This window comes from Barbus barbus, assembly GCF_936440315.1.
Source record: "Barbus barbus genome assembly, chromosome: 9".
Lineage (NCBI taxonomy): Eukaryota > Metazoa > Chordata > Actinopteri > Cypriniformes > Cyprinidae > Barbus > Barbus barbus.
The window spans coordinates 1,272,800-1,344,888 of NC_136737.1; the positions used below are offsets into that span (position 1 = coordinate 1,272,800).

At 39.0% G+C, this 72,089-nt stretch overlaps 1 protein-coding gene and 1 pseudogene across 2 annotated transcripts; both read right to left on the reverse strand.

Moving 5' to 3' along the window:
* Nucleotides 1–26,555: 26,555 nt before the first annotated feature.
* LOC306874589 (interferon-induced very large GTPase 1-like) lies at nt 26,556–45,157 on the reverse strand (the record flags this gene model as incomplete). Its single annotated transcript, XM_079424737.1, is given in 12 exon segments — nt 26,556–26,572; nt 28,660–28,778; nt 28,780–29,471; nt 29,554–29,763; nt 30,238–30,569; nt 30,572–31,085; nt 31,089–33,749; nt 34,233–35,417; nt 36,102–36,763; nt 39,029–39,628; nt 39,718–40,236; nt 45,136–45,157. Coding segments are annotated over 12 exon segments (7,533 nt in total).
* An 8,031-nt stretch (nt 45,158–53,188) lies between these two features.
* LOC306874590 (interferon-induced very large GTPase 1-like) lies at nt 53,189–58,782 on the reverse strand (annotated as a pseudogene). Its single transcript has 3 exons — nt 58,116–58,782; nt 57,733–57,986; nt 53,189–57,249 (listed from the first exon to the last, which is right to left on the reverse strand). The product of its transcript is annotated as an interferon-induced very large GTPase 1-like (transcript).
* Between the last annotated feature and the right edge of the window lie 13,307 nt (nt 58,783–72,089).

Here is a 72,089-nt window from a genome sequence, read left to right on the forward strand (position 1 = left end):
GATTTGTCTTGTGGTTGATTAGACAAGTTACAAAAATCTTAAAATAAATTGATATGGTTAGTTTTAGGGTTAAGTCATTTTACATTTGTTGATGTCTCCCATTTTAAGCATTTTGATTGGTTACCCATAGAAAGCAGATTACAACACATTAAATTAAAAATGGTCCATAAAATAATCAATAATAGAGCACCTTCATATTTTAATGCACTTTTCTCTAGGGTAAATGAGCAGCATTGCTATACCTTGCATCATATTTCATACCGATCACAAGCACAGTATGGGGTACCTCAAGGCTCAGTACTAGGACTGTTGCTTTTTAAACTCTATTTGAACTGAACTGAGTTGCACAATGACATCATTTTAAATATTCTGGGTCACGAGTGTGGAACAAATTACTTCTGGATATTAAAGGTATTTTGAATATGGTTAGTTTTAGTTTAAAAGCTAAAAGTTGGCTCTTAAGTAGGTTGTTTTGTTGATGACTTTGTATTACGTATCGTGGTTGTTTGTGAATGTAAATTTTTGTAAATGTAGAATTTGACTGTAATCTTTGTATTTGTAATGCAATGCCAGTGTACCTGTTACCGGGAGTGAAGTTTGTGCTTAACATCAAGGACCACAATGGAAACTATTTTGTTTTTAACCTTATTGTGTTATCCTTGACAAATTGAGGGTAATTAACTACTTTTCTGTCTAATAAAAGAAAGAAATAACACACACACACACACACACACCAAAATGCAGCAGCTAGAGTCCTTACTAGAACCAGGAAGTATGACCATATTAGCCCGGTTCTGTCAACACGGCACTGGCTTCCTATCAAACATTGTATAGATTTTAAAATCTTGTTAATTACTTATAAACCCCTGAATGGCTTAGCTCTTCAGTACCTGAGCGAGCTCTTATCACATTATAGTCCTCCACGTCTGCTGCGTTCTCAAAACTCTGGCCGTTTGATAATACCTAGAATATCAAAATCAACTGCAGGCGGCAGATCCTTTTACTATTTAGCACCCAAACTCTGGAACAATCTACCTAACACTGTTCGGGAGGCAGACACACTCTGTCAGTTTAAATCTAGATTAAAGACACATTTCTTTAACCTGGTTTACACATAACACACTAATACACTTCTATTATTCAAATCCGTTAAAGGATTGTTAGGCTGCATTAATTAGATCAACCGGAACCGGGAACACTCCTCATAACACATGATGTACTCGTTACATCGTAAGAAGAATGACATCTATGCTAATATTTGTCTGTTTCTATTCTGTTTCTCAGTCCGTGTCCGGTTCAGATGGTGGATCGGCGCCTGGAGATGATGTCTGCGGCCTTGATCGTCGGTGGAGACCTGGATGAGCCCCGGGGACATATCCCCAGTGAAGACCTCGACTAAAAATACAATAAAACTAAAAATAAAACAAAATAACTAAAAATATAATAAAATACCTAACTACATAATACTATTATTGTTAGAAATTGCAACAATATAAAAATAGAAATATAATACATTTATGCATTTAAAATTTTAATTAAATCAATAATTAAACAATAAATAAACAATAATATCCTGGCTAGAGGAGAACTGGCCCCCCGACTGAGTCTGGTTTCTCCCAAGGTTTTTTTCTCCATTCTGTCACAGAGAGAGTTCTGGTTCCTTGCCGCTGTCACCTCTGGCTTGCTCAGCTGGGGACACTTAATTTCTAGCGATTATCGTCAATTTGATTTAGCAGATACTATTTAAACTAAACTGATCTAGACAATGACATCTCTGAATTCAATAATGAAATACCTTTAACTGAAAATTGAGTGTTTAATCTTATTTTTATACATTACCTCCAATTTGATACTGTTAAGTGCTTTGACACAATCTGTATTGTTAAAAGCGCTATATAAATAAAGGTGACTTGACTTGACTTGACACACACACACACACACACAGATGACAGCAGACGATCCACAGAGGAGGCTCAGTTTCTCTCTGGGAAGAGACGGTTCGTCGTCTTTCAGGAAAGTCTGTATTGTTCTTTGATCTGATGAGAAGCGGATGAATGCATTGAGCGCACACGCCCAACACTGTTCTGCTGTTATGTCATGATCTACAGGAAATTAGTGAAGCATCGGAAACTCACTGCTGTGTAGCAGAGGGACGGAAATATTAACAAGATCTCATCTGTCATTATTAGTGCCAATAGGAAGTGGAGCGTTACATCAGATTTGACAGAAATCACCTCTTGGGTTACCAAAAAAAAAAAACCACACCAAACAATGTAATAACAATAGTAATAATAATAAAGGAAAGAATAAATACAGAAGTAAAAATAAAAGCATTATATAAATATAACTTTTAAATAATATGAGTGTATATATATTTTTAAATATTATATTTATAAGTGTATGATTACATTACATTTAATTTTATATTTCTGGAAATTGTTACCGTGCTAGAAATAATATTTAAATAAATGAATGAATAAAAGCAGAAAAATAAATTAAAAGTAGTTTATTTGATGAATAAATAATAAACACTTTTAAATAAGATAAGGTTATGTATTTGATATATATTATATATTCTTAACATATAACACTTATGAACACATATTATATTGTATATTTAATTTTATATTTCTGGAAATTGCTACCATGTTAGTGATGATATATTCAAATAAACGAATAAATACAGAAAAAAAATATTATACATATACATACACAGACAGTGCAGTGCAGTGTGAGCATAATTATCATGCAAATCAATTTTCTGATCTTTTTTTTCCCCTAGCACATTTTACTAATTCCAAACCGCATCCATGTTAATAACTACTATTAATAACATATAATGATGTAATAGTAATGCAATATTAACAACATTAAGGTGCTACCACTGGACAGTGAGATGCTCATTGGATCAGTAGGGTCACAAAAATAGGTTGAGAAGAAAAGACGCATGTTAACTATAATATATATACTGTATATATATATATATATGAATAAATGCACATTTTGTGACCCTCCTATAATCAAACTGCAAACAGACATCACATTACTTCGTTTATCTGCTAAGTCTTTTGATTAAAAATGACCAAAATGACTTTTCTCATAAAAGAGTTGAACTATTGATCTGGACGAGGCCGTTAAAAGAGTGAACGTCATGAAATCCTGATAAAGACTGAGAGAGAAACTTACTTTCGATCATGGAGCTCATAAACAGATGCTTTATGATGTCAGATATGATGTCATAAAGGTCAAAGCCGCATATTTAACTGGAAATGACACAATACTGTAGAGTTAAACATTACGACACATGAGATTTGAATTAAAAGCAACATTTAGGTTGATTTAACAGCTTTAATCCATGTACACAAAGTTTGGAATAAATATAATTTGTAATATTTCAGAAAAAAGTCTCTTCTGCTCACCCAGGCTGCATTTATGTGATCAAAACTACAGTAAAAGTAATGTCTTAGAATTCAAAACAGCTGTTTTCTGTGTGAATATCTGTTAAAGTGTAATGTATTTCTGTGATCTGCAGCTGTATTTTCAGCATCATTACTGCAGTCTTCAGTGTCACATGATCTTCAGAAATCATAATAATATGCTGATTTGCTGTTCAAGAAACATTTCTGATTATTATCAATGTTGAAAACTGTTGTGCTGTGCAATATTTTTGTTGAAACTGTGATGCATTTTATTTTTAAGGATTCCCAGATGAATAGAAGATACAAAATAGCAGCATTTATTTGAAACAGAAATATTATAAATGTCTTTACTGTCACTTTTGATCAGTTGAATGCATCCTTGATGAACAGAAGTATTAACTTCTGTAAAGTGTTCTGTGAGTGGCGTGGTTGATTCTGTCAGTGAGTTTTAATCAGTCAGTATGTTGAGGCGTGCGTGTATGCGTGTGTCTGTGTGTGTGGTAATGAATGTCTGTAATGCGGTTTTCTGGACTGGTTCGTCTCGTCTGTCGGATGTAAACTGATCTGTGTGTGTCTCCATCACACAAACGCTCTGGTTCTGTCGGCTTGATGGAGCTTTTCTCTCATGGAGGTGAATTTCTCCACCCTTTCAGAACAGCGAGAGACTGCGACGGTTATGGGGCTCGACCGTTCATCCACCGCCTGCTTTTCCAGAATTGAGCAACGCTTCAGGAATGACAGCGACACACACACACACACACACACACACACACACATACATACATACATACATACATACATATACTGTATATATAATGCCAAGTCAGAAAGTCAAGTTTTTTCTAAAGCGCTTTACACAATATAGACACACTGTAAACAGAAATGCAAGGGCGTAAAAATTTATTTCTCAAAACACTGATTTCTAAGTGAACAAATGTCTAAGTGTTTTCACACATGATCGCTGTGTGTAGGTCATCAGTAAATGAGTGTAGCATTAAAATGGCAATGTTAAATTGCCAAATTAAACAAAAGAGCTGTTAGTTTTGAATGATGTGTTTAATGTAGAGAATGTCTCGGTTACGTATCTAACCCTCGTTCCCTGAAGAAGGGAACGGAGACGTCACGTCGGTGACTAAAGAATTGGGATCTCGCTTAGAGAGACCAATCCACTTCGAGTGTAGCTAAATGAGCCAATGCACATTGGCATGCGATGACTGCATCCAGCTAACGCTGATCACAGTGTGAGAATAAGTAGGGAGTTTAGATGCATATGGAAATTAGAGGTAATTGTAACACTCTAAGAAAAACTGGCAGAAGTTGCCGGGGAAACACGGACTCTAGTCTGGAGTTATACCGTGGAATTACACATATGGGAACCATTAGGTCTCTACATATGGAACCCAGCCATCTACCGGTTCTCACATATCCATCAAGTGAGGGTCTGGTCCCGGATGCTCCGCCACATCTGGCTGCCGAGGGGATGGAGGAGCTTGACCGGGTCTACAGTATGGACTCTCTGGAGCGGTTTTAGCAAGCCAACCCGAAACCGGAGCCTCTCAGTGTTTCTACCCGTTTGAGGTGAGAACACAGGAAGAACCCGGATCCACACGAAGGCTATAAAATTTAGCAAACGTGTTGGGGCTCGCCCAGCCCGCAGCTCTACAAATATCTGCCAGCGAGGCCCCGGGAGTCAGCGCCCAGGAGGATGCAACACTTCCAGTAGAGTGAGCTCTCTACCAGAACGGGCAGGGCACACCCTGTGCCTGATAAGCCAGGGTGATGGCGTCCAATATCCAGTAGGCCATACTCTGCTTAGAGATGGCACTCCCTTTCTGCCGGCCTCTGTGACAGACAGAGAGCTGGTCTGAGGTCCTGAAGCTTTGTGTCCTGTCATCTCAATGCTCAGATGGGACAAAGCAAAGCTGGGGCTGGGTCTGCCTCCTCTGGGGGCAGTGCTTGCAGGCTCACCACCTGATCCCTGAAGGGAGTAGTAGGAACCTTGGGAACATAGTGGGGCCGGTGCCTCAGGATTACCTGGGAGTCAGCCGGCCCAAACTCTAGGCGCGAATCGTGGACTGAAAATGCATGCAGGTCCCCTACCCTCTTGATGGAGGCCAATGCAAGCAGGAGCAGAGTCTTCATTGAAAGAAACTTCAGCTCGACTGTCTGCAAAGGCTCAAGAGGGTATATAGGGGGGCCGTGGAGGATTTAACCTTCTCGCCCCTTAAGGAACCTGATGACCAAGTCATGCTTCCCCAACGACTTCCCTTTCACGGCAATCGTAGCCACATAGACTTTAAGGGTGGAGGGAGACAGCCTTTGCTCCAACCCTTGCTGCAAAAGGACAGCACGACTTTGATCGGGCACTTCCGGGGGTCTTCTCGGTCACCTAGAACCTCCGCGTCCCATCCAAGGACCAGACATGAAGTTTTCAGAGGTCTGGACGTGGGTGCCATAAGGTGCCCCGTCTCCGAGTCAGTAGATCCTTCCTCAGAGGAATCTGCCAAGGAGGGGCTGTCACGAGGAGCATCATTTCTGGGAACCAAGACCGAGTGGGCCAGTACGGTGCTCCTCGTCCTCCCTGATCTTGCACAATGTCTGTGCGAGAAGGCTCACTGGGTGAAATGCATACTTGAGAAGGCCAACTGTGTGCCAGTGCATCCATGCCGAGTATTCCCTCGGTCAGGGAGTAAAACAACTAGCAATGAGAAGTCTCTAGAGACGCAAATAGATCTACCTGAGCGAGTCCAAAACGTCTCCAAATCAGCTGGACTGTCTGAGGATGGAATTTCCACTCTCTGGGGAGCGCAGCTCATGACAGCTCGTCGGCTGCCCGGTTGTGCAAGCCCGGAATGTGATTGGCAAGAAGTGACCTCAGATCCTTCTGACTCCAGAGGAGGAGGTGGTGGGCGAGTTGCGACATGCGGCAGGAGTGTGGACCACCTTGTAGGTGGACGTATGCAACGGTAACAGTGTTGTCCGTGCGGACCAGTACATGCTTACCTCGTAAACACTTCTTAAGATGGTTCAAGGCCAGACGTGAGGCCAAGTCTACGTGAACGTCCATGACATGCGGAGTCCCACAAGGCTCAATTCTTGCTTTGCCTGTATATGCTCCCACTAAGTCAAATAATGAGAAAGAACCTAATTGCCTATCACAGATATGTTGATTACACACAGATTTACCTAGCCTTATCTCCAAATGACTATAGCCCATTGACTCCCTCTGCCAATGCATTGATGAAATTAACAGTTGGATGTGCCAGAACTTTCTTCAGTTAAACAAGGAGAAAACTGAAGTCATTGCAGGTAAATGAATACCTTGACTCTAGGGGTCAAACAACTAAAAATCAAGTCAAAAATCTTGGGGTGATTCTGGAGACAGAACGTAGTTTTAGTAGTCATGTCAAAGCAGGAAATAAATCAGCATACTAGACTTGGAGAAACTTGTTCATGCCTTTATCACCAGCAGGGTGGATTATTGTAATGTTCTCCTCACTGGCCTTCCAAAGAATACCATTAGACAGCTGCAGCTCATCCAGAACGCTGCTGCCAGGATCCTGACTAGAACCATAAAATCTGAGCATATCACACCAGTCTTCAGGTCCTTACACTGGCTTCCAGTTACATTTAGGATTGATTTTAAAGTACTTTTACTCATTTACAAATCACTCAATGGCCTAGGACCTACATACATTGCAGATATGCTCACTGAATATAAACCTAACAGACCACTCAGATCATTAGGATTTAGTCAGTTAGAAATACCAAGGGTTCAAACAAAACAAGGAGAGTCCGCTTTTAGCTATTATGCCGCCCGCAGTTGGAACCAGCTTCCAGGAGAGATCAGATGTGCTAAAACAATAGCCACATTTAAATCCAGACTCAAAACTCATCTGTTTAGCTGTGCATTTGTTGAATGAGCACTGTGATACGTCCAAACTGATTGCACTATACATAATCATTGTCATTTTTAATGTCATTGTTCATTTTAATCATGTTGTAAATTATTTTTAAATAAATTTTTATATCATTTTGTTTTTATTGTTGTGATTATAATTTTTTTATTCCTTGTTTTTATTGTGATTATTATTATTATTTTTAATGACTACTTTACTTCCTTTTATGTAAAGCACTTTGAATTAACACTGTGTATGAAATGTGCTATATAAATAAACTTGCCTTGCCTTGCTCTTGAACGTATTCAAGTAGGTCAACACCAACTAAGCACGTTCCTGCGTGAAGCATGCTGTCTGATCAACCAAATCCAACTCCATACCGAGAGAAGAGATCCTCTGCGTTGGGGAGAGTTTGCTCTTTTCCCAGTTGACCCGAAGGCCCAATTTGATCCTGAGACTGAACTAGTATGAGCCAGTCATCAGGGTAGTTGAGAATGCGAATGCGAATGCTCTGTTCTCTCAGAGGAACGAGGGATGTCACGGGGTGACAGGGACAGCCCGAAGGGCAGGACCTTGTACTGATATGCCCGTCTTTCGAATACAAACTGCAGGAATGGCCTGCATACCAATCTCGGGAACAGATGCACCCGAAGATACGCTTCAGCATGAGCATCTTGAACGTGAGCTTGTGAAGGGCTCAGTTCAAAATGCGCAGATCCAAGATTGGCCTTAACCCACCGCCTTTCTTGGGTACAATGGGCTATAAAACTCTATCCTTATATCGGATGGAGGGACCGGCTTTATTGAATCCTTCGCCAACAGGACTGAGAACTCTGCATGCAAGACAGGGGCATCTGCCACCTTCACTGAAGTGAAGGGGACGCCCCTGAACTTGGGAGGACGCTGGGCAAACTGAATCGCAGAGCCGAGTCAGATGGTCCATAGGAGTCAGCAAGATAGGTAGCGCTACCAGGAACCCAGACACCATACAAGCGGGACCAGCAGTACCACCGACGTATCTGCGGTGGGGCAGCGAGGTGAAACCCAGGGACCCGGCCTGAGGGCAGACCGAAGAGGGGTCTAAGTGTGAGGTGCAACGCTTACCTGGTTCCATAGTTTGGCAGAGGGTGTGTGAGCAGGACCTTTGATGACTCTCTCGAACTGCCCGCTGCTGCCTGCTGGTGAGAGAGGAGGATGAGTTTTGTCCGGTGTTGGTCCATTCATGACTCTCCATGCCCTCTTGGGACCCAGATGCAGAGAAACTGCTCTCTTGTTGAGATTCTTGGAAACAAAAGATTCTCCACCCGGCCCTCCTCCGGGGGAGGGAGAGGTGCATTCTCCATCTCCTGAAAGCAGTTCCCTCTCTCTCCGGGTCACCCGTCCTGGGGCCACTTGCTCTTCTGCTCACTGTCAGGTTTGACGGGGGCCAGGACACCTGCCTATGCCCAGCTCCACGGCACTGCTTCTGGAGGCTGATGTGGATGCTCTCGACTGCATCGCCAAAGAGGCCAGTCTGGGACACAGAGACCTTGAGGAACCGAAATTTGTCAGCGTCTCTATGTCAACCAGACATAGCCAGAGGTGACACTCCTGGACCACAAGTGTGGACATCACACGATCCAGAGAACTCACGGTGACCTTCGTCGTGCGAGGTCAGTTGCGGTTCGGAGCTCTTTCAGAACTTCCAGATCATGACAACCCTCGTGCAGGTCCCTCAGTGCTTTTAGCCTAAAGAACCTGCATGGTTTGCCCTGCTGGGTGGGGGCAGTATTAGGACACAACCTAATCGCAACCAACCGCTCCACTGGAGGGACCCCGAAATACCCCCTAGCTGCACCATCATCGAGGGTGGTGAGGGAGGAGGAGCTAGCAGGTCGGTTTCTGGCAATAACAGGTGCCATCCACGACCTGGTAAGCTCTCCATGCACCTCCGGGAAGAGAGACACCGGGGCAGGGGGCTGAGAACCAGCTACCCCGAGAAACTAGTCATCCAACCTCGAGGGCTCGGTACACGGTGGAGGTCTCCACTCGATCCCTACCCATCAATGAGAAGATGACTCCATGAATGCCACTTCAGCGTGCTTACTGCCCAGACACGTGAGGCAACCATCGTGACCATCACCCAGCACCAGGTAACGACCGCATCCAGAAATAGCAAGACCCAAATCATCTTTACAAAGATGTAATGTCGAGTTTGCCAGATGCAATGTCGAGTTTGCCAGTTTGCCAATTTAAAAAGACACACCCGTGAATGCTCTTTTAGGGAAAAAGCTGTTTTAGCCTGCTGAAGTGCACAGGGGAGATGATCGCCTGCAACACAAACAGGGGGTGAGGCAGCCTGTTGTGTGCAACCCACTTGACACGGGAAACGACCACCGCTGAAGCACTGTACTGCCAACACCAAGAGCTCCAAAGAGCGTGCTAAAATCGTTTAGTCTTCTCTCAGTAGAGTAGTCAGGAGCAAAACAATGTGATCGCTCGGCTCCGAAGCGAAAAGCTGAATATGCGCTGCACCTGCTGCCTACTTATAATCACGCTGTGATCAGCGGAAGCTGGATGCAATCATCGCATGCCAATGTGCAGTGTTGGATTGGTCTTTCTGAGCAAGATCCCAATTCGTCGTCACCGACGGAGTGACCGACTGAAAGGGAACTGTGCTTAGTGTTTTGAAAAAGTTTTGTTTTACAATATCAAACTGAGTTTAAAACATTTAATGTGTTTATAGTTTGAATGAATGAGAATGAGAATAAGAATGAGCTTTATTGCCAGGTATATTTACACATACAAGGAATTTTTTTATAGTGACAGCTCCACAGTGCAACAGAATGACAGTGACAGGACAGGACACAGATAATAAAAAGAATAATATACAAATATACAAAATAGACAATGTACATAATAGCAAAAACATAATATATAATATAGGCAATTGTGTGTTTACAGGTATGATATGGGCAAATTTGAAATGTAAATAAGTATGTGTGTTAAATAAATAATGTCTTATAGTGTTGTGTGTTCCACGTTTATTGTCAAGTATTCATGAGATGGATTGCCTGAGGGAAGAAACTGTTCCTGTGTCTGGTCGTTCTGGTGCTCAGAGCTCTGTAGCGTCGACCAGACGGTAACAGTTCAAGGAGGGAGTGTGCTGGATGTGAGGGGTCCAGAGTGATTTTACCAGCCCTTTTGCTCACTCTGGATGAGAACAGTTCTTGGAGAGTGGGGAGGGTTGTATGAGAATTTTCCAAGCTTTACTAGCTGCTACCTGTCTTTCAGGAAGCTGTTGATCCACCGACAGATGGAGGTGGGGACGGATAGCTTAGTTAATTTGGGCTGGAGGAGTAATGGGTTGATGGTGTTAAAAGATGAGCTGAAGTCTACAAACAGGATTCTGACATGAGTCCCTGGTCTGTGTAGATGCTGCAGGATGAAGTGCAGTCCCATGTTGACTGCATCATCCACAGACCTGTTTTGCAGACTTGGTCTAAAGATTAGGAATATGAGTGAATAGTTTCACTAAGTGGGCCTCAAGTATCACTTTTAGTGTCCAACACACATACTCACTCACTCTCTCTCTCTCTCTCTCTCTCTCACACACACACACACACACACACACACACACACACACACACACACGTCTTGTTGTTGCTCGGTTTGGATGTTTTGGTCGAATCTGAAGGCTAATGAAATTATTTAGTATGCAAACAGGCTGATCCTGCACTTCCTCACGTGTGTATCTGTAAACATTCATGTTTTATGGCTCTGATATTGTTCTCCGTAACCAAACCCACTGACCTGCTTAGATCAATCTCATCAACACGCATTTATCCACTAAACAATCTAGCGATATGCTAGAAACACACTCAAAGTTTAATGTCACACCAAAGCGTATAAGATTACAGTTTTTTACACTAATTTTTGCACTTAAAACAGAACCTTCATTTCATTTTTCAAAACTCTAGACACAAAACCCAAAACTATTTATTTTGAGTTTTTCATTATTTTTAACACAGGCTATCCAATGTTCAAGACTTTGCATATTGTGTTCATATATTTAACAAAGCCTTGCATTTGCAGAAGCATTGGTTCAAAATACTCATTTATAGTTTTTCTCAGTCCCTTTGGTGCATTTCTTGAATCATCCTTAATATTTGCAAAGAAGTACGTGCATTTCTCAAAACAAGTCGTACAAACAGCACCACACAATGGATTTCCTGCAAAAGCCTGTAACTTACTCAAAACCTTTAGTTCATCTCTCAAAAGTATTTATGTCAATGAACATATCAGTGCCATCAGAATGAAAAGTCCTTGTGTCATTGTTCACAAACAAGATAGTCAAAATGCTTAGTTATATTGTCAATATAACAGTGCACTCTGTTAACTGCTGTGAACTATGGAATCAGTTTGGATGACAGTTATAGTACTGCCAGAATGTGTAACTCTTGTGTTGTCCTCTGTCTATATATGCTCTCCAAGCCACTAAATCAACTTCAGAAATGGGTATAAGCCAAAACAACAAACAAACCAAACTAACTGTTCTTTTAAGCACTATCTTACCTTAACAAAAGAAATTAAAGAAAAAACATACCACTTCCCTGCCTCCCTATCTAATTAAAACCAAGAGAAAATATACTTTTCCAAAAGAAAAAGGCACCCGTTTCCTACAGAAGTGGCTTTGCACTAAAATAAACCAAAGCAATCGCAAGTTGTTGAAAAGAATGAGAAACTTTTTTATGATGATGTGGAGGTTAAACAAGTAGTTTTGAAAATTTCATTTCTGATCTGAGAAATGCACCAAAGCCACTGAGAAAAACTGTAATATGAAATATCATAGGAACATGACTTTACCCACAGACAAGATAACCATAGTTTCACTGTGTAGTTGTTAAATATAGTTGTTCCAAACACATGATGCAGCGTTCATTATGGTTCTACACATTTTTACTGTGAGAAAAACAAATACTGATAACAATGATTTGGGATTTTTTTTTCTCCCAACAACAGACATCTTGAAACTGATTATACCTGAACACACTCAGTCCTCATTTGCTTCACTTTCATAATCTAACATTTAATATTGTTAAGCATATTCCATAATAAAACTATGCATTAAGAATTATGTCTAGAGTTTAGAAAAATGACATGAAGGTTCTGTTATTAGTGCAAAAAACTGTGTAAAAAACTGTATTAGTGTATTAGTGTAAAAAATCTGTATTTTTTTTTAAAACAATAAACAAATTAGAAAGCCCATTTATTGTCCTCAAAATCAGTCTAAACTGCAAAATAATACACCTATAATTAAAGATCCAGTTCCAAAAGCAGAGACACAAAACAACAATCTGTAAGTCGTATATACTGTATTATATATGAGTTTGAGAAAGTTTTATCTATCTATCTATCTATCTATCTATCTATCTATCTATCTATCTATCTATCTATCTATCTATCTATCTATCTATCTATCTATCTATCTATCTATCTATCTATCTATCTATCAACATCATGAAGTAGCAAACGACACTTTCAAGAGAAATTCTTTTATAGACATTCATAAAATATCTATAATTATGTCCTATTTATGGTTTGAGCTGCACAGAATGGAAAAACTCAAACACACATCCCGCTAACTCACGTGTTTCGCTAATCTGATGGCTACGACTATGAAACCAAGTGTAGTAAAATGCACACTGTAGTAAAAAAGTTGAATGAAGTGGCTAAATAAAGTTTTTATACTAATCTATTAAATGTTTTGGACCAAAATGTCAACAGACGTCCATAAAAATCTCTCATAATGTGGGTTTTTGGACATTTGTGGCTATACTGAGAACATCATACTAGCATGCTATTTTCTGCAAAAACTGGTCAAAATGTGCAGTACACAATAAATGTATCCCACAATGCAATGCATGTGTGTGATGAATAAATTGTTCTTTTATCAACTCACTATTTGATAAGATTGACAAAACATGCACAAAATTGGATTACAATGTTTAAAAGGTTTAAAATAATTAAAATAAAAGGTTTTAACAAGGTCATTGAGACAATATTCAAAATAACAAATATTCTTAACCCAGCTAACAGGGAACCTTCTCACAACATTCTCACATTTTGTATAAATATATAGTCATTTATATTAATAAGATTACTCATATTTAATAAACGTTCTCATAATGTTGAGAGAAAATGTCCTTATAACATTATATGCACCTTACAAGAATGTTGTTCTGGAAAAGTGTTTTCATATCCTGCAAAAATGCTCTTAGAATATTAAAAATAAACTTTCAAATAACATATTTTGGGTGAAAATAAAGTTAGTAGAATGTTGTGAAAAAACCCTGTTTTTGTCACTTTTAAATAATGTTTAAACGTGACAAGAAAACTGAACATGTAAAAAAAAAAAAGGTTTTAGTACCTTTAAATCATGTTCTAATCCTGACAAGAAACAATTTTTAATTACAAACATTCAAGTAACGTTATATTTTGGGGGAAAATAATGAAGTCAGTTGAATATTGTAAGACACATTTTAGGAAACTTTAAGTAATGTTCTAATAATAATAATAATAATAAAAATGTTCTAAAATGTTAACGTTCTTAGAAAATTACAAATAAATATTGAATAAAACGTTATATTTGAGGTGAAAAAGTTAGTAGAACATTGTTTAACTTTTTTGTAACCTTTAAATAATGTTCAAGACACGACAAGAAAGTTTTTTTAAACAAAAAATGCTCAAGTAACGTCATATTTTGGGTGAAAAAGAACATTGTAAGAAACATTTTAGAAATAAATTTATGTTTTTAGAATATAAAAAATAAACATTCAAATAAGGTTATATTTGGGCTGAAAATAATGTTAGTAGAATGCTGTAAGAAACGTTTTTGTAACCTTTAAAAAACATTATAATCACAACAAGAAAACTGGACAATTTAACGTTTTAAAATCATTTCAAAGCAACGTTCCAACAACATTTTTTATGTGTTAGCTGGTTATTAGGCATTAAAGATCACATACAGAAGAGTTAGCATTATGCTGATGTTTTGCCGTTTGATGATGTGATATCACAGTGTTATTGTGATATGAAAACAAACGTGAGCGAGAGAGAGTTGACGTTTGAACATGGAGCGGCATCGGTGTGTGTTAGTGTGTTACACAGTCACATGGTCGTTAAGTAATTGAGGTCAGTGCTCTTCCAGTAATCACTGGACTGTGAGGAGTCAACAAGCTCTTCCATTGCATTCTGACGCGTCTCACTGACTGTAAGTCATCAGGCCGTCTTTTATCATTGGTCAAACACGCATCACATGCTAGCGATCGCCGATTAACAAAGCATCACAGTGCAGCTCGATGCCCAACGCTCTTTTGTTAGATTCAGACCGTATAAGTTGGGGTCAAAGGTTGTGTGTCTGAGTTTAATATTAAGCCATTAAAGTCAGTGGAAGTGAACGGTAAACATGGGCGGAGCTGAGGCACAGTACGGTAAAAGCGCTTTATCAGCCAGATAACAGCTAAACGATACACGTAAGCGTGCGATAAACACGTCACAGCAGGGCATGCTGGGTAACCCATGAGCGATTGGCACACTGATATTGTTTTGAATCAAGCCGTTGTTACGGTAAGATATCAATGTTGGTCGATTGCTCTTCCCATGATGCTCCAGGATGAACCGGTGTGCACTCGCAACATGTGCTGCCGCTGTGTCCCAGTTAGCATACTGCTAATATAGAATAAAAAGCGCTAAAATGCAAACTTAAGAGTTTCAGTATCATTTTGATACTATTATAGAACAAACTCAACAAAAGAGCAATGATATGCAAGTGCTGTGACAAGTCTCAGTTAGCTTAACGCAGTACATGGAGCAAGGTTTGTTTTATTGTTGTTTTTTAAATTATATAATAAATAAAAGAAAACAGATTGAATAGAAAAATAATAGAGCAAGCTAGTGTTAGAGGCCTTTGTTTTGCTTTTTTGTTAATTGTATAATAAATAAAAAGAAAACAAAGAGAAGCTAGTGTTAGTTTTTTTTTTAAAGCAGTTAGTAAATGAATAGAGTGCAAGTCTAAAAGGGGCAAGTTTTTATTTTATTTTAAAGAATAGAATTAGAATAGAGAGTGCTAGAGTTCGAGGGTCAAATAAAGATGGAAGAGATGTGTTTTTAGCTGATTCTTGAAGATGGCTAAGGATTCAGCTGCTGGGATTGAGTTGGGCAGGAGGGAACATTTAATGTAAAAGTCTGTGAAAGTGATTTTGTGCCTCTGTGGGATGAACAATAATGCGTCGTTCACTTGCAGAACACAAGCTTCTAGAGGCACATCTGAAGTAATGAATTTAGGTAAAGGGGTGCAGAGCCAGTGGTGGTTTTGTAGGCGTTTTTGTATCGATAAAGATAATTAGACGATATTTTGCTGAGTGTGTTATTGTGCTGATATCTTAGGGACTGCTGTGTATTTAAATGTATTTTCACATGTTAATGCAGCTTAGAGGGACATGGAATGCTTTAACCTGCAGTTACAAATGCATAAATAACGTTTTAATATTTTAAACATGAAATGTTGAATACTGATATTTGAAATTATTTTAAAAATGAAAAGGTACTTTAAATGTAAAATGAATAGGTGGCAGCAAGTCACTGTTAATAAGCGAGTCATTGCGATTGAACTGAATCATTTAAACGGTTGATTCATTCAGGAACGAAACACCGTCATGTTGCTCAGAGACTCAAAACAGCGCTGTGGCTGTGTTTGGAAAGTTTTTTGTTGGCAAAAAGAGCAAAAACAGGCAATAGTGTGTCTAAGTCTCTTGATATTAACTTTTTTTTATTGAATTGTTGTATAAAATCAATGCTGATTCTTTAAGAAAAAACGGCACTCCTGCTGTTATATTTATTAACTATATGATGGATATAAATATATACATTTCCTGCCCCCTTATCTTGAATTATGTAATCATTTTTAATGCATATTAATAGACTGAATCATGCACTGAAAGAACACACTCTAAATGCGCACTAAGTTAGTCTAACCAGACTTAATCAAGTCATGTATGCGTGCTCTCTGTAGGTGTGCTTTGTTTGGTTTTTGCAATATACTCGATAATGTCATGATGTCTCACGAATTCAGTTTTTGCGCTAAACCTGCGCAGATTTGGCTTGCATTAACTTCCCCAAGAAGTTAATGAGTAACCCACCAAATTGGCTAGTGATTTGACAACATTACCCGCCACAGCTGATTTTTACCCGCATTTGGTGGGTTGGCGGGTGTTAATTTCAAACCCTGATTGTAAAGGTTTGCTAGTACTGCCTGGAATACCTGCCGAGAGAGCATTGCATTAGTCCAGTCTGGACAGAACAAGAGCTTGAACAAGGACTTGTGAAGCATGTCCGAAAGAAAGGACCTGATCTTCTTGATGTTGAATAAAGCAAATCTGCAGGACCAGGCAGTTTTAGCAATGTGGTCTGAGAAAGTCAGCTGATCTTCAATCATAACTCCAAGCTTTCTGGTTGTTTTTGAAGGAGTTATGGTTGATGTGCCTGGAAGGTAAAATTGTGATGAAGTGATGGGATTGCTAGGTTGAGCTGTCTTAGTTAGGTTGAGTTGAAGGTGATGGTCCTTCATCCAGCAAGAAATGTCTGTTAGACAAGCTGAGCTGCAAGCAGCTATTGTCGGATCATCAGGATGGATTGAGAGGTAGAGCTGAGTGTCATCAGCATAGCAGTGATATGAAAAGTCATGTTTCTGAATGACAGAACCTAGTGATGCCATGTAGACAGAAAAGAGAAGTGGTCCAAGAACTGAGCCCTGAGGCACCCCAGTAGTTAGATGTTGCGACTTGGACACCTCACCTCTCCAAGATACCTTGAAGGACCTATCAGAGAGATAAGACTCAAACCACTGGAGTGTGATTCCTGAGATGCCCTGTGCCAATATGGTTGACAGGAGGATCTGGTGGTTAACGGTGTCAAAAGCAGTGGACAGATCCAGCAAGATAAGTATTACATTAATAAAACTAATATGACTATTATAGTTTTTATTAATAGTTTAAATTAGTTTAGATTAAAAATTTCATTTAAATTTAAGCTACTTTTTACTTAGGCTAGTTTATTTTGAAATGTTTTATATTTTCATTTAAATTTTGCTCTGTGTTTGTCTAATTTTTGACTATATTTCAAAAAGTTAATTTTAAATATAGTTTTATTAATGTTTTTAATTATTTAATTTTAGATTTGTCATTTTCATTTACATTTTAGTGGACGTTTAGCAATTTCTTTGTTTTAGTAATCAAGTATTTTTGTCAGTTTTATACATTTTATTTTTTTATTATGACTAGTAGCTATAGATTTTTGTTTTTATATTACCTATTTTCATTTTAGTTAAAGTTTTAGTAATACAATTGTGTGTTTTTGTCATATTTATTAGCTTTCTTGGCAACTAGCTGAAATAAGTTTTATAAATTTCATTTAAATGAACATTTATTTCAAGTAATTAAATTGTTTATGTTTCTAGATTTAGTAAACACCTATAAACCCCTTTGCTGTTTGCTGTTTTCATTAGCATGTTAGCACTTGCTAAATCAATTCAGCTTAAAAGTCAAAATGATGCAACTTTCAGGTTTGCAAACTTACACTAAAATGAAAAGTCAAAAGCACCTCCTCATCTCTGCAACACAAGGGGTAAAAAAACATATGAACAGATGCACAAAAAGCTAGCAGAAATTATACAGGCCTTCCATTTAACAAAACATACTACTCTGAATCTAGTACACTATGAAGTGCAGATAGTATAGAAAACGCAGTCAGAATGTGTTTATGTTAGTGGAAATGAAAGATTAAATACAGGTGTGACCGGTGTGAAGTTTACACTACAACACGCCAATAATAAGTTAAGTATGAGAATATAAACACACACTGCCGGTAAAACGGCTCGGACACTCCTTCATAAGCGGCTATTGTTTTGCACATTTTATAACAGTGCAGTCATCAAAACCAATAAACAACACCAATGGAAGTATGATGAGACGTGCATGTTGTTTACTTTAGTGCAGAAAACCATAGAGACAGAGTTTATATTTGATATGTGGACTCTGGGAAAGTGAAAGCTGCTGGTTTAATGATTGTCTAGAGTCAATCTGAGGCTTTTACACTTGAACCGACCGAAAGTGAGCGCTGACATCAGGCGCGGCCAATCAGAGCTCAGGCTCCGCCCACTGGGCACGGTTTACGGGCAGTGTTCACACATTTTCCAGTAAGAGACGTGACCCACTGCAATGCTGGAGCGCCGCCAAATACACCTGTTCAACAGGTACAGCAGTGTGTGAGAATACGCACCATCTCACATTAAAACTGTAGACTAATTACAGCAGAAATACTGTGCTAGATATAATTTACACTGGCACAGAAAAACCCGAATTAGCTACTACACCTGCCAAAGTGTGCACTGTACGAACAGAGCACGGTTTGATACTGTATCCCACAATATAATGCATACAGTACAAAATTAAAAAGACAAAACAAACAAACAACAACAAAAATCAGACAACCAGAGCAGGCTGCTTTAAATACTATGAATGCAATTTATATAAAACATTAATAAAAACGTAAAAAAAAGCATAAAATAAACAATTAAAATAATCACACTACCAGAGCAGAGTGCATCAAACTGTATCCCACAATGCAATGCAAATTATTAAAAACTTAAATTATTAATTATTTACTAGCAATAAAAAAAAAATACAAAAAAAGACAAAATTAAAATAAAAAATTAAGACAAAAATTATATTAAAAAGGATATTTGCCAAAGTGTGTAGCACACAATAGTAGTGCACAACCAGAGAAGATGCATCAGATAATAAAAAAGTCAACAAGTAAAAAAATATAAAAATGAAAATTGACATTATTTCTCTCTCACAATGTGCAAATTTCTGAAAGTATGGCAATATAATAATGTAAAGCAAAACAAAAATATATGCTAAACATTGTGTAAAATATGAATGAAACAATATGAATTGCAAATTGTTCTATATTGTATACCGCATTTGTTTTATGTTGGATATTTGCCATTTATTGACAAGTTCATAAGTTCAGTATTAGTTGGCCACTTTCACTTCTCAGCACTTTTAATAGATTTTATTTACACAGTATTATATTTTACATAGCTACACTTACATATTACATAATTTATGTTTTACACCAAATTTTTACAATAGTTACTGCAGCATACACAATGAAAGTTATTACTGGAGTTATTGTTTAAAAAAATACATTAATTCACTGAAAAATATTGTAAATATATGCAAAAGTATGACATAAGTAGAATAATTTAAATGACATAATGCATTTATGAAATGTTTGTATTTTTTCCGGTAAGACTCTGGCAGCGACTCTGACCACAGATGGCAGAGATTCAACACTTCACTGTCTGAGCTGAAAGAATCAGGAACAAAAGTCTTTACCTTCAGGAAACAAACAACAGAAAGACTATCAATATCAGCGATTATATAACAAAAATCCAGTGCATGGGCCGCTTACCGAAAACACACACGCAAAACACCAACAAATAAAGAGTGTGAGATGCTGAATCAACAGATGAAGTGATGAAGATGAACATTCTCACAGCTTTCACTATAACCTTGATTTACGTTCTCTGGATATTATAAATATTAAAAATAAGTGTTCAAATAACATTATATTTTGAAAAATATAAAAAAAAGTTAGCAAAAAAAAAAAATTTGCGCAAGGTGAAAAAGTTAGCATAAGACTGTAAGAAATGGTTTTGTAACCTTTAAATAACCTTATAATTGCGACAATAAAACTGGACATTTTTAAATATTGAAAATAAGTGTTCAAATAACAATTTGAAGTGAAAAAGTTAGCATAACATTGTAAGAAACAGCTTTGTAACCTTTAAATAATATTATAATTGCGACAATAAAACTGGACATTTTCACATTTTTAGAATATTACAAATAAACGATCGAATAACAGTAGGGGGCTGGCAATGTTTGTACCCACAACGATCCTGTAACCTATACGTGTTAGCAGGAGTATTGTGTGTGTTTGTGGGTAGTTAGTGGATGATGTTGGTAGTTAGGATCTATCTGATGAAATATATCGAGCCGAAGGAGGCTGCCGTTAATGAAGAGACTCAAGACTCACGGCATCTCAAACATACACACATTTTCTGCATATTCGGCTGCAATGCGTTTATATCCCAAACCGGTTTTGGTGGCTTAACTATGTGGTTTTTGACTTGTTTACACAACCTTGACTTGACATTCACGGCTGATGCAGAGGAGCAGATAAACCCAAAGTCCCCTGATTTGACTCTTCCCGCGACTGGTATAACTGGAGTCCTGCAGTCAACAGAGCGAAACTGGCTCCAGAATCTCATTAATCTGACCTCAGACATCTGCCTGCTGGGAAACCTACCAATGAAATATGAAAAATATGATTTAATAGGACTGAGTCATCATGAGCCAGTCTACACCAGCTAGTCACTGAAGGGTCCCTTCGGAAACCCACGGCTTTGAGTGACTTAGAAGAAACACCAACACAATCACTGTCACTTAACTAACAAAGACAACACCATAAAGAACACCTAAGCAACTGCATAGCAACGGCCTGGCAACCACTTAGCAACCACATAAAATGATTAGCAACCACCCCAAACTCAACAGCATAGCAAGTGTTGCAAAAAACACAGAAGATATTACAACCAGCTGCATAGCAACACCCTGGCGACCATATAGCTGCCTTAGCAACATAATTATTATTACTTAAAATGCCATAAAAACGGCATAGCAACGCCTTGGTAACCACTTAGATGCCTTAGCAACATCATTGTTATTACTCAGAATGCCTTAGAAGCTGCATAGCAATGCCATGGTAACAACTTAGGTGCCCTAGCAACATCCTTATTATTACTCAGAATGCCCTAGAAACTGCATAGCAACACCCTGGAAAACCACTGAAATGCCCTAGCAACATCCTTATTATTACTCAGAATGCCATAGAAACTGCATAGCAATGCAATGGAAACCACTCAGATGGCCTATCAACATCCTTATTATTACTCAGAATACCTTAGAAACTGCATAACAGCACCCTGGCAACCACTCAATTGCCATAGCAACATCCTTATTATTACTGAAAATGCCCTTAAAAGTGCATAGCAATGCCATGATAACCACTTAGATGCCCTAGCAACCACATAAAATATAGCTTTGGTAAATGCAGGGCAATGCCCTGGTAACCACATAGCAACCAAACTAAACACTTTAATAACCATCCAGCAACATCCTGGCAACCATGCAGAATGCTTTATTAACTGTACAAAAATCCACTAGCAACTGCATATCACATATGCCCTAGCAACCATACAGACAACCATTCAGAGTATCTCAGCAACACCCTGCCAACCATTCAGAACACCCTAGCAACGGCACAGCAACTCAATCATTCAGAACTCCTAACAGCATAATAACAAGGCCATAACCTGAGAGTTGAGAGTAAAGCATTACAAGTAACATGAGTTATGTATTCAGATTACTTTTTCAAGTAAAGTAATGCATTACCTTTTCAAATAAGTAACTCCGTTTACTTTGTTTTATATAACTTTTGGGTATTTTTTTATTAAAAATAAGTGAGCAAGCTCAGTTCAGGTGACAAAAAGTAACGCAATGCATTACTTTCTAGAAAAAATAACTAAATAAGCAATTAGTTACTTTTTAAATAGAGTAATGCAATACTGTAATGCATTGCTTTCTATGAAAAAACAACTAAGTACAGCAATTAGTTATTTTTTTTAATAGAGTAATGCAATATTGCAATATTATTTTCTATAAAAAGTAACCAAAGTACTGTAATTAGTTTATTGTGTTACTCGATTTTTTTTGTAATGCATTGCTTTTAAAAGTAACTTTCCCCAACAGTGCTGGTAACCATGCAGCTGCATAACTGCCCTAGCAACCGCCTGGCAACCACTCTGTGGTAGTGGTGGTGGTGAGTTTTAAAGTCGTTTATTTTATAAATATATAATATTGTGACGCTCTGCACAGAGTTGAGTGATGTGAATGTGATTTTACTGACAAGTGTATGATAGAGTGAGTCTTATATAAACGAGTGTCGCTCAGGTGAGTTCAGACGCTGACCTGATCTTATCTAAAGAAACCACGGAACCGGTGCATCTGGTGGAGCCGGTTACTGAAGACAAGAATGAAAGCGCTGGATTTGACAATAGCATTCGACTCGACGCTGACAAACACAATGAAACACACACACACACAGACACACACAGACACACACAGACACACACACACACACACACACACACACACTTGCAGCTTTGAGGTCTCAGGGTTATCATGTTCGGTCTGAGTCCTGTCGGCGCGACGTGTCAGAATTCACTGTCTGCAGGACGAAGTGAGAAAATCCTTCCAAAATCAAAGCACATAACTTCTGTAGAAACGCAGCTCTGAGCTCCTCAGACAGCAGCAGATGCCCAGATGATCTCAGTGACTGAAGCGGTGCTGTGGCCCCTGATATGTTACTGCCCCCCTGTGGTCATAAATAGCACTTCACTACTGCTCTGCTACTATTCATGTGCTTTTCACTCTATTTGGGTTTAATTATATCATTGAATTCTGTATTTTACTGTTCATGTTATATACTTAAATGTAAAAATATGTAATATATATATATATATATATATATATATATATATATATATATATATATATATATATATATATATATATATATAAATACAGTGCCCTCCAGAAGTATTGGAACAGTAAAGTAAAACAGTAAACAGTAAAAACAAAATTGCTCTGTTGGCTGTGGAGTCAAGACATTTACAAATATGATTAAAAGATGAATATGAGACAAAACTACAGAATGTCACATTTTATTATTAGTCGTTTCAACACATACATGTTTTAGCAGCTAAGAAGTTCAGCACTTTTAGAGTTCATCCCTCTATCTGATGTGAGCATAAGTATTGGAGCAGTTGCCTCTCAGGTCTTTCTAAGTGATCAGCTGTGTCCTGTTGCATTAATTCTTCAGATATTAAAAGCAGGGAATGTATCGTATCAGTTATATCCATTACTTCTGTATTCTGAATCTTGCATTCGATGATGACACACAAACCAGGATGAAGATGAGGGAGCTGACTTTGAGAGAAAAGCAAGTGATTTGGATGCTAAAAGAAAAGAGGAAGTCAGTTAGAGCTCTAGCAAAAACAAAGGGCATGGAGAAATCAAGAGTTTGGAAACCACCAGCGACACCAGCAACCAACAACAACCTGATCGGCTGAGAAAACAACAGTAGTTGATGACAGACAAATCATAAAAGCTGTGAAAATGAATCCTAAAAGACGTGTCTGTAAAATCACCAACAACTTCCAGAAAGCTGGGTGATGCTCTGACAATCTACTGTCCTCAGGAGACTTTGACACAGAATTACAGATGCTACACAGCAAGATGCAAACCTCTGACCAGCACCAAACATAGAAAGACAAGATTAGAGTTTGCAGAAAAGCACAAAGGTGAGCCAGAAGAGTTTTGGAGCTGTGTTTATGGACCGATGAGACAAAGATGAACCTTTATCTAAGTGATGGGAAAGCACTAATGTGGAGAAAAAAAGGGAACTGCAATGATCCCAAGCACACAGCCTCATCTGTAAAGCATGTTGGAGATGGTGTCATGGCATGGGCATGCATGGGTGTCTCTGGAACAGACCCTCTCAACTTTACTGATGACTTAATGTATGATGACAGGAGCAGAATGAATTTGGAAGGGTACAAAACCATCTTGCCTACCAATATTCAAGAAAATGCCACCAGATTCATTGGGAAGTGCTTCATATTGCATCAGGACAATGACCCAAAACACCCTGCCAGTTCAGTCAAGGAGTTTATAAAGAAGAAATGGAAAGTGTTAGATTGCCCAAGTCAATCTCCAGATTTAAATCTGATTGAACATGAATTTCAGCAGCTGGAGAGGAGAGTAAAGGCAGAAACTCCCCAAAACAAGCAACAATTGGGATTGTCTGCATTAAAGGCTGGGAAAAGTATTTCAAAGGATGAGAGCAAGAGTCTGGTGATGTCTATGGGTCACAGACTCACTGCTGTGATTGTGTGCAAGGGATCTGCAACTAAATAATAGCTTTTAATCTTTAATATCTGCCTTATGTTCAACTGTCCCAATACTTATGCTCACATCAGATAGAGGGATGAACTCTAAAAGTGCTGCTCTTCTTAGCTGCTAAAACATGTATGTGTTGAAACGGCTAATAATAAAATGTGACATTCTGTAGTTTTGTCTCATATTCATCTTTTAATCATATTTGCAAATGTCTTGACTCCACAGCCAACAGAGCAATTTTGTCTTTATTGTTGCAATACTTACGGAGGGCACTGCATATATACACAGGTTTTATATATACATATACTATATATGTATGTGTGTGTATATAAAACCTGTGTGTGTTTTTATACTTCTACTTAGCTTTAATTTTTAGTACCTCAACTTATTTTATTTCACTACAATAATGCCGGCATAAAATAAATATCAGATGAAATGTATTTAAACCTGTTTAATTGGACATTTCTAAATTAATTTCTTCTTTATTTTCCTTCAGGTTTTGGAATTTAATATTTTCTCAGCTTTATTTAAATTAACAAAATGCCTTAATTGCTTAACAATACCAACACTGATGTGCTTTTGTGTGTTCTGTGCTGATTGCGAAAGACAATCTGCGGAAACTTGTTAAAATGTGTTACCTGAGCTGAAATACCACTGAATCATCATCATCATCGTCACGCTGGTCAGAATATTTCATAAACACAGCTCTGATTGTACAGCAGTGACGTGAAACAGATGAATCAAACATCAGGACTCATTGTTAAAGAAGATGATGGAGCGTTTGCACAGACGAGGGGAATTCAGCAGAATAAAACTCTACAGAAACACGACTGAGTCCGTCTCACGAGCTTGTCTTCAGTTCTGCAGATTCTCTGTAAGTCTGGTGCTTGTTCTGACCGTCTCATTGTAATCTGAAGATGTGTGGAATCTCATGAAGGACCGGAGGAACGACAGAGGAACCCGATGCCTTCAGCTCACTCTCATCAGTCAGTCACTGCAATCACCGCTGACAGATCAACAATCATCTGCTCTCGTCACGATACTGACAGACGATTTCAAGAACACAGGATAAAAATAGCTCATTCACAGCTGCACACACAAGTGAACAAAGACGGGACTTTTCTGTCTAATTATATGAACGTTTATCAGTGCCTTTGTGTCGCAATGTCATTGTGTCTGAAGAGAGTGAAGAAATACTGAGCTCATGAACGCTGTGTGTGTATAAACACACACCTACACACGGATTCAATCAAAAGTGCCAGTAAACACATTTATAATCTTACGAAATATTTCTGTTTCAAATAAATGCTGTTCTTTTGAACTTTCTATTCATCTGTGAATCCTGAGCTATATAATGCATCACAGTTTCCACAAAAATATGAACTGTTTTCAACATTGATAATAATCAGAAATGTTTGTTGAGCAGTAAATCAGTATATTATTATGATTTCTGAAGATCACTGAAGACTGGAGTAATGATGCTGAAAATACAGCTGCAGATCACAGAAATACATTACACTTTAACACATATTCACAGAGAAAACAGCTGTTTTGGACTATAATAATATTTACAAAAGGCTTCATTCAAAAACATGAAACTATCTTCCTGACTGTAGTGTAGACAGATAGAGAAAGAGATCGGTCTGAAATGACACTTATAGAAATCTGTATTTAGTTTATAGGTCTACAGTTCATCATTTTTATTGATAAACATTTAAATTAACTTTTGTGCTCCAGGCTAAAAGCACACTTAAATTTCCCAGAATGCAGTAAATTCCCTTTCCTGTCAGTCCAATTCATTCATGCAGTTAAACTTCCTGTGGGTGTGGCTAATTTAAATGTGTCAGTAAATTATCATGTTACATCATCAACCTTATTAGCATTATTATATATATTATCATAATATCACTATTAATCATAACGAGCACACGAGTTCTTACATCCACAAATACAGTTTGCTAACATTCTCATTTAAGTTCTGAAAATGTTATTTCTATACACTTCTGTTTATTTTATTTTATATTTACTGTCTGATGGCATTTCAGCAATCTTTCATTCTGTCATGATTTGTTACAGATACCTGAGCAATGAATGCATAATCATCATCATCATCCCTGAGCAGATCCTGCAGAGCAGAAGAGACAGCACTGAGCATCTCACAAACACCACATCACTGATATTCACATCAATTTAAATTAATCCAGAGTGAATTAATAAATGTGTGTAACAGAAATCCTTCACCTGCTGGTGTGAAATCACTTCAGAGCGGCTTCACTGACATCTACTGGTGAAATATCAACATGTCGTCAGACTTTGACTAATTATCAATAGTCCTGACTGACTTTATTCTACTCCTCAGATTTTCCTACCAGGGTTTAATATTATTTACATCAATATTGTGTCCTTTTTCTTACGCTGAACAACGATCATTACTGTATTTGCATTACGGTAGGGTGTAGGTTTAGGGTTGGGGTAGGTGTAAACATTATTAAAACACAATCTAATAGGTAGAAAAATTTATTTATTGATAGTTTCTGGCTGTAGCTGTATCCTTTCTACCCACAACCATGAATAACACATAATTACTGTATTTGCATTACTGTAAGCAGTTGGGGTAGGTGTAGATCTTAATAAATCATAATTTGACAGGTAGTATTTTTCTTTATCTAATTGTAGGCTACTACCTACTGTTTTAACGGGAGACAGTAAAATATTGTACATATTATACATCAAATATTTGACTAAATGAATGTTCATTCAGATATATTTATCTAATTCTTCCAGTTATAACACATGAATCTGAATCTGCTCCTGATAGAGTCTTTAGAAAGACTACATGAAACAGAAACAATGCACACATTGTCCTTGATGCACACACTATCTATCTATCTAGGCTAATGCATAGAGTGAATCAAATCTAAACACTAATTGTGTTTTTAACAGTTTAGGGCCAGATTTACTAAACAGGGCAGATTAGCACGAGAGCACAATTCCAAAACAGCGCCTGTCCTGCGGGTGATTTACTGATAATGTTCAAATTAAAGAACACAGACACAACATCTCATTTACATATCGACCAACACAATATAGCAAGCTCAGCGCTAATTAACAGAGCCGATCTCATCAGGTGCGGATGATGTACTTATGACACAGGGGAAAAATAGTTGAAGGCATGCTTTTCTTGGGGCATTATTAATGGCGCAAATACCAGTAATATGATGAGCGCAAACATTAGTAAATTGTGTTGCATGATTCATTTTAACACTCTCCTCCCATTCATTTTGTGTCTGAAAGGGAAACTCCTACAAATGCATATTCAATCAGATCAGGCCAAAAATAACTGTGTCCACACCTTTTCAGCACTAATTCATCACTGCATGTTTTTAATAAAACCTGCCAGTACTATTTTAACACCAAAAGACGTTGCTTTGGTGTAAGCTGTTAATAAATCTGGCCCCTAAGTCCTATGGTCAAAATTTAACAACATATGAAATCACTGTAAAAGGCCACAGGACAAGTTTGTGTTTAATATAAATGTATTGTCCTCACAGAGGTGTTATGTTATTTGTATGAAGTATTTTACTCTGGATTGGATTTAAATCAGACTGTCAGGTCTGAGACACTTGTTTTGTTTCACATGTCATATATTTCATCAGTCATTAATATCTTTGATCATTTCACTGATATCAGTATGTGGGACTCAGTCTTGAAACCTCGTCTGTATTTGATGAGATCTGATCTGTAGGCTTAATCTTCATCTTCTCCATTAGATGTATTTATTCAAAGTCACACTCTCAATAGCGTCCTGTTTTGAGTATCTTCTCCATTCATCTAGTATACTTCCCCTCCACTCAAATGTTTTACTGTAGTATTTTTCCAGATCTCTCTGGAATCTGCACACAAACCACTTCCAGTAGAGCTGTTCAGAGAGATCAGGGGTGATGCTCCAGTCTTTATAAACTCCTGCTCTTCTGTATTCTCTATGTGGAAACCACTCATCTTATATGGGGCGGTGATGGCGCACTGGATAAGACACATGGCTTTGGTTTGAGAGACCCGGGTTCGAATCCACTGTGAGACACCAATGTGTCCCTGAGCAAGACACTTAACCCCTAGTTGCTCCAGAGGCGTGCGACCTCTGACATATATAGCAATTGTAAGTCGCTTTGGATAAAAGCGTCAGCTAAATGTATATACAAAATGTTTTATCACTTAACACTAAACTTGTGCAGATATCAGCAGAGAGATTCTGTGTAGAACTGTAATACATGCCTTTAATTCTATCCACTCTGTGGAAAGGAACACTGTGATCTCCATCATGGTTTTCTATGATGACAGAAGTAATCAATCAGAAGCTCATCTGGCCTGAACTTATAGTCCAGTTTATCAAATGTCTTCATGTTGAATCTCCTGCTGATGTCAGACATTACAGCTGGAAGTTCTCGTGTTATCACATCTTCAAGGAGGTTGAAATCATCAACATCATCATGTTTGACTCCACTGAGGTGTTTTTCAGTGAAGATCAGCTCATCTGAGATCTGCTGTGTGAAACTCTTCAACCACAAACCAGCATCTCCTCTCTTCTCTTGAACATGTTCAGTAGATTGATGAGCTGCTCTCATGATCTTCTGCTGCAGGAGTTTAATGTTCTCCCTCATCTTGAGTAAAACACTGAGACTGAACTGATCAGTGATGTACCGACTGACTTCATCTCTGATGAAACTCTTGAAGTGATCTCTGGGATTATGAATGTAGTTCATGTAGTTGTTAAAATCCTCCTCTTCGGTCAGTGTCTTCAGGATGCCTTTCTCCAGATTTGATCTGTTTCCATTCAGTGATTCACAGTTATATCTGATTTCATCTGTCAGATCTCTGGCAGTCTTCTTGTAGACGCTCTGCTCAATGGGCTCTTTCAGTTTCTGACAGATGATCTCGCCAAAAATAACAGCTGATGCAGATCCATGACAGTATTTCTGGAAAATACTATAGTACTCTTCTCTCTTCTTCTGAACATATATTACAGGATCATGGCCTTTACATGGGTTAAACGCAGAGCACCAATTTCGAGTATGGGTCACCATACTTGACAATACGTCACGACTTTACTTTATTGTCTTCTCTGAACAGTCTGTGCTGGTCAGTGATTGTCTTGTTTGCTCTCTTACAGATGGACAGAACCAAATCCATGAAGAATTCATTCTTGAACACATATTTCACTCGTTCCTGATGTTCTGATAGTCTTCTCTTGATGTAGTGATCTCTGGGATTATGAATGTAGTTCATGTATTTGCTAAACATGTATTTGCTAAAATCTGTTCATGTATTTGTAAAAATTCTGATCGCTGCAAAAGTAGAGCTGTTAAAATCATCAAGGACTCAAATCACCTGGTAACCATCTATTCACTTTGCTTCCATCTGGTAAGCGCTTCCGTAGCCTGATGGCAAAAACTGAGAGACTTAGGAGGAGCTTCTTCCCCAGGCCATCAGGCTCCTAAACTCTAACTCTGTGTCATAACATCACTTGACGCCATGTAAATATCACCATATCAATAAGCTATTCATAATTTTTCTCTACCTCATATTGCTGCTATTTAAACACCCTGGACAACTTTTTTGCACATTCCTGTTATATTACTATTTAAGTCAACAACATACCGACCTGCACATTTATATTTATCTTTTATTTTATTTTATTCCTCTTATTTTTTCTACTTTTCTTTTTCTTAATATTTGTATTCTGTATAATTGCACTGTCCTTGGAGCGGACCTGACCTACATTTCACTGCTGGTTATACTCTGTATAATTGTGTATGTGACAAATAAAACTCTTGAATCTTGAATGTAATCTATGAGTTGTTGAATGCAGCTGATGTTGTAGCCCATCTTTGAGATATTAAATAACTGAATCATTCTGTTTGTTTGCTGAGCAACATCTGAGACTAATGATCTTATTTGTGCTTCATCCTCTGGAGACACAGTTCGGTCACATCCTAATGTTTCTTTAGCTGTTCTTTGAGCATCCATTATAGCCCATTTAAGCCCACTTTTTTTTTTTGGACTTTCAGAAAAATTCAGCAGAGTGAACATATCACTGCTCTCCCTCCAGTGATCTACAGGAACACAATGATAGATGTCACATCTCTCATTATATCAATGTCTCTGATTGGAGGAGTGTCTCTGATGATGCTCTTTATCCACTGATCCCATAACAAATCAAACTCTTTCTTCAATACTTCTTCATCATTTGTTTTGTCTCTGAGTTTTAAGGTAAGTTCTCTGCTCTTTTCATAGAGAGTGTTTTCATGATGTATCCTCTGAGCATCAATCTTTTTCTCCAGGTTTCGCTGCTGAAGAATCTCATTTAATTTTCTCTTTGTTTCTCTCACAATGTTTTCCTGAAGCTCTTTGATTTTGATTTCAAACGATGTTTTCCACTGAATCAGTATTTCTGCATCTGTGTCTTTCTCAAAGTATTCAGACATTGATTTTTTCACTTCTTCACTTGTCTTCTTCAGCTCTCTGTGAAGATAAGTTTCATCAACCTCATGAATCGCTTCATTTTCTATTTTGTTGTGTAGCTTGGTCTCAGTTTCCATCATGGCTCTGTGAAGACTCCAGGACCACTTCCTGTATTGTGTCTACAGATTCCTGTAAGATGAAATCTCCAGAGAGTTTCTGAAACTGAAGACAAATCCTTCATTCAGTATAGCTTCCCAGAGATCTTTAATACGATTTTTTAGATGTGTCAGCCTCATTCCATGTGATTTTAAGGCATGAGATATAATAGTTTTCTTCAGTTCTTGAATGTTCTCACAGTAGTTTGGGTTTGGTGGAGCCATCGGTGGGCTTCCCTCCCAGAGCTGAGGAATATACTTCACATCTTCCTGAACATCAAATCTAATGATATCACTGAAACACTCTGCATCACAGACTTCTTCTTCAGCAGCGAGTTTAGTCATCTCATCCAGTTTCTCCTGCAGTCGTCTCCTTCCCATGTTTTTCTCTCCAGCTGTGACGTCTGAGACGTTCTGATGCACAAACACACAGCTGGGATTCAGTCTGACCTTCTTCATCCTCATGAAGGCCTGAACAACAATCTGAAGAATGTCCTGCATCTCAGATGGGTTTTCTCCAAAGATGTTGATCAATGTCAGATTTCCAAAACCTACAACAAATGTGGAGAATGCATTGTCATGATGTCTTGTTGATAGTCCAGCCAGTTCTAGAGCTCGAAGACCCTTAGTTTGAACAACCAGAATATAGTCAAAGTTCATCTGCGTTTTCATCTCGTCTGAGACTCTGATCAGCTGCATGAAAGCTCCTCTGGTTGTTCTGCCAGCACTGACAGCAAACTGGAGTCCAAACATGGTGTTCAGCATGGTGGATTTCCCAGAGCCTCGAAGCCCTAAAACTGACAGCACAAAGACTCTCTGGTCTCCCAGTTTCTGGATGAGTTGATCTAGAACAGCAGAGATCCAGATCACAGGAACATGAGCAGCATCTCCATCCATCAGCTCCAGTGGAGATCCAGAGATCATCATCTCTGCTGCGAGACTCGGGAGAGAAGAGAAGTCAATCTGCAGGTGTTTCTTGTTCTTCTTCACAGATGAGCATGATTCATAGATCTGACCGATCTCCCTCATGATGTGCTCCACACCAAAGTTTGCTGCTTGAAGATCCTCAGATATTCTCTCAAGTTTAGCTTGTTCAGCTCTGAGTCGTTCAGATTTATCATGATACACTTTTAGCTGTAATACTGCTGACCATGTTTCATTATACTTGTGATGTAGAACAGAAAGATCAGCTGATGTATATTCATCCAGGAGGAATCTGAGCCATTTGAGGAAAAATATCTTCTCATGTTCAGCACATGAGTTCATTTGTTTAATAAAGAGCTTCATAAACTCACTGATGTCAAATTCATGCTGCTGTTGACGGATTCTCTTCATCTCTGAGTGTTTTCTACTGATGTATATTTCTGTCTCATCTGCTCGAGGTTGATGTAGTTCTCTGTTCTTCTGACTCCACTGATGCCACAGTTTCCCCTGATGAGGCAGAAATGATTCTTTGATTTCTGTCAGATCTTTCTTCTCCAGTAAACTCATCATCTGCTGTGCTGCTGCTCTTCCTCTCCTGCAGTCTTCATCATCTTCCTCATCTACTCTGATGTCTGAGAGTTTGGACACATCTTCAAGTCTGAAAGTGTGAGAGGAGTCTGAGAGACAATCATTAATAGCTCTTCTGAGTTCTTCTGATACATCTGACTGATTTCTGTCTTTCAGACCAATCTTGTATGTTCCTTTCCTCATCTCAGTTACAGTAGACTGATCCTCAGTAAAGAGACAAATGAGTGGCTTTCTGTTTCTGAACAGGTTTTGTATGTTTGCTGCACTTCTATCATTCCTGTCCAGTCGTGGCAGAAGAACAACATTGATTGAGCTCATGTCAGTGAGGATCTGCAGCTGTTTCTCGTGGTCTCCAGCATCTCCGTGTAGATTACAGAACGCTACACACTCAGTGAATTTATCATCATCTGATCCAGACGGGCAGAACCAGACGATCTCCACCACTCCATCCATCAGTTCTCTGGTTCTGCTGCTGCCTGGACAGTTCCTGTGGAAGAACGTGTTGTGTCTCTCATTGATCAGACTGTTCATCAGATGAGACTTGGATGAGGACACAGAGCCAAACCTGAAGAAAAACACCATTGGAGTTTGTGCTCTGTAGATCGGCTGGGTTTGACTGATGGTTTCATAGTAGGTGTTTCTGATCTTCCAGCTCTTGGTGATTTGTCTGAATGTCCAGAGAGGAAACTCAATCTGTTGTGTGAATGGATCAGGAACAAGCAGAGGCAGAGCGTACTGACACTGGGACAGTTTAGTGACCATCAGCTGCTTCAGGAGACCATCAGCACGATGAAACACAGCCATCTGGACATCCATCGGGTGAATAAGGTCAGACTGACTGGTTCTTTTGTTAGACAAAGACATAGCATTAAAAATATCAAACATATCTTCAGATGAGTCACTGTCTCTTTGCTGTGTGTGATCCTGTTCAGTGGTCTGTTTAGTTGTAATGTATCTTGCTCTGTAGTTCCTCATCAGTAGTTTCTGTAGGAAAGTCAGAATCAGCTCTTCTTCAGCACAAGACTCATGAGACTGTAATGAATGTTCAGTTATCTGAAGAACATCTGCAGCTCTCAGTTTATTGTGCTGTCTGCCTTCAAGATGAAGTCTGTGAAATACATTCTTCTGTTTGTTTTCTGCTCTGACTTCTGCTGGTTCAATGTCCTTGTTTTCTCCCTGTGGAAAAAACAATAATACACTAAGTTAAAACTAATGTTCAGTGTACAATTATTATTATTATCTTTACAAGCAATAATTCATTTCTGTTATTTAGTGTCAATACAGATTTAAACAGACTTGTCAAGTCGTCCGTACATTTTAAAATAATTTAATTATGTATATAATAATTATCTTAATTTATGAATGCAATAATTGAATATGAATATAATCATAAAATGCCTCTTTTGAGCTCAATCATAAGAGTTGTTCAGTTCATTTTTGCATTACTGTCTGCAGAAATAGTTATTTTATTTAATGAGTTTATTACTGACATAAAGCTGTCATTATGCTAAATTAAAGTGACACTGTTTTCTGGCTCTTAAAGCTGTAAAATATATGAAAATACTGATTCAGATAAGAACTGGAGATACTGAAGTTAAGATGTTTAAAGGGTTAAAATGTGATGAATGAACATTAATATGTTCTCTTCATGTTTCTCACCTGCAGTGAACGATCAGTTTCAGAGCAGATCTTCTTCTCTTTCTCTCCTTCATATTCCTCTCTCCACTCCACTCGTCTTCTCATCAGTTCTTCTTCATGCTGTTCTTCAAGCAGTCTCAGTTTCTCTTCAAGAGTCTTCTGTTGATCTTCTTTCAGTCTCTTCTCTAAATCCTCTAGTTCTTCTCCTCTCTCTCTTTCTATTCTCTCTTTCTCTCTGATTATTCCCTCCATTTCACTCTTCAGTCTCTCAATCTCTTCATCACAAATCTGTTCTTCTCTCTCTCTTCTTTTCTCTTCTTCTTCTCTTCTGTTCTTTTCCTCTAGTCTCTGTTTCTCCCTTTCCTCTCGTTCTCTCTTCATCTCCTCTTTCATCTCTCTCTCTTTCTTGTCTTTCTCTGTTATTAATGTTTTATATCGTTCTTCTCTTTCTTTAATCTCTTCTTCTCTTCTCGTCTTTTCCTCTAGTCTCTGTTTCTCCCATTCCTCTCGTTCTCTCTTCATCTGTTCACGCATCTTTCCCTCACTCTCTTCTTTCTCTTTCAGTAGTGTTTTATTTCTCTCTTCTCTCTCATTCAACTCTTCTTCTCTTCTATTTCTCTCTTTATCATGATGTTGTCTTTCATTCTCTATTCTGTTCATCAGTCTGTCTATTTCTATCAGTAGATTGTCTTTTTCTTTCTTTATAATCTCTTTTTCTTGCCTCATTTCATCTTTAAACATCCCTTGTTCTCTTTTCATCTCGTCTCTCATCTGCTCCTGTTCCTTCATTTCTCTTTTATATTGTTCTTCTCTCTTATTAAACTCTTCTTCTCTTCTCTTTCTCTCTGTTTCATGATTTTGTCTTTCATTCTCTATTCTGTTCATCAGTCTGTCTGTTTCTGTGTTGTATCTGATCTGAAGATTTTCTTTTTCTTTCTTTACAGTCTCTGTTTCTTTCCTCGTTTCCTTTATTTCATTTTTAAACTCGTCTTTCACACTTTTCATCTCATCTCTCATCTGCTCCTCCTGTTCCTTTATTTCTCTTTTATATCGCTCTTCTATCTCTCTGAGTTCTTCTTCTCTTCTCTTTCTCTCTTTGTCCTGATTCTGTTGTTCTTCCTCCATCATCATCTTCATTCTCTCTTTCTCTTCTTCATGTTTCTTCATCAGTTCTTCTCTTTCTTTGTTCAGTTTCTCCATCAGGATCTTCATCTTGTTTTCTTCTGCTTCATATTTAGATTGAAGATCTTCTCTCTCTTTTATTAGTGTTTTATATTCTTCTTCTCTTTTCTTCTTGTCAATCTCTATTCTGTCCAACAGTATTTCTAGTTGATCGTATTTGATCTGTAGTCTTTCATTTTCTTTCTTCACGTTCTCTTTTTCTTGTCTCATTTCCTCTATTTTATGTCTGAACGTCTCTCGTTCTCGTCTCATCTCGTCTTGTGTCTCTCTCTGATGTTTCTCTTGTTCTCTTATTTCTCTTTTCAGTTCTTCTTCTCTTCTCTTTCTCTCTTCGTCCTGATTCTGTCGTTCTTCCTTTATCATCATCTTCATTCTCTCGTCCTCTTGTTTAAGTTTCTGAATATATTCAGCCTGCATTTCTTGTTCTTTCTTTCTCCATTTCTCCTCTTCTTCTTCTCTTCTCTTCTTTTCTTCTAGTCTCTGTTTCTCCCATTCCTCCCGTTCTCTCTTCATCTCCTCTCGTGTCTTTCTCTCTTGTTCCTCTCGCTCTTTAATGTCTCTTTTATATCGTTCTTCTCGCTCAATAAATTCTTCTTCTCTTCTCTTTTTCTCTTTGTCATGATCTTCCTTCATCATCATCTTCATCTTCTTTTTCTCTTCTATATGTTTGTTCATCAGTTCTTCTCTTTCTCTGTTCAGTTGCTCCACTTTCTCCATCAGTATCTTCTTTTGTTGTTCTTGTTTTTCTCTCTCCATCTCTCTGAACATCTTACATGAGTAGTAACTCCCTCCGTTCTCTTTCACCATGTTGTCTATCTTCTGCAGTAGATCAGTCACCTGTGTTCGGTCTACAGTCTCTTTATTATTGAACACATGATATCTGTTTCCACACGCTTCAATCAGCTGATTCAGAGCAGATCCAGGTTTTCCCAAACACTGTTCAATGGTTTCGTCATTCAGATCGTCTCCTCTGGTGAAGAGCACCATGGTGAACATTAAAGATTTCTCTCCAAACGTCTCTTGAATGATCTCCACAGCTGTTGCCTCTTCTTGAGTGAATCGTTGTCCTAGATTGAGCACGATGATGAACACATGTGGTCCAGGCAGGATCATGGAGATGCAGTTAGTGATTTCTCTCTGGGTTTCTTCATTACTGAGTTCAGTATCAAACAGTCCTGGAGTGTCGATCACAGTAATGTGTCTGTTGTTGACTTCAGCTGTCTCTCTCAGACACTCTTTAGTAACAGACTCTTGAGATGTTACTGCTTTAAATGCTTTTCTTCCTAAGACGGTGTTTCCAGTTGCACTTTTCCCGACTCCAGTTTTTCCCAGCAGCACAATCCTCAGATCATCTTCTCTCTCTGTTGAACCTGTAAGAGAGGAAATGCATCAGTTTTACAGCCTAAAGTGTTTCCCCCAAAATTTGATTCTATAACATAAAAGAGGTCTGCTATCTGCTTGTTTAGTATTTATGTAGTGCATTGTGAGGTAGTAAGATTTACAGTGAGGGAAAAAATTATTTGATCCCCTGCTGATTTTGTACATTCGCCCACTGACAAAGAAACGATCAGTCTATCATTTTAATGATATGTTTATTTGAACAGTGAGAGACAGAATAACCAAAAAATCTAGAAAAACACATTCCAAAAAAGTTATAAATTGAATTGCATTTTAATGAGTGAGTATTTGACCCCTTCGCAAAACATGACTTAGTACTTGGTGGCAAAACCCTAGTTGGTAATCACAGAGGTCAGACGTTTCTTGTTGGCCACCAGGTTTGGACACATCTCAGGAGGGATTTTGTCCCACTCCTCTTTGCTGATCCTCTCCAAGTCTTTAAGGTTTCGAGGCTGAAGTTTGGCAAACTTCAGCTCCCTCCACAGATTTTCTATGGGATGATGGTCTGGAGACTGACTAGGCTACTCCTGGACCTTATTGTGCTTCTTCTTGAGCCACGACTTTGTTGCCTTGGCCGTGTGTTTTGGGTCATTGTCATCCCAGAATACCCATCCACGACCCTTTTTTAATGCCCTGGCCGGCTTCAATGCCCTGGCCCTGACGGTACATGCCCCGTCCATCGTCCCTTTGATGCGGTGCAGTTGTCATGTTCTGATTTTGGTCTCATCTGACCACAACACTTTCACCCAGTTCTCCTCTGAATCATTGGCAAACTTCAGATGGGCTGTACATGTGCTTTCTTGAGCAGGGGGACCTTGCGGGCACTGCAGGATTTCAGTTCTTCACGTCCTAGTGTGTTATCAATTGTTTTCTTGGTGACTGTGGTCCCAGCTGCCTTCAGATCATTGATAAGATGTAGTTCTGGGCTGATTCCTCACCGTTCTCATGATCATTGAAACTCCACGAGGTGAGATCTTGCATGGAGTCTCAGTCCGAGGGAGACTGACAGTTATTTTGTGTTTCTTCCATTTGTCAATAATCGCACCGACTGTTATCACCTTCTCATCAAGCTGCTTGGCAATGGTCTTGTAGCCCATTCCAGCCTTGTGTAGGTCTACAATCTTGTCCCTGACATCCTTGGACAGCTCTTTGGTCTCGGCCATGGTGGAGAGTTGGGAATCTGATGAATTGATTGCTTCTGTGGACAGGTGTCTTTAATACAGGTAACAAGCTGAGACTCCCTTTAAGAGAGTGCTCCTAATCTCAGCTCCTTACCTGTATAAAAGACACCTGGGAGCCAGAAATCTTGCTGATTGATAGGGGATTAAATACTTATTTCACTCATCAAAATGCAAATCAACTTATACATTTTTTTAATGCATTTTTTTTTTTTTTTTTGTTGTTGTTGTTATTCTGTCTCTCACTGTTCAAATAAACATATCATTAAAATTATAGACTGATCATTTCTTTGTCAGTGGGCAAATGTACAAAATCAGAAGGGGATCAAATATTTTTTCCCCCCCACTGTACATGCCACTCTACAGTTTACACAGTTATATTTTCATCAGGCAGTTTCTCTCTGTCAATTTCACATTATTTGCACAGTTTAAAATGAGCATTTTAGTGCAAATATTTGAGAGAAAATACAACAGATTTCTTTCACTAATCACTATACATGATTAATATTTAATTTTTAAGGTGAATTATTTTGTAGCATATTTCATAGATTTATTTTCAAACACAAATGATTCAGATTGTAAAATTACAGTAAAACGTTCAGCTTCACTGCTTCAGAGCATTGTAGTAGTAGTTCAGTGATTGGTCAAAATGGTCAGTTTGACTATTGCAATAATCTTAATTTCCTGTGGAACACTGAAGCTTAACCTTTGACCTTATTTTTGATCAAGGGGCAATCAAAATGTTTGTGTGCCTATATAATCTTAGCATTAGTAGTAAACAGATTTGGCTTAATGTCTACAATGGAGGGCTCAGAGAGACTATTCTACTCAAGCCCCCTTTAGACAGAATAAATAAATAAATAAATATGCATAAAAGGAGGAGGGATGCTGAAAGAACTAACAACAGAAGTGGTGAGAGGCTTTTATATTTGGATACTAATTGGAAGATTAGATGGGCGTAAGGCTCCTGAAATTAGGTTACTATAACGTCACATAGTAAAAATTCAATTTCAAACATGCTCTGTAGTTTAAGAACCAAAATGATTTTCAGCTCATTACCTTGTATCAGTAAATGTGTCTCTAGTGATTGAATTTTCTTCTTCATCTCATCAAATTTAACTAGTTTTTCCATCTGTGCCTCCATCAATGTCTCTGTGGAGAAAAAATCTCCTTCATTTTCTTCCAGAATCTGCTCGATGTTCTCCATCAATGTAGACACTTGTGTGTTCAGGTCAATGAACTGATGTCTTCCTCCTAAACTCTGAATGACAGACTGTGTTTCTTCATTGAGTTCTGCTGTCTGATGCTCTGGATTCTGCTTTATGAGGATCATGATGTGTTTGTTGATTCTTGAGCTGAATATCTTCTGGATCTTCTCCATTTCTGCTTTGTCTTCATTATTAAGTGGAGCATCAGGAATAGTGAGGAGGAAAACATGAACTCCAGGATGACAGAGAGACACACAGCGGAGAGTCTGACGCATCACTTCCTCTTCTGAGAGACCAATCAGAGCTGGAAGCTGTATTACACTGATCTGCCGTCCATGAAGCTCCACGTCTGATCTTCTGTCTGTCTGCTGCAGGATCAGATCTGATACAGAGGATTTTAATGTGCCATCAGTCCCACAAACAACCAGATTCAGCTTCACACACTCTGAAACTGAGAACAGAAGAAGATTAAAACATGTTAATTTACCAATATAACATCAAATATCACCACAATATCATCCATTGTGAAATACTGTGAACCTTCAGCACAATCCAGGTGCTGTCCATCATTCATCTTCACAATGTGCTCAAACATCTGCAGAAGATCATCAGGAGAGCTGCTCCTCTGAAGACTGAAGTGTCTGTTTGCACATTTCTGAATGATGTTCTGTAGGATGTCACTGGTTTCTGTGGGCTCTTGTGTTGTGAGCACCATGGTGTGCTGATAAACGCTCTCAGAGAAAGAGAGCAGCACCTTCTCCACACGCTCCTGATCTTCTGCTGAACACTGATCATGTTTGAGGAGCAGAACGATCACATGAGGTCCTGGATCAGACAGAAACACACACTCTCTCACTGTCTGTGTGATCTGATGATCTGAGATGTTCGTCTGGAGCAGCTGAGGACTGTTGATGATGATCAGGTGTCTGTCCTTCAGTCTTCCTCCGACTCTCTCTACAACATCTGGAGGAGCTTCACTGACAAACGCTGCTCGTCCTAAGATGAAGTTCCCCACCAGACTGTTTTCTGACACGTTCTTCCCCAGAAGAACAATCCTCACTGCAAAGAGTCAAATCAGTCATTCAGTGTCCACAATCCTCTCATCATACAGTAACACATGTGATATTTAGCACAAACCCGATTCCAAAAAAGTTGGGACACTGTACAAATTGTGAATAAAAACAGAATGCAATGATGTGGAAGTTTCAAATTTCAATATTTTATTCAGAATACAACATAGGTGACATATCAAATGTTTAAACTGAGAAAATGTATAATTTTAAGGGAAAAATAAGTTTATTTTAAATTTCATGGCATCAACACATCTCAAAAAAGTTGGGACAAGGCCATGTTTTGTCACGTGGGTGTGCCCTGGTTGGCCACCAGATGTCACTGTCTTGTCTGAGCACATGGGTTTGTGTTGTGATTGTTCCATGTGTTCCCCGGTTGATTGTTTGACCCCGCCCTCCTGTTATTCCCTAATTGTCTCAGCGTGTACACCTGGTTCCTCCTCGTTTGTCTCCTTTAAATGATCCTGGTGTTTGCAGTCCTGTTCGGCCACGTTGTCATATGTTCTTGGCAGTAAGTCATGTGTGTTTCTAGTCCTCGGTTTTGCATTGCTCTGTCGGTCTGTTTTTCCCCTCGGGGTAATTTATGTTTCTGTTTTGTTTTCTTTTGCTTTTATAATTAAAACTACCATTTCCCTGCACTTGAGTTCTCGCTTCATTTTCACTGCACGTATCATGACAGAACGTGGCCGACATCAGAGAACTCAGCGGGGAATGGATTCTTACCATCCTCAAGCCCCTAACGTGAGGAACCCTTCTTATTTACGAATCCTCCAGGTCAGGACACTGCACTCTCTCCGTCAGAGGGGCACTGACGTCAGGATGTTTGCCTGGACGTTTTGTGAGGCAGCAGAGGGTTTGGGATACAACGAGGTGGCTCTCAAGGACTTCTTTAACTTTGCCCTTGATGAGCCCCTCGATGAGGAGTGGATGAGGGAGCTAGACCGCTTGACTTTTGGGGAATTGGTGGAGTTTTTGACGCTTCTCCAAGCGGCGGTGCCCGCTCACAGCGCTCCCGAGGCGGCGGTGCCCGCTCACAGCGCTCCCGAGGCGGCGGTGCCCGCTCTCAATTCCCTAGAGGTGGCCGAGGATGCCGCAGCGGCGCCCCGCTCCCGGAGACGGAGGAGGAGGCGGAGGAAGGCCTCCTCCGTCCCACAAGGCCAGGAGGCTACCCAGGAGCTCACTGCTGGCCAGGACGCCGTGCCAGAGCCACCCAAGCTCCTCGCCCTGTCGGCGCCACCCAAGCGCCTTGCCCTGCCGGCGCCACCTAGACTCCTTGCCCTGCCGGCGCCATCCAAGCGCCTTGCCCTGCCAGCGCCACCCAGACTCCTTGCCCTGCCGGTGCCACCCGAGCGCCTTGCCCTGCCGGCGCCACCCAGACTCCTTGCCCTGCCGGCGCCACCCGAGCGCCTTGCCCTGCCGGCGCCACCCGAGCGCCTTGCCCTGCCGGCGCCACCCGAGCTCCTCGCCTTGCCGGCTCTACCCGAACTTCTCGCCCTGCCGGCTCCACTCGAGCTCCTTACCCTGCCAGAGGCCGTTCCTGAACTTACTGTCTGCCCTGTCACGGCCACAGAGACCGTTCCTGAGCTCACTGTCTGCCCTGTCACGGCCACAGAGGCCGTTCTTAAACTCACTGCCTGGCTTGTCCCTCCGGCCCCACCTTGGCCGTGCGCTGGGGTTCCTGTTGGGCCGGAAACCCCCTGGTCCGTCCCTCCGGATCCGTCCTGGTCTCCTGCTCGGCCTTGGTCTGCGGGCCCCCTGCCTCTGCACGGGCCTGGCCCACCATCCCTCCCCCTGATCCGTCTCTTGCCCACCTCCCTTCTTGACATTTGTATTTTCATTTTTCATGTTTTTGTGTTTTCTTAGTGTTGCAGGTGGAGCATCTGGGAGCTGCTCCTTTGTTGGGGGGTAGTGTCACGTGGGTGTACCCTGGTTGGCCACCAGATGTCACTGTCTTGTCTGAGCACATGGGTTTGTGTTGTGATTGTTCCATGTGTTCCCCGGTTGATTGTTTGACCCCGCCCTCCTTGTTATTCCCTAATTGTCTCAGCGTGTACACCTGGTTCCTCCTCGTTTGTCTCCTTTAAATGATCCTGGTGTTTGCAGTCCTGTTCGGCCACGTTGTCATATGTTCTTGGTGCAGTAAGTCATGTGTGTTTCTAGTCCTCGGTTTTGCATTGCTCTGTCGGTCCGTTTTTCCCCTCGGGGTAATTTATGTTTCTGTTTTGTTTTCTTTTGCTTTTATAATTAAAACTACCATTTCCCTGCACTTGAGTTCTCGCTTCATTTTCACTGCACGTATCATGACATGTTTACCACTGTGTGGCATCCCCTCTTCTTTTTATAACAGTCTGCAAAAGTCTGGGGACTGAGGAGACAAGTTGCTCAAGTTTAGGAATAGGAATGTTGTCCCATTCTTGTCTAATACAGGCTTCTAGTTGCTCAACTGTCTTAGGTCTTCTTTGTCGCATCTTCCTCTTTATGATGCGCCAAATGTTTTCTATGGGTGAAAGATCTGGACTGCAGGCTGGCCATTTCAGTACCCGGATCCTCCTCCTACGCAGCCATGATGTTGTAATTGATGCAGTATGTGGTCTGGCATTGTCATGTTGGAAAATGCAAGGTCTTCCCTGAAAGAGACAACGTCTGGATGGGAGCATATGTGGTTCTAGAACTTGGATATACCTTTCAGCATTGATGGTGCCTTTCCAGATGTGTAAGCTGCCCATGCCACACGCACTCATGCAACCCCATACCATCAGAGATGCAGGCTTCTGAACTGAGCGCTGATAACAACTTGGGTTGTCCTTGTCCTCTTTAGTCCGGATGACATGGCGTCCCAATTTTCCAAAAAGAACTTCAAATTTTGATTCGTCTGACCACAGAAAAGTTTTCCACTTTGCCACAGTCCATTTTAAATAAGCCTTGGCCCAGAGAAAACACCTGCGCTTCTGGATCATGTTTAAATATGGCTTCTTTTTTGACCTATAGAGTTTTAGCCGGCAACGGCGAATGGCACGGTGGATTGTGTTCACCGACAATGTTTTCTGGAAGTATTGCTGAGCCCATGTTGTGCTTTCCGTTACAGTAGCATTCCTGTATGTGATGCAGAGCCGTCTAAGGGCCCGAAGATCACGGGCATCCAGTATGGTTTTCCGGCCTTGACCCTTACGCACAGAGATTGTTCCAGATTCTCTGAATCTTTGGATGATATTATGCACTGTAGATGATGATACTTCAAACTCTTTGCAATTTTTCTCTGAGAAACTCCTTTCTGATATTGATCCACTATTTTTCGCCGCAGCATTGGGGGAATTGGTGATCCTCTTCCCATCTTGACTTCTGAGAGACATTGCTACTCTGAGAGGCTCTTTTTATACCAATCATGTTGCCAATTGACCTAATAAATTGCAAATTGGTCCTCCAGCTTTTCCTTATATGTACATTTAACTTTTCCGGCCTCTTATTGCTACCTGTCCCAACTTTTTTGGAATGTGTAGCTCTCATGAAATCCAAAATGAGCCAATATTTGGCGTGACATTTCAAAATGTCTCACTTTTAACATTTGATATGTTATCTATATTCTATTGTGAATAAAATATAAGTTTATGAGATTTGTAAATTATTGCATTCCTTTTTTATTCGTAATTTGTACAGTGTCCCAACTTTTTTGGAATCGGGTTTGTATATTATGATGCCAGGATCTTGATCTTAATCCATCATCACAGATCAATATGACCAGAATCCACCAGGAGATAAATTTAATCACTTGTGTTTTGAAGGGGATAAATTGTTTATATTTTCCGCACATAACTGCATTTATTTATGTAGATAAAGACTTACTCATAGGAGGTTGTTCTTTGCTCGCTCTTCTCCTGCGAGGAGGATTGTGGACGACAATCACTGTATGAAACAAAAGACCTTCACCACCCAACAGAAAACACTTGAACAAATGATTAAAACAGCAAAACTGGTCTAAGTGAAAGTCTGAGATGCTTATAGTTGCATCAGACGTTTGTTGAGGAGATTAAAATAATTTTGATAACTTTCACTAAATATGCAAAAAAAGAAATGGATTTTCTTAAATATGATGTATACTGGCTCTGAACGTAAACAATGTGCTTGGTAAGACTTTATTTTAAGGTGTCCTTGTTAAACATGTTACAATAACAATAGATTATGCATAACATGCAAGTAACCCTAATCCTAACCCTAACCATGTAGTAAGTACATGTAGTTAGTTAATATTCAGAGATGCAAACAGGTAAGAGGGGAAAAATATATTAGTTTTACATGCTCAGTTGTCGTTACAACTGTTATATGTCCAAAACTGTGATTTTTCACAAACTAAAATAAAAATAAAAAAACGTGTTGCAACATGTTACAAAAATCAAGACTGAATATATTTGGTAAAAATCCCATGTTATAAAAGATGAAGTGCTATGCAGACAATATTGGCTGATTAGACAGCGATGCTGACCTAAAATGCTAAATGTTTGCTCTCTCTCTCTCTCTCTCTCTCTCTCTCTCTCTCTCTTCACCGTTCCCACATCTCAGACCTCAAATACATCAAATATTACCCTTTTTAGACATAGCCTTTGAAGTAAAGAGTACAGAAAATACAATGCAAAACAACCAGTTCTTTATTCATCCTCGTAAGATCACAAGCACCCTTGTAAGACCCCCTCACCCCCCTCATAGGTCACATATTTTGATGTTGTCACTGAAAGGAGAGGAGTTTGCGCCGTATTTAAATGTATAATTAAACTGTAACAAGGACACCTTAAAATAAAGTTTAACCAAGTGCTTCAAGAAATTTACATTTTGACAGAATTGAATGAAAATGTTCTTTTAGAATCATTTTAAACGATGATGTGACTGTGATGTTTACCTGTGGTATCTGAGGTTGCCATGTTGATATTCTGTTCTCTCCTCCATCTATTTCTTCAGTCTTCAGCTGATCATCTTCTCTAAAGCTTGACGTCTGTCTGATCATCGTCCTGTTTTAGAACTGTTTTCAAACAGTCTCTGTTCATTCGTCCAGACTATGTGAAGCTCCATCACTGTTCTGCAGATTTTGTTGTTAATCTCAACTAGTAGATCATGAAGCATGTTCTGCATGTTTCTGCCCCGGCATATTTACCAAGACAAGTGACCATAAGCCAAAACACTTCACAAGAGACACTGTTTCTGCTTCTAAACACTCAACACATTTTGTTTCCCGTGACAGAAGATGAAAGTGAAACTGATGTTACTGCAGCTATTACATTCATAAATGAACTAAAGTCATTATTTAATGTTGCTCGTCACAATTAAGTTTCATATAACAAACATAAAGAGAGTATCTGATACCTGTATATTGAGATTTCATCATGTAGATGTTTCTTTCCATGTTGATAAAATGAAAACAGGAAGACGTTTGCAGGAAGAGGCGTTCACTTTACAAAGGAAACTAACTTGTTTATGTCTTCGGGGTCTGATAACAAGAGCAGGTCAAAGTTCAAGCTTGAGATATAATGTGAATAAATGACAAAGACAACAGCAGCTAAACATAAAGATACTCAATGACAAAAATAGATGGAGTAAAATCAGTCTATTCGAGACAGACTAGTCCTCATTTAATTATGCATTTATGAAGTTATTGATACATTTGCTCTCTTTTTTAGACATTGTATAATATTTGCTATAAATAAGCCAGTTAAACTGCTCAATGTGAGCAAATATAGTAGCAGTTCATTCTCTTATTCTTCATCACTGACTGCTGTTCAGTCCTATTCAGAGATAATCACAGCTGCTTCTCTCATCTATTATCAAACTGATGTTTGCATGTGAACGAACAGATATTCTACATCAGATAATTGTTAAATGTACCAAGAATATAAATATGTATTGTTAATCAGTAAGTGTCCTCTAGTCTGGCTCAGACCACAGAATCTCATCTATATCACAGATACAGTACAGTCGTGTTAGAGATTGAACCGCTGATGTGTTTTCATTCTTCAATAACTGGATCATGTTTATCAGCTGGATTTGTGTCCTTTAAGGTATTTGGTAACAAGGGCTGAAGACACTGTGTTGTGTTCACTGTTGTATTCCTGAAAACAGAGAAAAACATGTTTACCCTCATCATTCTCTACAATTATCAACTTACTGCATTTTTAAATTACTGTGTATATGTGCACAATTACATTTACATTTATGCATTTAGCAGACGCTTTTATCCAAAGCAACTTACATTGCATTCAAGTTACAGTTTCTACATTTTATCAGCTCTTGCTTTCCCTGGGAATCGAACCCATGATCTTGGTGTTGCTAGCGCCATGCTCTACCTCTCTTTTTTCTTTTTGGTAGTTGATAAATTGCTGGCCACCCTGTTCGAGCGATATGTTGTGTTGAGATTGATCCAGGTGAAATATCAATATGAAGTCCTGCAGAAGAAGTTTGCTGAATGGTGATGTTAGTACGGTAAAAACAGCTCAATAATTTGCGTAGACACCTGACTATCACACCTAACTGAGCATCCCAGTCCAAACTAAGAATGCAATGAAAGTTGCTTTGTAATAACAAAGTCAACCAAACACAGAAATGTGAAGAAATGTTAAAGTCACTAAGTTCTTCAGTACATCCCATTAAATAGTTATCATAGGGGTGTGCGAAATATATCGTCTGCGATAATGTCGTAATTGTTGTTTTAACGATATATAATTTGACATTATCGAGTATTTTGCAAAATCCAAACAAAACAGCTATGGAGTGCACGCTTTCATTACGTGATGAAGTCTAGTCTGCAGCGCATGCGCATACTGTGTTCTTTCACTGCATGGTTAAGTCTAATAAAATGCACTAAGAATGATCACAAAATTCAAGATGTGGGGCAGAACATTTATATATATATATGTATAAATATAATTTTATAATATCACATGAAGAGTGCCGATTTATCTTCAAAAATAAGCATGTTTACAAATGTGATATTGATTTTATACAACAGTTAAATGAACAATAAGTTAATATTAAGAGACTTACGTTTTAGACACCATATTGGCTGTTTTTGCTCTATTTGGACAACAAAAGTAATTCCAAACACAGCCGTGTCTCTGAGCAACATGACAGTGATTTGTTCCTGAATGAATCAAGCGTTTAAATGACTCGGTTCAGTCGCAATGACTCGCTTATTACCAGTGATTCACTGCCACCTGCTGGCGGTTTTAATTTCAAATATCACTATTAAATGTTTTATGATTAAAATATAAAAATATTATGCATTTGTAACTGCAAGTTAAAGCACTCCATGTCCCTCTGAGCTGCATAAAAATAGTGTGTAAATACATCTAAATGCCATTTCAGATGCAACTTCTGCAAAAAATAATTTTGTTGATACTGGTTTCATTTGTTTAGTAACAGCCTAAAAGTCTTATTATTCTAATTCACTAATTAAATTTGACTCAAAAGATGCACACTTTTAGAAAATAATGGCCTTATTAAAGGCAAAATTGCCCATAAAATGTAAAAATCAATTTATATGAGCAGATTAATTTCTATCACTGATGTGACCTGACCACAGAGAATGTGAAGAATATCACAAACTGCAGCTGTCTGCGGGAGTCAGATATCAGCACAATAACACACTCTGTAAAATATCATCTGATCCCCAATATATCAAGATATCATTTTTTTTCAATATAGCACACCCCTAAGTTATCATAGTTAATAATAATTAGTAACGGTGTTCTTTGTAAACATGAAGAGTAGTAACTGACTCGTGGTGTCTGTGGTCTTGCTGGGCATCTCAGTCTTCAGGTTCTTGTAATCTTATGAATTTATTTTGATCCTTCATTTTTGGGAATATTTAAACTGTCGTAGTCTCCATTAGGTTCATTAAAGTGTTCCCATCAATTGCAATTTTTGCATATTTAGTGAAAATTATCAAAATTATTTTCATCTCCTCAACAAACTCCAAACGTATTTATTCTTATGCGACTTCTAAGCCTCTACTATCTTTCACTTAAACCAGTTTTGTGGTTTTAATAATCTGTTACAACAACAGAAGTCATGAAATTATTATAAAGCAGGAGCTTTATACAGACAGTGTTACTTCCTTGAATGAGATAACTGTGTCTCTTTTGATAACTGATGATAATAGCGCTCTGCTGTGCTCCAGGTTCAGTTCTTCCTGATGAAAAAGTGATTAATGAAGCTCGTAGCGGCCTCTGGTGATGAAAATAATCACTACACAAGTGCTCTGGTAACCAGCAGGCTAAAATCTTGAAAAATAACGTAAAATAAAAGATCTAGGAAGGTCTTGAGGAGTATTAACGGTGTGTAACGAGACGAGAGACGTGCGGATCCATTTGCAAGCTTTTATTATACAGAGACGTGGTCAAAACACAGGCAGGGTCAAACATCAGTTAACAGTTATGTTGAGGACAAGACATAGGAGTATTCCGAGGGCATGCGTAGGCCGTCGATCGGCCAACAATTTCCAAAGGGTTTAGACGAGAGGGGTAATCCGAGAACACGAGCATTGGTCCAAGCAGAGTCTTCCAAATCTTTTGACTAGTGTAGGCTATACACTCACCTAAAGGATTATTAGGAACACCTGTTCAATTTCTCATTAATGCAATTATCTAATCAACCAATCACATGGCAGTTGCTTCAATGCATTCAGGGTGTGGTCCTGGTCAAGACAATCTCCTGAACTCCAAACTGAATGTCAGAATGGGAAAGAAAGGTGATTTAAGCAATTTTGAGCGTGGCATGGTTGTTGGTGCCAGACGGGCCGGTCTGAGTATTTCACAATCTGCTCAGTTACTGGGATTTTCACGCACAACCATTTCTAGGGTTTACAAAGAATGGTGTGAAAAGGGAAAAACATCCAGTATGTGGCAGTCCTGTGGGCGAAAATGCCTTGTTGATGCTAGAGGTCAGAGGAGAATGGGCCGACTGATTCAAGCTGATAGAAGAGCAACTTTGACTGAAATAACCACTCGTTACAACCGAGGTATGCAGCAAAGCATTTGTGAAGCCACAACACGCACAACCTTGAGGCGGATGGGCGACAACAGCAGAAGACCCCACCGGGTCCCACTCATCTCCACTACAAATAGGAAAAAGAGGCTACAATTTGCACGAGCTCACCAAAATTGGACGGTTGAAGACTGGAAAAATGTTGCCTGGTCTGATGAGTCTCGATTTCTGTTGAGACATTCAGATGGTAGAGTCAGAATTTGGCGTAAACAGAATGAGAACATGGATCCATCATGCCTTGTTACCACTGTGCAGGCTGGTGGTGGTGGTGTAATGTGTGGGGGATGTTTTCTTGGCACACTTTAGGCCCCTTAGTGCCAATTGGGCATCGTTTAAATGCCACGGCCTACCTGAGCATTGTTTCTGACCATGTCCATCCCTTTATGACCACCATGTACCCATCCTCTGATGGCTACTTCCAGCAGGATAATGCACCATGTCACAAAGCTCGAATCATTTCAAATTGGTTTCTTGAACATGACAATGAGTTCACTACTAAAATGGCCCCCACAGTCACCAGATCTCAACCCAATAGAGCATCTTTGGGATGTGGTGTAACGGGAGCTTCGTGCCCTGGATGTGCATCCCACAAATCTCCATCAACTGCAAGATGCTATCCTATCAATATGGGCCAACATTTATAAAGAATGCTTTCAGCACCTTGTTGAATCAATGCCACGTAGAATTAAGGCAGTTCTGAAGGTGAAAGGGGGTCAAACACAGTATTAGTATGGTGTTCCTAATAATCCTTTAGGTGAGTGTATATGAACCTTTTACCACAACAAAGGATCTAAAAATAACTGCCAGATTTCCAATGGATCATTTTATAAACTTTAAGTTCAACTTTGAACCTTTTGGATTGTTAGATATCTGCACTTTAAAGCTCTTTTCTGAAGAGTGTAGGAAGGAAGAGCTGATTCTGTCCAGCAGGCTGCTGTTTATTCAGTAATAGATGACTGCTTCTCATTGGCATTAAGTTCAGTGAACGTTCTTCTTGATAAAACTCTCTCCCTGCTGGTCCTGGCATGATACCTTCATATTAATAAACAGATGTAATGTATTAGAAACTATACATTTATTAACGTATCGGCTCCTGTGATCAGAGGAGAAGAAGTGGGACTTTAATGGCATCTAGTGGTGACATTATGCCTCAAAACAGTAATGCACCAGTCAATGGCATTTATAACAGATCAGAGGTAGAATGATCTGTAGGAACAAACACATTCAGTGCTCTGGTCACAGTAAGTGAAGTGAAGTGACATTCAGCCAAGTATGGTGACCCATACTCGGAATTCGTGCTCTGCATTTAACCCATCCAACGTGCACACACACACACACACACACACACAGCAGTGAACACACACACACACACACACACAGCAGTGAACACACACACACACACAGCAGTGAACACACACACACAGCAGTGAACACACACACACACACACAGCAGTGAACACACACACACACACAGCAGTGAACACACACACACACACAGCAGTGAACACACACACACACACAGCAGTGAACACACACACACACACACACACACACACACAGCAGTGAACACACACACAGCAGTGAACACACACACACACACACACACAGCAGTGAACACACACACACACACACACACACACACCCGGAGCAGTGGGCAGCATTTTTTTTGTTAAATAATATTTATCTTGTGCAGTAGCCTCAGGACCATCACATGATCATTCAATCATTGAATTCAGTCCAAATACAATGATTAGATGTTCCTGCCTGTCAATCTATGTATTTGCATACATCCGCACAGCCAATAGAACCGAGTCTGGACTGAACCGTGTCCATCAGCATCTCTGTCCTCCAGATACGATCAGCAAGGGAAGTCGTGGCCTAATGGTTAGAGAGTCTGACTCGTAATCCAAAGGTTGTGGGTTCGAGTCTCGGGCCGGCAGGGATTGTAGGTGGGGGGAGTGAATGTCCAGCGCTCTCTCCACCCTCAATACCACGACTGAGGTGCCCTTGAGCAAGACACCGAACCCCCAACTGCTCCCCGGGCGCCGCAGCATAAATGCTGCCCACTGCTCCGGGTGTGTGTTCACTGCTGTGTGTGTGTGTGTGTGCGTGTTCACTGCTGTGTGTGTGTGTGTGTGTGTGTGTGTGTGTGTTCACTGCTGTGTGTGTGTGTGTTCACTGCTGTGTATGTTCATGGTGTGTGTGTGTTCACTGCTGTGTGTGTTCACGGTGTGTGTGTGTGTGTGTTCACTGCTGTGTATGTTCATGGTGTGTGTGTGTTCACTGCTGTGTGTGTGCACTATGGATGGGTTAAATGCAGAGCACGAATTCCGAGTATGGGTCACCATACTTGGCAGTATGTCACTTCACTTCACTTCACTTCAAACATCAGCAGATCTCCAGAGACACACTGATCCATGAACAGATCCTGCAGAGCAGAAGAGACAGCACTGGACATCTGACAATCCTTCAGCAATCCAGCAACTGACTGAAAACCTCGAAGGCTTCATTACAGATGACACTCGACAATAAGAAGAAACTGTTTGAGAATCAATCCGAATGACACTATATGAATTATATACAGGACTAGTTGAAGGGATATGAATGAGTGAATGGAAATTCAAAACTTCAGTCAAACACACAGTCACACGGGGGAAATAACTACAAAATAAAAATCAAAAACATGTCAGCCAGAGATTGACTATTTATCAATAACAGAAAAACAGCGTTAAATACACAAAAGAAAGAAGGATCAATTCCCATTTAAATTAATTTCAGCAAATAACAATTGATCTGATGTCAGCCATTGAAACATATCTACTGCAAATCAAATCAATTCATTATTATTTCAAGATTTCATCAGAGGATATTATAAATATTTTCTTTTCTTTATGCAAAATACAATTTCTCTCTTTTTTTTTTATTTGACATGGACTCATTCGCCTGAGAAACAATGAGATACACATGCAAACACAAAAATGAAGATCCAAACACACACACACACACACACACACACACACATGCAGACAAAACCACATCCAGTGAGGAGAGACACAACCATCAGATCAACGAATGAATAATCTGAATAATCTCAACAGTGCAAAACATCTCAATAGACTTCATTTCAGGATCTCAATTTTGTTTTGTTGTGGCATTTCAACAGAAGAATGTAAATGTACACAATCAAACATCATTTCAAACATCCTCATCTCATAATGCAGTCTTCACGTCAATAAATATCTTTTTTTTTTTTTTTTACTGGAACGGAAAGACAAGAACTTTAGTTTGAATACATTACATTTTCATGCTCTTTATTGTCACACATGGACAAAACAGAAACAACTGACATTTAATTTTGTGATATAGTATACAGAATATAATTTGAACAGATGCTGAGGGAAATCTCAGAGTACTGTCTCACATATTCATGCTGAAAACAAGAGTAGTTCATTTCTGCTGCATTTGGTTGAAAGTTTGGGAAACATTTTACTTTAAAATTCAACAAACATTTGACATAAAACTTCTGTTCATTCACATACAATTAAATTGTTCCAATTATAACATGAATCTGAATCTGCTGCTGATAGAGTCTTTAGAAACACTACATGAAACAGAAATGATGCACACATTGTCCTTGATGTTTCTGTATTAATTTCAGAAACACATATATCATCAGTCATTAATATGGTTACTTTTTATTTATTCATCATAGAGATTAGGCTGTTTAAATTGTAATATACAGCTTTGTCAATCATGTCTACAGAATATGTTGCTTTGATCGTTTCACTGATATCAGAATGTGGAACTGAATCTTGTCTTGAATCCTCGTCTGTATTTGATGAGATCTGATCTTCTTGAGCTGAAGATGAGTCTGAATCTGAGAGGAGACACGAGAGTCTTATTCTTCTTGATCTCCATTAGATGTATTGATCCAAACTCTCAATAGCGTCCCGTTTTGAGTATCTTCTCCATTCCTCTGGTATACTTCCCCTCCCCTCAAATATTTTATTGTAGTATTTTTCCAGATCTCTCTGGAATCTGCACACAAACCACTTCCAGTAGAGCAGTTCAGAGAGATCAGGGGTGATGCTCCAGTCTTTATAATATCTGAACCACGGGCCGCTATAAAGTCTGAACCTCAAGCCTTCATAACGGCTTCCTGCTCTTCTGTATTTTCTATATGGAAACCTTACATCTGTTGTATTAAAACACTGATCACTTGCCACTAAACCTGTGCAAATAGGCTCTTTCAGTTTCTGACAGATGATCTCACCAAAAATAACAGCTGATGCAGATCCATGACAGTATTTCTGGAAAATACTACAGTACGCTTCTCTCTTCTTCTCAAAATATAATACAGGATCATTGTCTTCTCTGAACAGTCTGTGCTGGTCAGTGATTGTCTTGTTTGCTCTCTTACAGATGGACAGAACCAAATCCATGAAGAATTCATTCTTGAACACATATTTCACTGGTCCTTCCTCATGTTCTGATAGTCTTGCTCTGATGTAATCTATGAGTTGATGAATGCAGCTGATGTTGTAGCCCATCTTTGAGATGTTAAATGACTGAATCATTCTGTCTGTCCGCTGAACAACATCTGAGATCAGTGACCTTATTTGTGCTTCATCCTCTGGAGACAGAGTTCGGCCATATCCTAATGTTTCTTTAGCTGTTCTTTGAGCATCCATTATAGCCCATTTAAGCCCACTTTTTTTGGACTTTCAGAAAAATTCAGCAGAGTGAACATATCACTGCTCTCCCTCCAGTGATCTACAGGAGCACAATGATAGACGTCACTGAGGATCTCTCTCACATCTCTCATTATATCAGTGTCTCTGATTGGAGGAGTGTCTCTGATGATCTTCACAATCTGTTCCCAGAACAAATCAAACTCCTTCTTCAGTGTTTCTTCATCATTTGTTTTGTATTTGAAGTTGAAGGTAAGTTCTCTGCTCTTTTCATAGAGAGTGTTTTCATGATGTGTTCTCTGAGCATCAATCTTTTTCTTCAGGTCTCGCTGCTGAAGAATGTAATTTAATTTTCTCTTTGTTTCTCTCACAATATTTTCCTGAAGCTCTTTGATTTTAATTTCAAATGATATTTTCCACTGAATCAGTATTTCTGCATCTGTGTCTTTCTCAAAGTATTCAGACATTGATTTATCCACTTCTTCACTTGTCTTCTTCAGCTCTTTTTGAAGATCAGTTTCTTTAATCTCATGAATCGCTTCATTTTCTATCAGGTTGTGTAGTTTGTTCTCAGTTTCCATCATGGCTCTGTGAAGACTCCAGGACCACTTCCTGTGTTCTGTCTACAGTTTCCTGTAAGCTGAAATCTCCAGAGAGCTTCTGAAGCTGAAGACAAATCGTTCATTCAGTAAAGCCTCCCAGAGATCTTTAATACGGTCTTTTAGATGTGTTAGCATCATTCCATGTGATTCTGAGGCATGAGTCATAATAGTTTTCTTCAGTTCTTGAATGTTCTCACAGTAGTTTGGGTTTGGTGGAGCCATCGGTGGGCTTCCCTCCCAGAGCTGAGGAATATACTTCACATCTTTCTGAACATCAAATCTAATGATATCACTGAAACACTCTGCATCACAGACTTCTTCTTTAGCAGCGAGTTTAGTCATCTCATCCAGTGTCTCCTGCAGTCGTCTCCTTCCCATGTTTTTCTCTCCAGCTGTGACGTCTGAGACATTCTGATGCACAAACACACAGCTGGGATTCAGTCTGACCTTCTTCATCCTCATGAAGGCCTGAACAACAATCTGAAGAATGTCCTGCATCTCAGCAGGGTTTTCTCCAAAGATGTTGATCAAGGTCAGATCTGCAAGACCAACAACAAATGTGGCCAATTCATTGCCATGATGTCTTGTTGATCTTCCAGCCAGTTCTAGAGCTCGAAGACCCTCAGTATTTACAACCAGAATATAGTCAAAGTTCATCTGCGTTTTCATATCGTCTGAGACTCTGATCAGCTGCATGAAAGCTCCTCTGGTTGTTCTGCCAGCACTGACAGCAAACTGGAGTCCAAACATGGTGTTCAGCATGGTGGATTTCCCAGAGCTCTGAAGCCCTAAAACTGACAGCACAAAGACTCTCTGGTCTCCCAGTTTCTGGATGAGTTGATCTAGAACAGCAGAGATCCAGATCACAGGAACATGAGCAGCATCTCCATCCATCAGCTCCAGTGGAGATCCAGAGATCATCATCTCTGCTGCGAGACTCGGGAGAGAAGAGAAGTCAATCTGCAGGTGTTTCTTGTTCTTCTTCAGAGATGAGCATGATTCATAGATCTGACCGATCTCCCTCATGATGTGCTCCACACCAAAGTTTGCTGCTTGAAGATCCTCAGATATTCTCTCAAGTTTAGCTTGTTCAGCTCTGAGTCGTTCAAATTTATCATGATACACTTTTAGCTGTAATACTGCTGACCATGTTTCATTATACTTGTGATGTAGAACAGAAAGATCAGCTGATGTATATTCATCCAGGAGGAATCTGAGCCATTTGAGGAAAAATATCTTCTCATGTTCAGCACATGAGTTCATTTGTTTAATAAAGAGCTTCATAAACTCACTGATGTCAAATTCATGCTGCTGTTGACGGATTCTCTTCATCTCTGAGTGTTTTCTACTGATGTATATTTCTGTCTCATCTGCTCGAGGTTGATGTAGTTCTCTGTTCTTCTGACTCCACTGATGCCACAGTTTCCCCTGATGAGGCAGAAATGATTCTTTGATTTCTGTCAGATCTTTCTTCTCCAGTAAACTCATCATCTGCTGTGCTGCTGCTCTTCCTCTCCTGCAGTCTTCATCATCTTCCTCATCTACTCTGATGTCTGAGAGTTTGGACACATCTTCAAGTCTGAAAGTGTGAGAGGAGTCTGAGAGACAATCATTTATAGCTCTTCTGAGTTCTTCTGATACATCTGACTGATTTCTGTCTTTCAGACCAATCTTGTATGTTCCTTTCCTCATCTCAGTTACAGTAGACTGATCCTCAGTAAAGAGACAAATGAGTGGCTTTCTGTTTCTGAACAGGTTTTGTATGTTTGCTGCACTTCTATCATTCCTGTCCAGTCGTGGCAGAAGAACAACATTGACTGAGCTCATGTCAGTGAGGATCTGCAGCTGTTTCTCGTGGTCTCCTGCATCTCCGTGTAGATTACAGAACGCTACACACTCAGTGAATTTATCATCATCTGATCCAGACGGGCAGAACCAGACGATCTCCACCACTCCATCCATCAGTTCTCTGGTTCTGCTGCTGCCTGGACAGTTCCTGTGGAAGAACGTGTTGTGTTTCTCATTGATCAGACTGTTCATCAGATGAGACTTGGATGAGGACACAGAGCCAAACCTGAAGAAAAACACCATTGGAGTTTGTGCTCTGTAGATCGGCTGGGTTTGTCTGATGAACTCATTGTTGGTGTTTCTGATCTTCCAGCTCTTGGTGATTTGTCTGAATGTCCAGAGAGGAAACTCAATCTGTTGTGTGAATGGATCAGGAACAAGCAGAGGCAGAGCGTACTGACACTGGGACAGTTTAGTGACCATCAGCTGCTTCAGGAGACCATCAGCACGATGAAACACAGCCATCTGGACATCCATCGGGTGAATGAGATCAGACTGACTGGTTCTTTTGTTAGACAAAGACATAGCATTAAAAATATCAAACATATCTTCAGATGAGTCACTGTCTCTTTGCTGTGTGTGATCCTGTTCAGTGGTCTGTTTAGTTGTAATGTATCTTGCTCTGTAGTTCATCATCAGTAGTTTCTGTAGGAAAGTCAGAATCAGCTCTTCTTCAGCACAAGACTCATGAGACTGTAATGAATGTTCAGTTATCTGAAGAACATCTGCAGCTCTCAGTTTATTGTGCTGTCTGCCTTCAAGATGAAGTCTGTGAAATACATTCTTCTGTTTGTTTTCTGCTCTGACTTCTGCTGGTTCAATGTCCTTGTTTTCTCCCTGTGGAAAAAACAATAATACACTAAGTTAAAACTAATGTTCAGTGTACAATTATTATTATTATCTTTACAAGCAATAATTCATTTCTGTTATTTAGTGTCAATACAGATTTAAACAGACTTGTCAAGTCGTCCGTACATTTTAAAATAATTTAATTATGTATATAATAATTATCTTAATTTATGAATGCAATAATTGAATATGAATATAATCATAAAATGCCTCTTTTGAGCTCAATCATAAGAGTTGTTCAGTTCATTTTTGCATTACTGTCTGCAGAAATAGTTATTTTATTTAATGAGTTTATTACTGACATAAAGCTGTCATTATGCTAAATTAAAGTGACACTGTTTTCTGGCTCTTAAAGCTGTAAAATATATGAAAATACTGATTCAGATAAGAACTGGAGATACTGAAGTTAAGATGTTTAAAGGGTTAAAATGTGATGAATGAACATTAATATGTTCTCTTCATGTTTCTCACCTGCAGTGAACGATCAGTTTCAGAGCAGATCTTCTTCTCTTTCTCTCCTTCATATTCCTCTCTCCACTCCACTCGTCTTCTCATCAGTTCTTCTTCATGCTGTTCTTCAAGCAGTCTCAGTTTCTCTTCAAGAGTCTTCTGTTGATCTTCTTTCAGTCTCTTCTCTAAATCCTCTAGTTCTTCTCCTCTCTCTCTTTCTATTCTCTCTTTCTCTCTGATTATTCCCTCCATTTCACTCTTCAGTCTCTCAATCTCTTCATCACAAATCTGTTTTTCTCTCTCTCTTCTTTTCTCTTCTTCTTCTCTTCTCTTCTTTTCCTCTAGTCTCTGTTTCTCCCTTTCCTCTCGTTCTCTCTTCATCTCTTCACGCATCTTTCCCTCACTCTCTTCTTTCTCTTTCAGTAGTGTTTTATTTCTCTCTTCTCTCTCATTCAACTCTTCTTCTCTTCTATTTCTCTCTTTATCATGATGTTGTCTTTCATTCTCTATTCTGTTCATCAGTCTGTCTATTTCTATCAGTAGATTGTCTTTTTCTTTCTTTATAATCTCTTTTTCTTGCCTCATTTCATCTTTAAACATCCCTTGTTCTCTTTTCATCTCGTCTCTCATCTGCTCCTGTTCCTTCATTTCTCTTTTATATTGTTCTTCTCTCTCATTAAACTCTTCTTCTCTTCTCTTTCTCTCTGTTTCATGATTTTGTCTTTCATTCTCTATTCTGTTCATCAGTCTGTCTGTTTCTGTGTTGTATCTGGTCTGAAGATTTTCTTTTTCTTTCTTTACAGTCTCTGTTTCTTTCCTCGTTTCCTTTATTTCATTGTTAAACTCGTCTTTCACACTTTTCATCTCATCTCTCATCTGCTCCTCCTGTTCCTTTATTTCTCTTTTATATCGCTCTTCTATCTCTCTGAGTTCTTCTTCTCTTCTCTTTCTCTCTTTGTCCTGATTCTGTCGTTCTTCCTCCATCATCATCTTCATTCTCTCTTTCTCTTCTTCGTGTTTCTTCATCAGTTCTTCTGTTTCTCTGTTCAGTTTCTCCATCAGGATCTTCATCTTGTTTTCTTCTGCTTCATGCTTGGATTGAAGATCTTCTCTCTCTTTTATTAGTGTTTTATATTCTTCTTCTCTTCTCTTCTTTTCTTCTAGTCTCTGTTTCTCCCATTCCTCTCGTTCTCTCTTCATCTCCTCTCGTGTCTTTCTCTCTTGTTCCTCTCGCTCTTTAATGTCTCTTTTATATTGTTCTTCTCTCTCAGTAAATTCTTCTTCTCTTCTCTTTCTCTCTTTGTCATGATCTTCCTTCATCATCATCTTCATCTTTTTCTCTTCTTTATGTTTGTTCATCAGTTCTTCTCTTTCTCTGTTCACTTGCTCCACTTTCTCCATCAGTATCTTCTTCTGTTGGTCTTGTATTTCTCTCTCCATCTCTCTGAACATCTTACATGAGTAGTAACTCCCTCCGTTCTCTTTCACCATGTTGTCTATCTTCTGCAGTAGATCAGTCACCTGTGTTCGGTCTCCAGTCTCTTTATTATTGAACACATGATATCTGTTTCCACACGCTTCAATCAGCTGATTCAGAGCAGATCCAGGTTTTCCCAAACACTGTTCAATGGTTTTGTCATTCAGATCGTCTCCTCTGGTGAAGAGCACCATGGTGAACATTAAAGATTTCTCTCCAAACGTCTCTTGAATGATCTCCACAGCTGTTGCCTCTTCTTGAGTGAATCGTTGTCCTAGATTGAGCACGATGATGAACACATGTGGTCCAGGCAGGATCATGGAGATGCAGTTAGTGATTTCTCTCTGGGTTTCTTCATTACTGAGTTCAGTATCAAACAGTCCTGGAGTGTCGATCACAGTAATGTGTCTGTTGTTGACTTCAGCTGTTTCTCTCTGACACAATTTAGTAACAGACTCTTGAGATGTTACTGCTTTAAATGCTTTTCTTCCTAAGATGGTGTTTCCAGTTGCACTTTTCCCGACTCCAGTTTTTCCCAGCAGCACAATCCTCAGATCATCTTCTCTCTCTGTTGAACCTGTAAGAGAGGAAATGCATCAGTTTTACAGCCTAAAGTGTTTCCCCAAAAATTTGATTCTATAACATAAAAGAGGTCTGCTATCTGCTTGTTTAGTATTTATGTAGTGCATTGTGAGGTAGTAAGATTTACAGTGAGGGAAAAAATTATTTGATCCCCTGCTGATTTTGTACATTCGCCCACTGACAAAGAAACGATCAGTCTATCATTTTAATGATATGTTTATTTGAACAGTGAGAGACAGAATAACCAAAAAATCTAGAAAAACACATTCCAAAAAAGTTATAAATTGAATTGCATTTTAATGAGTGAGTATTTGACCCCTTCGCAAAACATGACTTAGTACTTGGTGGCAAAACCCTAGTTGGTAATCACAGAGGTCAGACGTTTCTTGTTGGCCACCAGGTTTGGACACATCTCAGGAGGGATTTTGTCCCACTCCTCTTTGCTGATCCTCTCCAAGTCTTTAAGGTTTCGAGGCTGAAGTTTGGCAAACTTCAGCTCCCTCCACAGATTTTCTATGGGATGATGGTCTGGAGACTGGCTAGGCTACTCCTGGACCTTATTGTGCTTCTTCTTGAGCCACGACTTTGTTGCTTTGGCCATGTGTTTTGGGTCATTGTCATCCCAGAATACCCATCCACTACCCATTTTCAATGGCCTGGTTGGCTTCAATGCCCTGGCCCTGATGGTACATGGCCCTGTCCATCGTCCCTTTGATGCGGTGCAGTTGTCATGTTCCGATTATGGTCTCATCAGACCACAACACTTTCACCCAGTTCTCCTCTAAATCATTGGCAAACTTCAGACGGGCTGTACATGTGCTTTCTTGAGCAGGGGGACCTTGCTGACACTGCAGGATTTCAGTCCTTCACGGCATAGTGTGTTACCAATTGTTTTCTTGGTGACTATGGTCCCAGCTGCCTTCAGATCAATGACAAGATCCACCTGTGTAGTTCTGGGCTGATTCCTCACCGTTCTCATGATCATTGAAACTCCACGAGGTGAGATATTGCATGGAGCCCCAGTCCAAGGGAGACTGACAGTTATTTTGTGTTTCTTCCATTTGTCAATAATCGCACCGACTGTTGTCACCTTCTCACCAAGCTGCTTGGCAATGGTCTTGTAGCCCATTCCAGCCTTGTGTAGGTCTACAATCTTGTCCCTGACATCCTTGGACAGCTCTTTGGTCTCGGCCATGGTGGAGAGTTGGGAATCTGATGAATTGATTGCTTCTGTGGACAGGTGTCTTTAATACAGGTAACAAGCTGAGACTCCCTTTAAGAGAGTGCTCCTAATCTCAGCTCCTTACCTGTATAAAAGACACCTGGGAGCCAGAAATCTTGATGATTGATAGGGGATTAAATACTTATTTCACTCATTAAAATGCAAATCAACTTATACATTTTTTTAATGCATTTATTTTTTATTTTTGTTGTTGTTGTTGTTCTGTCTCTCACTGTTTAAATAAACCTACCATTAAAATTATAGACTGATAATTTCTTATCAATTTCTTTGTCAGTGGGCAAACGTACAAAATCAACAGGGGATCAATTTTTTTTTTTCCCCACTGTACATGCCACTCTACAGTTTACACAGTTATATTTTCATCAGGCAGTTTCTCTCTGTCAATTTCACATTATTTGCACAGTTTAAAATGAGCATTTTAGTGCAAATATTTGAGAGAAAATACAACAAGTTTCTTTCACTAATCACTATGCATGATTAATATTTAATTTTTAAGATGAAATATTTTGTAGCATATTTCATAGATTTATTTTCAAACACAAATGATTCAGATTGTAAAGTTACAGTAAAACGTTCAGCTTCACTGCTTCAGAGCATTGTAGTAGTAGTTCAGTGATTGGTCAAAATGGTCAGTTTGACTATTGCAATAATCTTAATTTCCTGTGGAACACTGAAGCTTGACCTTATTTTTGATCAAGGGGTAATCAGAATGTTTGTGTGCCTATATAATCTTAGCATTAGTAGTAAACAGATTTGGCTTAATGTCTACAATGGAGGGCTCAGAGAGACTATTCTACTCAAGCTCCGATAGCCCCCTTTAGACAGAAATAAATATGCATAAAAGGAGGAGATGGGGAGGAGGAGGGATGCTGAAAGAACTAACAACAGAAGTTATAAGAGGCTTTTATATTTGGATACTAATTGGAAGATTAGATGGGCGTAAGGCTCCTGAAATTAGGTTACTATAACGTCACATAGTAAAAATTCAATTTCAAACATGCTCTGTAGTTTAAGAACCAAAATGATTTTCAGCTCATTACCTTGTATCAGTAAATGTGTCTCTAGTGATTGAATTTTCTTCTTCATCTCATCAAATTTAACTAGTTTTTCCATCTGTGCCTCCATCAATGTCTCTGTGGAGAAAAAATCTCCTTCATTTTCTTCCAGAATCTGCTCGATGTTCTCCATCAATGTAGACACTTGTGTGTTCAGGTCAATGAACTGATGTCTTCCTCCTAAACTCTGAATGACAGACTGTGTTTCTTCATTTAGTTCTGCTGTCTGATGCTCTGGATTCTGCTTTATGAGGATCATGATGTGTTTGTTGATTCTTGAGCTGAAGATCCTCTGGATCTTCTCTATTTCTGCTTTGTCTTCATCAGTCAGTGGAGCATCAGGAATAGTGAGGAGGAAAACATGAACTCCAGGATGACAGAGAGACACACAGCGGTGAGTCTGACGCATCACTTCCTCCTCTGAGAGACCAATCAGAGCTGGAAGCTGTATTACACTGATCTGCCGTCCATGAAGCTCCACGTCTGATCTTCTGTCTGTCTGCTGCAGGATCAGATCTGATACGGAGGATTTTAATGTGCCATCAGTCCCACAAACAACCAGATTCAGCTTCACACACTCTGAAACTGAGAACAGAAGAAGATTAAAACATGTTAATTTAACAATATAACATCAAATATCACCACAATATCATCCATTGTGAAATACTGTGAACCTTCAGCACAATCCAGGTGCTGTCCATCATTCATCTTCACAATGTCCTCAAACATCTGCAGAAGATCATCAGGAGAGCTGCTCCTCTGAAGACTGAAGTGTCTGTTTGCACATTTCTGGATGATGTTCTGTAGGATGTCACTGGTTTCTGTGGGCTCTTGTGTTGTGAGCACCATGGTGTGTTGATAAACGCTCTCAGAGAAAGAGAGCAGCACCTTCTCCACACGCTCCTGATCTTCTGCTGAACACTGATCATGTTTGAGGAGCAGAACGATCACATGAGGTCCTGGATCAGACAGAAACACACACTCTCTCACTGTCTGTGTGATCTGATGATCTGAGATGTTCATCTGGAGCAGCTGAGGACTGTTGATGATGATCAGGTGTCTGTCCTTCAGTCTTCCTCCGACTCTCTCTACAACATCTGGAGGAGCTTCACTGACAAACGCTGCTCGTCCTAAGATGAAGTTCCCCACCAGACTGTTTTCTGACACGCTCGAACACAGAAGAACAATCCTCACTGCAAAGAGTCAAATCACAATCCTCACATCATACAGTAACACATGTGATATTTACGTATAATTTACATATAATGTTAATTAAAATAACCAGAATCCACCAGTAGAAGATCATTTAATCACTTGTGTTTTGAAGGTGATAAACTGTTTATATTTTCCACACATAACTTAATTTATTTATGTAGAGAAAGACTTACTCTGAGGAGGTTGTTCTTTGCTCCATCTTCTCCTGCGAGGAGGATTGTGGACGACAATCACTGTATGAAACAAAAGTCTTATTTGTAAATAAAGTGCTTAAAGTGCTTTTTTTTCTTTTTTACAGAATTGAATGAAAATGTTCTTTTAGAATCATTTTAAAGATGATGTGACTGTGATGTTTACCTGTGGTATCTGAGGTTGACATGTTGATTTTCTGTTCTCTCCTCCATCTATTTGTTTATTCTTCAGCTGATCCTTCTCTGACACTTGATCTGATCATCGTCCTGTAAGAGATTTTAGTGTTTTTCAAGTCTCTGTTCATTCATCCAGACTATGTGAAGCCCCATCACTGTTCTGTAGCTTTTATGCCTGTTCTTTGTCGTTCAGTTTTCTGTTCAACTTGTAGCTTGAATCTCAACTAGTAGATCATGAAGCTCTTGCTGCAAACCTGCAGTGAATCACTGAACAAACACACTCTGATAACACTCATATCTGATAGAAATAAGATACTCTCTGATTTACTGTTGAATCACATGATATGGAACTTTTATCTCTACATTCAGTATTTATGCAGCAGTTCTGCATGCTTACCAAGTCAAGTAAAAATAAGGCAAAAATACTTCAAAACAGAACATTTTTCAGCTTCTAAACACTGAACACATTTTTTTAGTTTTGTGACTGAAGATGAAAGTGAAACTGCTGCTCATACAGCTATTGCAATCATAAATGAACTAAAGTCATTATTTAATGTTGCATGTCACAATTAAGCTTTATATAACAAACATAAAGAGAGTATATGATACCTGTATTTTAAGATTTCATCATATAGATGTTTCTTTCCGTGTTGCTAAAATGCAAACAGGAAGAAGTTTGTAGTTGGAGGCATTCACTTTACAAAGGAATCTAACCTGTTTATGTCTTCCGGGTCTGACAACAAGTGCAGGTCAAAGTTCAAGCTTGAGACGTAATGTGAATAAATGACAAAGATAACAGCAGAGTAAAAATCAATCTATTCAAGACATACTAGTCTTTATTTTAATTATACATTCATGAAGTTATTGATGCATTTACTCTCTTTTTTAGGCATTGTATAATATATTTGGTAACGCTTTAGATTACAACCCGCAACGTACTGCGTAAGTAAACAGAATGTATTCAGTACCTCAGTGTAGGTATAAGGGAATAATATGTGAAGTTTGGGGAATAAAGGGGTAATAACCTGTAAAATTACAAATAATTTCTACTGTAAGTATTTTGAAACTAAGTGGTTTCTATTCTAATATTAAGTGGTATGTATAGGCTATACAACAATCTTATATTTGCAAGCGATTTAGCAAAAACATACACTGTGTAGTGTGTAGGCCTACTTCTTAAACACGCAACGTTATTATTTCAGTTCAAACACTCTGTTGAGACTGTTGCATTAGGAAGCTGATTTGACCCAATTTGGGTTGATATCAGTAATAAAAGAAACCCAACAGTCCTGGGTTAGGAACAGTGTTGCCAAGTCCACCGTTTACCCGGGGAATTTTTACCAGGGAACACCCCTCGAATGCGATTGGGCTATTTTGAGTAGCAATTGGGTGGGTTTTGATGTGAAAACCTGGCAACCCTGGTTAGGAATGTGGAGTTTCAAACGCGAACGGTTCTGTGTGTGACGAAATCTGTGTCTGCAGTGCTAGAGATGGAAACTAGGAAAATAAGAAAAAAATTATCGAAGCGCAGACGAGGGACAACTTTGAAACTGTGTTCATTTAAAACTGGAGCAGTGAATGTGCTCATCAGTAGTGTTGGGGAAAGTTAATATTAAAAGTAATGCATTACAATATTGTGTTACTCCCTAAAAAAGTAACTAATTAGTTTTTTTTTTGCTATAAAAACATCACAGTATACATCATAGACTGTAAAAAAAGATGGACAACGTGTCTCCACTTCCTTCCACTATAGAAAAGTGAAGCCAAAGCATCTCAGTATGGCCCTTGCCATCTTGATAAAATTACGTCATTTGGAGCCAGTGTCTGCACTGTAGCAAATTAGCTCAAAAGGGAAATAGTTACAATTAATAATAACAGGTTATAATTAATCATGAATATTTAGATCAGATCTTAGAATTGTAGCAGATTCAATATTACAATGATTTAATCTGTTCGTCCACCGACAGTATAATCATTTATCAATTGTAGGAAAGATTATTTTCCTGGCCAAGAAAGAATAACTTTCCTACTTCATACAGTACTAGCATTAACTTAGCATGTAGCAAGATCAACATTCAGTGACTCCGAATTGTGAGCAGCACAAAGAGGCAATCAATTGTGAATAAAATGAATTTAATAAATGAAACTACAGCTAACATACAACTAGACTAAACAAAACACATATATACAGAATGAAGGAAAGTAAGGAAAGAGAGAGAGAGAGAGTTTTTTTGAGTTTTAACAGCTCTTTTATTGCACAATTTTCAACAATTCACAACAAAAAAACACACCAATATCACAAGTAAATAACACTGACCATTATAACAGACAACAAAAAATTAAAAAGTCGTCCACAAGGGAACAGATTGCATCATTGTAGCACCAGACATTTTGAAAAGACATCAAATCCTTCATCATCTTATAAAATTTAAAATCTACCCACACTCGTGCTTTTATCCGGTTCTTAAAAATAGGTACAATTTCACATACTTCTTCACCTTCTACTTTGTTTCTCCTACTTATATACACTGCCATTTTTGCTTCACCAAAAAATTTAAAAGCTGTGATTTCTTTTTGTTCTTTGCTGAGTACCGATAACCCAAAATAAAGTTTTGAACATTAAAACTTTCATTCAACTTATTAAAAACAAATGTAAGAAAATTAAATAAACAATTGAGTCTTAAACATTCTGTAAAACAATGAAAAATAGTTTCTCTTTCTTCACAAAACGGACATAAATCGCTAACATTGGAATTAATAATATGAATAAAAGAATTGACAGCAACCGCGCCGTGTACAATTCTCCACTGGAGATCCCCCACCTTTTTATCCAGAGGAGGTTTATAAAAAACTCTCCACTCCGTCTTTATACTTTGATCAAAACCCAATTTACCTCTCCAAATATTTCCAACTCTTTCATTTAAAATTTTAAAGTTTAAAATTTTAACACAAGTTTTGTACATTTTCTCACCATCAATCTCATTAAAAATGAAACCTTCTATGTTTTTAACCAGTTCTCCACACGCACCTTCAAAATCAGGGAAAATATATATTTCTGGAAAAGGGTCTCTCTTGTTGGGAACCACTTTCCCTTCCCCATAACTTTTAAGGAGAGACAATTCTTCCATCGTAAGTTTCTCTTTTAAAAAAATTAACAATTTTTCAACTAGTCTAAGAGAAACAACCCCAATACAAGAAGCATCCTCCTTTGCATTGTTTAACTCAGAGCCTCCAGCCTCTATTAAATGACACAATTTGACTTTCCTTTTTTTACACATAGCACTTTCAAAGTTCCATGACATTTCATTGGACATATCCAGTCTGGCTCCACAAATCATCGGTTCCTCCAGTAACCAGTGTAAAGATGATCCACAATCTTCTCTCCTTTTCCTGAAGAAACTCCACACCTTAAAAAGCCCTTTATAACAAGAGGGTAGTCCATTCAGCTGGATCTTTCTTGAGTCCATTAGAAACAGAGCAGAGTCCAAACCCAATCCTCCAGCCTGATTCAAAATAAAACTAGTAACTTCTCTCCACACAAGGTCTCTTGGTCCAGTTAAAAATCTTTGTATAAACTGTAAACGAAAAGTTGCTCCTCTGCTGGCCAGATGCACTAGTCCTTGCCCTCCTTCCTCCCTGGGGAGAAAAAGGACACTCTGCGGTACCCAGTGGTACTTAGTCCAAAAGAAATCCACTGCCACTGCTTGTAGTTTTGCTAAAAGTCCATTAGGAGGGTCAGTGCAAGCCATCCTGTGCCACAATGCTGAAGCCACCAAATTGTTAATAATGATGACCCGTCCTCTGAAAGACAATTTAGGCCACAGCCACTTCCATTTTTCCAACCTTCCCTTCATTTTTTCTAAAACTCCCTCCCAATTCTTTCGCATCATAGACTCATTACCCAGATATACACCTAAATACACCATCCTTCTTCCATTCCAACCCACCTGGTAAACGCGGAAGTGATTTACCCTCCCACCCTCCACAAACAAAAGCTATACTTTTAGCCCAATTTACTTTAGCCGATGATAAAATTCCAAATTCATCAATTATTTCTTTTAAAACATCCACCTCTTTTTGATTATTTACCAACACCACTATATCATCAGCATAGGCTGATATTTTAATTTTAAAATCACAGCGAGGTATACTCCAGCCGTCAATCTTTTCCCTTATTCTTATTAACAAAGGTTCAATCGCTAGAGCATACAACATCCCAGACAAAGCGCATCCCTGTCTTATGCCCCTTGTAATTTTAAAAGGAGCACTCAGACCACCATTAATTTTAAGCATACTTTCAATGCTTCTATACAAAGTCCCAATCATTTTAATAAAAACCGTGTCAAAACCAAATCCCCTTAGCGTCTGCAAAAGGTATCTATGTTCAACCCTGTCAAACGCTTTCTCTTGGTCTAAGGAAATAAGACCAACATTAAAATCCAATGCTCTAGAAAGTTCCAGAATGTCTCTAATAAGATGAATGTTGTCAAAAATGGATCTATCAGGAACACAGTACGTCTGGTCCACATGAACAATCCTACCAATTGCTTCCCTAATAGCAAAAGCCTTGGATAAAACCTTGAAATCAGAACATAAAAGAGACACAGGCCGCCAGTTCTTTATATTCCTAAGGTCACCTTTCTTAGGGATGAGGGTGATCACTGCCCTTCTGCAACTCAAAGGCAACAAGCCTCTAGACAAGCTGTCATTGAGTACATCGAACAAGTCATCCCCCACCACTGCCCAAAATGCTTTATAAAACTCTACAGGAATGCCATCGATCCCCGGAGCTTTTCCGCATTTCATACTATTTAGGGCATTGTACAGTTCCTCTTTCGTGAGCGGCTTCACCAGTTCACCATTTACTCCTTCAGGAACCTGAGGTAAACCCTCATAAAAGCAACTGGCTGTTTCTTCCTCCACCACCTGTTCACTTTTATACAGTTCTTCATAAAAGGCCACTGCTACTTTCCTGATTTCTTTAGACTCTGTAATTTCTTTTCCAGACTCAGACAATAAAGAATGCATAATTCTATTTAGTCCATTCCTTTTCTCTAAACCAAAGAAGAATTTGGTTGGACTGTCCAAATGTGCTGCACACTGAAATCTAGAGCGTACCAAAGCGCCCTGTGCCCTGATGCTCAACAAATCATCTAAAATTTTATTTTTCCTTTTAAAAGCTTTAACACGTTCCTGATCTTTTCCAAATACTAAAGAATGTTGCAAATCTAAAATTTCCTTCTCTAGAACTTCTACCGATTGGGAAATGTCTCTTGAAGCATTGAGCGTATGCGTACGGCATAGTTGCTGTATTTGTATTTTTCCAACATCCCACCATTGCTGTAAAGAGACATACGACTCCTTTGTACCTTTAAAATTATTAAAAAAAAACTTAAAAGCATCACAAAAAGAGTTGTCAGACAACAAATTAGTATTGAAGTGCCAATAAGCACTTTTTGATTTAACATTGTTGATAAAAATATCACATTTTACCAGACAATGATCAGAAAAAGCCACAGGTAAAATTGTACAACCTTTAATGGTATTGAAATGATGTTTAAAACAATACCATCTATCCAACCTAGCCATTGTTACATGATACTGCCTTATTTGTGTCCACGTGTACTGTCTTTGTGCTTTATTCCATACTCTCCAAATATCATACAGATCTTGATGTTTTATAATTTCTTGCAACACACGTTGCGATTCTTTGTGAGGCTCATTATGATTTCTATCAATCGCATCATTTTCAGTGCAATTAAAATCACCTCCTATAAATAAAAACTCTTCAGGCTCACAATTTTCCAATGACTCTCTTAACTTATTTAAAAACATAACCCTTTCAGTTCCCACTACTGGTGCATACACATTTATAAAAACAAAACTAACATTTTCTAATTTAACCCGTACTTTCAACAGTCGTCCATCCACAACATTTTCTACTTTACATGAATCCAGACTCATATTTTTCTTAAACAAAATAGCAACTCCTCCACTGATGTTAGTTTTGTGACTCATAATCACTTCTCCATCCCATTCTATTTTCCAATCATTTTCATTCTGAAAGTCAGTGTGAGTCTCTTGAATGAACATAATGTCAATATTTTTTTGTTTTATTGTATCAAAAAGCATTGATCTTTTCTTCTGATCCCTTGCTCCATTTAAATTAACACTACCCAACCTTAAATTACTCATTGATGAATGAATGAAAAAAAAAGACTGAGTATACCAGAGGCAAAAAATTTAAAACACTGCTTTTTCATTGTTCAAAGTGGTTGTTCTTAACTTTTGAACCATTTTCTTCAGTCTGTAACCCTCTTGTTCTGTAAGACTCCCTGTCCCTTTTTCTTTCATTGAGATTCTTGCTGATTCTATGAATAAATCGCGATCAGGAAAGAAAGCCTCTACTTGTACTCCTTTCATCCCTTTTGTTTTTTGCAAGAACTCCTTAATTTTTGCAGAGGTGTACACATTCCTTTCAGACCTCCTGAGAGAAACTGAATCAATTGAACTTATAGATTCATTCTCACTTTCTGAGAAAGAATCATCTGAATTACTGCACTCAGAAGTCACTCTCTGATCCACATCTTTCATCTGTTTTTCCTGAACCTGTTCTTTTCTTGCTTTTTTTCCCCTTCTCTTCCCATTAGTTTTCCTTTTCAATGTTGGTGTTTTGAAAAAACTATCATCATCCATCATATCTACATCTTTAATGATTTCAAGTTCACCATTACTATCAATGACAGTATTTTTAGCTTCAGTTTCCTCACATCCTATATTTTGTTCTTTTCTCTTTGTCATATTTTCAGACTTAGGTCCTTGCTCACTCCCGTCACGGTCATTGCCCTCTTTATCATTATTTAAGTTTTCATCCTGTACTTGCTGAGTTTCATTCTCCTTTTGAATTTCACCATCTAAACCAACAACATGCGCCGCTTCATTTGTCTCATTGCCCGGACAGTCACGTACAATATGATTTTCCTGACCACATTTAAAGCACCTCATAGTCTCTGAAGTTACATAAATGTTGTAATCAAAGTCATCAATTCTGAATTTCAGAACAAGATTCAAATCTTGTCCATTATTCAGAATCATGTATACCTGTCTCCTAAATGTAACCACATGTTTTAATTCAGCAGATTTGCTCTTCAAAGTGATCTTTTTAATCTGCGACACAATCTTTCCATGTCTAACCAATTCCCTAACAATCACTTCATCTTTAATGAAAGGTGGAACCTTAGACAAAACAACCTTTTTCGCTGGTTGCATTAGTGGCATCACCGCCGTATAAGCGTCATTTAAGACGATTCCGCTTGTCACAATCTCATTAACTTTATTGACGTCGTCTAAAAACAGAACAATTGCACTGTTCATTCTCGCCGCCGATAAGACACTTTTATGTCCAACAACAGCTAAGCTACATTCCTCCACCGAACAGCGTTCCGCTGGAACAACTTTAATGCCATGCCGCCTAGTTAGCTGTTCCAGCGAAACCCCTCTAGACTCCGCCATCCAACTCAGCAAAACGCTGACCGGCAGCACCTTACCCTACTTTAAGAGTACCACTCCACAAACAAACCTCAAGATACTTTTTTAGACTCGATAGAAAAGAAAGAAAAAAACTCACAGACAAACCGCTTGCACTCCTCACACACCACGCTCTGTTCACTCGCTCCCGTATGCGCACACAGACAGAGAGAGAGAGAGAGAGAGAGAGAAGAAACAAAGAATGGCAGTATTTAGCATCAATTAACCACAACCTAGTGAGAATCATCAGAGAATCAAAAATCACCTTAACAAAGGAGCCCAAACTTAAACCTGCATCTAACTAGTTGGAAAAGATTACTTGCAATGGCTTTGTTGCTGAACAAAAGCTTGGATGCAGTAGAAAACGGAGGTTCTTGATGAGTTCAGAAGGAGTGAGCTGGAGGCTTTCGTCGGGTTTTTCTGAAGATTGCAGAGTCCACAGCGAATTGACAAAGTTACTTGAGGATAAAAACTGCCAGAAGGTCCCACTCAAGGGTGATGAGTCTTGGAAAGTGTGTCTCGAAGGGTATGAGCAATGATTTTGTTGGGGTTAGGGCCTTTTAACAGTCCCTGGTCACATCCATCTTTGGCAGATTGACCAATGTAGAGGTGTGAATTTTGAGTGGGAGAAGTTCCTTTGTCTCACTCAACACCTTATTTGCATGGTTTATGGTGGTCTGGAGGATTTGTCCAATATTAAGTCAAAGTATGGTACAAAGAGTATGGTGCAAGTTATGGTGACATAATATACACCATTAATCTGGGAATCAGAAGACAGTCATTTTGATACCTAATATGCAAGGGTTTGGAAAACATTAAAGCAGTGATACATTCATATGTCTAGATCCAAGTAATTGGAGCTTCACTACAGTACTACAGCGCTGTAACTAAGCTACTATAACCTAGCAGCA